The 64,287-nt window shown below is 40.7% G+C and overlaps 5 protein-coding genes across 6 annotated transcripts in view; 4 read left to right on the top strand and 1 right to left on the bottom strand.

The window, feature by feature from the left end:
- Window positions 1–12,538, top strand: part of pole (polymerase (DNA directed), epsilon) — a 14,630-nt gene extending 2,092 nt beyond the window's left edge. Inside the window, exons 8-48 of the mRNA XM_085368226.1 lie at window positions 31–111; window positions 215–322; window positions 409–519; window positions 607–692; window positions 1,006–1,125; window positions 1,409–1,541; window positions 1,641–1,754; window positions 1,869–2,081; window positions 2,180–2,287; window positions 2,389–2,517; window positions 2,600–2,702; window positions 2,791–2,937; window positions 3,045–3,190; window positions 3,301–3,449; window positions 3,590–3,682; window positions 3,815–4,117; window positions 4,197–4,392; window positions 4,552–4,766; window positions 5,182–5,284; window positions 5,384–5,464; window positions 5,573–5,695; window positions 5,771–5,980; window positions 6,116–6,328; window positions 6,422–6,565; window positions 6,661–6,801; window positions 6,887–7,040; window positions 7,241–7,347; window positions 7,481–7,657; window positions 7,760–7,983; window positions 8,196–8,416; window positions 8,494–8,698; window positions 8,795–8,968; window positions 9,232–9,357; window positions 10,458–10,590; window positions 10,797–10,998; window positions 11,079–11,210; window positions 11,332–11,525; window positions 11,617–11,817; window positions 11,906–12,031; window positions 12,243–12,332; window positions 12,416–12,538. Of these exons, the coding sequence (XP_085224352.1) occupies window positions 31–111; window positions 215–322; window positions 409–519; window positions 607–692; window positions 1,006–1,125; window positions 1,409–1,541; window positions 1,641–1,754; window positions 1,869–2,081; window positions 2,180–2,287; window positions 2,389–2,517; window positions 2,600–2,702; window positions 2,791–2,937; window positions 3,045–3,190; window positions 3,301–3,449; window positions 3,590–3,682; window positions 3,815–4,117; window positions 4,197–4,392; window positions 4,552–4,766; window positions 5,182–5,284; window positions 5,384–5,464; window positions 5,573–5,695; window positions 5,771–5,980; window positions 6,116–6,328; window positions 6,422–6,565; window positions 6,661–6,801; window positions 6,887–7,040; window positions 7,241–7,347; window positions 7,481–7,657; window positions 7,760–7,983; window positions 8,196–8,416; window positions 8,494–8,698; window positions 8,795–8,968; window positions 9,232–9,357; window positions 10,458–10,590; window positions 10,797–10,998; window positions 11,079–11,210; window positions 11,332–11,525; window positions 11,617–11,817; window positions 11,906–12,031; window positions 12,243–12,332; window positions 12,416–12,538 (6,159 nt within the window). The remainder of the gene's footprint in view (window positions 1–30; window positions 112–214; window positions 323–408; window positions 520–606; window positions 693–1,005; window positions 1,126–1,408; window positions 1,542–1,640; window positions 1,755–1,868; window positions 2,082–2,179; window positions 2,288–2,388; window positions 2,518–2,599; window positions 2,703–2,790; window positions 2,938–3,044; window positions 3,191–3,300; window positions 3,450–3,589; window positions 3,683–3,814; window positions 4,118–4,196; window positions 4,393–4,551; window positions 4,767–5,181; window positions 5,285–5,383; window positions 5,465–5,572; window positions 5,696–5,770; window positions 5,981–6,115; window positions 6,329–6,421; window positions 6,566–6,660; window positions 6,802–6,886; window positions 7,041–7,240; window positions 7,348–7,480; window positions 7,658–7,759; window positions 7,984–8,195; window positions 8,417–8,493; window positions 8,699–8,794; window positions 8,969–9,231; window positions 9,358–10,457; window positions 10,591–10,796; window positions 10,999–11,078; window positions 11,211–11,331; window positions 11,526–11,616; window positions 11,818–11,905; window positions 12,032–12,242; window positions 12,333–12,415) is intronic.
- A 1,987-nt stretch (window positions 12,539–14,525) lies between these two features.
- On the bottom strand, window positions 14,526–19,400 carry p2rx2 (purinergic receptor P2X, ligand-gated ion channel, 2). Of its 2 annotated transcripts, none has more exons than XM_085368223.1 (12): window positions 19,234–19,400; window positions 18,590–18,725; window positions 18,437–18,508; window positions 18,280–18,355; window positions 18,097–18,193; window positions 16,867–16,947; window positions 16,643–16,796; window positions 15,950–16,080; window positions 15,736–15,826; window positions 15,323–15,388; window positions 15,140–15,227; window positions 14,526–14,626 (listed from the first exon to the last, which is right to left on the bottom strand). In XM_085368223.1, the coding sequence occupies exons 1-12, from the start codon at window positions 19,398–19,400 to the stop codon at window positions 14,526–14,528; spliced, it is 1,260 nt and encodes a 419-aa protein (XP_085224349.1). The 2 variants fall into 2 exon arrangements, with proteins under 2 accessions (XP_085224349.1, XP_085224350.1); XM_085368224.1 differs by having other exon boundaries at window positions 14,526–14,624; window positions 15,150–15,227.
- Window positions 19,401–26,105: 6,705 nt separating this feature from the next.
- pes1 (pescadillo ribosomal biogenesis factor 1) lies at window positions 26,106–44,392 on the top strand. The gene is made up of 15 exons (XM_085368222.1): window positions 26,106–26,231; window positions 26,408–26,487; window positions 28,084–28,237; window positions 28,416–28,525; window positions 28,804–28,975; window positions 29,066–29,155; window positions 29,485–29,601; window positions 29,695–29,772; window positions 34,546–34,635; window positions 40,725–40,855; window positions 40,947–41,072; window positions 41,385–41,569; window positions 42,524–42,687; window positions 42,778–42,945; window positions 43,186–44,392. Exons 1-15 carry the CDS (start codon window positions 26,208–26,210, stop codon window positions 43,258–43,260), a joined length of 1,764 nt encoding a protein of 587 aa, XP_085224348.1. The 5' UTR covers window positions 26,106–26,207; the 3' UTR covers window positions 43,261–44,392.
- Window positions 44,393–44,816: 424 nt separating this feature from the next.
- On the top strand, window positions 44,817–55,514 carry gal3st1a (galactose-3-O-sulfotransferase 1a). The gene is made up of 3 exons (XM_085368221.1): window positions 44,817–45,098; window positions 53,438–53,588; window positions 53,847–55,514. Exons 2-3 carry the CDS (start codon window positions 53,461–53,463, stop codon window positions 54,988–54,990), a joined length of 1,272 nt encoding a protein of 423 aa, XP_085224347.1. The 5' UTR covers window positions 44,817–45,098; window positions 53,438–53,460; the 3' UTR covers window positions 54,991–55,514.
- A 2,103-nt stretch (window positions 55,515–57,617) lies between these two features.
- Window positions 57,618–64,287, top strand: part of lztr1 (leucine zipper like post translational regulator 1) — an 8,716-nt gene continuing 2,046 nt past the window's right edge. The window contains exons 1-15 of the mRNA XM_085368220.1: window positions 57,618–58,184; window positions 58,272–58,334; window positions 58,417–58,473; window positions 58,854–58,933; window positions 59,025–59,133; window positions 59,883–59,966; window positions 60,050–60,107; window positions 60,215–60,354; window positions 60,441–60,642; window positions 61,090–61,200; window positions 61,296–61,388; window positions 61,848–61,943; window positions 62,939–63,122; window positions 63,219–63,388; window positions 63,921–64,204. Of these exons, the coding sequence (XP_085224346.1) occupies window positions 58,033–58,184; window positions 58,272–58,334; window positions 58,417–58,473; window positions 58,854–58,933; window positions 59,025–59,133; window positions 59,883–59,966; window positions 60,050–60,107; window positions 60,215–60,354; window positions 60,441–60,642; window positions 61,090–61,200; window positions 61,296–61,388; window positions 61,848–61,943; window positions 62,939–63,122; window positions 63,219–63,388; window positions 63,921–64,204 (1,883 nt within the window). The 5' untranslated portion in view covers window positions 57,618–58,032. The remainder of the gene's footprint in view (window positions 58,185–58,271; window positions 58,335–58,416; window positions 58,474–58,853; window positions 58,934–59,024; window positions 59,134–59,882; window positions 59,967–60,049; window positions 60,108–60,214; window positions 60,355–60,440; window positions 60,643–61,089; window positions 61,201–61,295; window positions 61,389–61,847; window positions 61,944–62,938; window positions 63,123–63,218; window positions 63,389–63,920; window positions 64,205–64,287) is intronic.

The following is a 64,287-nucleotide window of genomic DNA, read 5'->3' as shown; positions in this document are numbered from 1 at the left end:
CTTCTTATCTTAACTGTCTTTATTTTTCAGGCTCACTGGTACAATGTTCGAAACAGAGGCAGCGCTTACCCGCCAGAGATTGTACGGAGAGACGATCTTGTGGAGCGACCGGTATCAGGATTTTGTTGTTTTAAGCCTTCCATCATTCATTCGGAGTTATACTGAAGTTTTGATTTATGTCGGGGCTTTTCTGTGAAACGTTGTTTCCCTGCAGGACCCTGTCGTTTTGGCGTTTGACATCGAGACCACCAAGCTTCCGCTGAAATTCCCAGACGCAGAGACGGATCAAATTATGATGATCTCCTACATGATAGATGGACAGGTAAGGTTCATTTGCGTTTGATTTTTCAAGTTATTGTTACGTTCCTGTTTGTAGTATCATCTAACAGTCCTTGTGTTTTCACGTAGGGGTTTCTGATCACAAACCGAGAGATCGTCTCTGAGAACATTGAGGATTTTGAGTTTACCCCCAAACCTGAGTATGAAGGGCCATTCACTGTTTTTAATGAGGACAATGAGGTATGTAGCCACTAACAATAAAGCATTGATGAATAATAGGCTGCTGTGTGTTTCTGTCAGTTTAATAACACGCTGTAACGGTTGCAGGCAGCTCTCATTCAGAGGTGGTTTGATCACGTTCAAGAAACAAAGCCAAACATCTTTGTGACCTACAATGGAGACTTCTTTGATTGGTAAGCCTATTTTCTGTTTCTGTAAAAGCCAGTTACTTACTTTAAAGGTGAAGTGGGTAGAATACATTACAGGCAGTGGCTGCAGTGAACACTTTTTATTATTTTTAAGTCCTTGGTTTCACTTCAGCTCGAGCAAAAGTGGCCCAAGCACCAGTTCTTTGTGACAATAGGCAGCTACGACATAATGATGAAGCTGTTAATAGTGAATTATTTAAACTGTTAAAAAGCTGATTATATTAGATATTCTTATTCTGTTTGTTATGCTGATTACTTTTCTTGATCCTCCACCTCTCCTCATACTGTTTCTCTCTAGGCCTTTCATTGAGGTTCGGGCTGCCCTCCATGGACTGAGCATGCACAGGGAGATCGGTTTCCAGAAAGATAACCAGGGAGAGTACAAGGCCAGTCAGGCCATCCACATGGATTGTTTAAGGTGTGCAAAAGTTTTACACTCTTAAAATGATAAGCATACACTTTACCTCCACCAAGGAGGTTATGTTTTTGGTAACATTTGCATGCATCTCTTTCTGTCTGTAGCTTTATAACTTGGATACGATGAATCTTGTGTAATGTCTATTGTCAACACATAGAAAGCATTTTATAAAGATTTAAAATCTCATGTTTAACCACATTTTAACACATATAATCAACGTAAATGTTATATGTAATGTTGGTTTTTCATATATCCAACTTCAAACCTCCTTATCCTGTATCAGGTGGGTAAAGAGAGACAGCTACTTGCCGGTGGGAAGCCACAATCTGAAGGCAGCAGCGAAGGCCAAACTGGGTTATGACCCCGTGGAGCTCGACCCAGAAGAAATGTGCCGCATGGCAACCGAGGAGCCGCAGGTGCAGAACTAAACTCCCGTCTTTATAAAATAAAAACCGGAATCATTTTAACGGGATGTTAACTTTCCACTTACTGTCTTTTCTCTTTCTTCCTGTCAGACTCTAGCAACCTATTCTGTGTCAGATGCCGTGGCCACATATTACCTGTACATGAAATATGTCCACCCCTTCATCTTCGCTCTGTGTACCATCATCCCCATGGAGCCCGATGAGGTTCGTCTCTGGCGTGCTTTGCAAAAGATTAAGTAGAGTTCTCTTCTTTTTTTTTTTAAAGTGCATTTTACTAATTACCAGTCTCTCTTTTCTTGCGTTGTTCACCTGTTTCAGGTGCTGCGTAAAGGTTCGGGAACGCTGTGTGAAGCTTTACTTATGGTGCAGGCCTTCCACGCCAACATCATCTTCCCCAACAAGCAGGAGCAGATCTTCAACAAACTGACAGACGACGGCCACGTCCTAGACTCCGAGACTTACGTGGGCGGTCACGTGGAGGCGCTGGAGTCTGGAGTGTTTCGGAGTGACATCCCGTGTCGTTTCAAAATGGTACAGTCTGCTCAATTCTCAGAGCTCACTCTTCATCAGCACTTGTTTGTTTTTGTTTTGTTTTTTAAACATCGCTCTCATTTTTGATGTTGCAACAGAACCCGGCTGCATTTGACTTCCTGCTGCAAAGAGTTGAGAGAACGATGCGTCATGCCATCGAAGAAGAGGAGAAAATCCCTCTGGAGCAAGTCACTAACTTTAACGAGGTTTGTGGAGGAGGGGAGTTGCCTCTGTCTGTCTTTTTTAATAAGTTACTCAAGTTTTTTTCTGAGCTTGAAATTCAGAATTAACGCCGATATTTTCTCAGGTTTGTGACGAAATTAAGAAAAAGCTGACGTCCCTCAAGGAGGTTCCAAACAGGATTGAATGTCCCCTCATCTACCATCTGGACGTTGGGGCGATGTACCCCAATATTATTCTCACCAACCGCCTTCAGGTTATTACTTTATTAATCAAAAAATGCTCACAATCACATCTAGAAAAGCATTAAATTTAGTCTTTATCTTCTAATTTTGTAGCCATATGCTATAGTTGATGAGGCCAAGTGCGCTGCCTGTGACTTCAACAAGCCTGGTGCCACGTGTCAGAGGAGGATGACCTGGCAATGGAGAGGCGAAATCAGTAAGTTATCTTTGGATATTTGTACTCTGCTTTTAAGCGATTTGGGGGGGGAAACGAAACCTTTGTCTCTCGCTGTCTCTCTCTGCAGTGCCCGCCAGCCGCAGTGAGTTTCACCGCATCCAGCAGCAACTTGAGTCTGAGAAGTTCCCGCCACTGTTCCCCAACGGTCCACCTCGGGCTTTCCACACGCTCAACAGGGAGGAGCAGGCCAAGCATGAGAAGAAACGTCTTGCAGGTTCCTCTTTTCTTTTTGGCTCCTTATAGTAGACTTTGACTATAAGTAATGAAAATAGTGGGTTATCAGGGCTAAAGTTAGTCCTGACTTTATTTTTTTTAAATCAGACTATTGTAAGAAGGCCTATAAAAAGACACACGTCACCAAGCTGGAGGAGCGAGTTACCACCATCTGTCAGAGGGAGAACTCCTTCTATGTGGATACTGTAAGAGCTTTCAGAGATCGCCGTTATGAATTCAAAGGACTTCACAAGGTATTGTAGCTATTTGATCAAATTATACCTGATCTGTCTCATTTATGTATTTATTTTTTTTATAGTTACGTGCGGTAAAGGTTTTCTTTTCGGTGCTACCTTTGCTTTAGGTGTGGAAGAAGAAACTTTCATCAGCTCAGGACAGTGGAGACGCCGCTGAGGTGAAGCGCTGCAAAAACATGGAGATCCTGTACGAATCCCTTCAGCTCGCTCACAAGTGCATCCTCAACTCTTTCTACGGCTACGTCATGAGGAAGGGGTAGGAGCCGGCCGCGGTTTTCATCAATCATCACAGATCCACTTGCGCTGTTACCTGAGCTTTTTGCTGCAGTCAGTACTGAGTGCTGTTGACTTGATGCTCTGTTTTTTTTTTGTTTGTTTATTTTATGTTTCCATCAGGGCCCGATGGTACTCTATGGAGATGGCCGGCATTGTGTGTTTCACTGGAGCCAATATTATTACTCAGGCCAGAGAGCTCATTGAGCAAATAGGGTGAGTTGCATAATTCTTGCCAGCATGTTGGCTTTAATTGAGCTCACGCACTTTACAGTATATATTTTATGCTGCGGGTCAGTTTATTCAACTATAAAAATGCTGCAATAAATCTCCTTCTCTGTGACACAGGAGGCCTCTTGAGTTGGACACTGATGGTATCTGGTGTGTCCTCCCCAATACCTTCCCGGAGAACTTTGTGGTGAAGACCAGTAACGAGAAGAAGACCAAGGTGACTATCTCCTACCCGGGTGCCATGTTGAACATCATGGTAAAAGAGGGATTTACCAACGATCAGTACCACGAGTTGGTCGACCCCGCGTCCGTCACTTACAACATCAGGGCAGAGAACAGCATCTTCTTTGAGGTGGACGGACCGTATCTGGCAATGATCCTGCCAGCCTCCAAAGAGGAGGGCAAGAAGCTGAAAAAGAGGTAAGGAGATAATTTTGTGAAATGATTTGTGGCCTTCTTACAGGGTGTAATTAACAAAGGGAGTCGCCTTTCTTTTTAGGTACGCTGTGTTTAATGAGGATGGTTCTTTAGCCGAGCTGAAGGGTTTTGAAGTGAAGAGAAGAGGAGAGCTCCAGCTCATCAAGATTTTTCAGTCGTCTGTGTTCGAGGCTTTCCTCAAAGGAACTACTCTAGAGGAGGTCTACGCTTCAGTGGCCAAAGTGGCCGACTACTGGCTGGATGTACTTTACAGCAAGGTGCATATCTCTGATCAGGTTCTGATAACTAGGGTCTCCTGTAACAAGGTGTTTTTGTCATATTTCTGAATTGTATTGTTCAGCAATCGTTTATTAGAATAATTTTTATAGAAAATGCATAACAAAAAAACTCACTGGATCATTTCATGTGTGATGCAGGCTGCCAACATGCCAGACGCAGAGCTTTTTGACCTGATTTCAGAGAATCGGTCAATGTCTAGAAAGCTCGAAGATTACGGTGAGCAGAAGTCCACGTCCATCAGCACAGCTAAGAGGCTGGCAGAGTTCCTGGGGGATCAAATGGTGAAAGATGCCGGTCTGAGCTGTCGCTATGTCATCTCCCGAAAACCTGAGGGTTCCCCTGTCACAGAAAGGTTCGACAGTTGCCGCTAAAGTAAACTTATCGTACCGTACTGAATATGTTAGATGGTAAAGCAGGGAAACCTTTAGGCTGTAGCTACACTATAATTGGTAAGTTGCTACTGTGTGAGTGTGCGGTGCCTCGGTTGTCAGGTCTGGTTTAAAAAAACCAAAACAAAAATGAAAAGATGATAACGTCCACAATGCTAATATTGAGACTTCAAACTTCAAAATCTGTCACATCAGACTATTGCAGCAATACCATATTTAAAAACTAGGCTACTGATTCGATAGGTTTCCTGGTGTTACACAGCACCAAAGACTTTTCTTGAGCTCGCTTTCCCATTTTTGAATATCCTTAGGAAACTAGCGATCTCTAATACGATCAGAAGTTAAAGCCATCGGCTCATTTTTGCTTCTGTGCATCAGGGCCATTCCTCTAGCCATCTTTCAGGCCGAGCCGAGCGTCAAGAAACATTTCCTTCGCAAGTGGTTGAAGATGCCCAGCTTGCATGACATGGACATCCGCTCTGTGAGTTTTAAGGGTAAAATTAAACGCGAATAACAAAGACAAAAATGTTCAAGTACTTTCATGTCATATGGTTTTTTGGTTCTTTCTTTTTTTTTCCAGATCCTTGATTGGAGCTATTACATAGAGAGGTTGGGTAGTGCAATCCAGAAAATCATCACCATTCCTGCTGCTCTGCAACAGGTAAAATGTTTAAAAAATAAATAAATAAACAGAAAACTTAAAACTAAATAATTAATTTAATTGATTAAGAAAATAATAATGGCACCTTCCACTTTTTATTTCCATAAGGTGAAGAATCCTGTTCCCAGAGTGAGGCATCCTGACTGGCTACACAAGAAACTCCTGGAGAAAAATGACATATACAAGCAGAAGAAAATTAGTGAGCTGTTTACCAGCGAGGGCAAGAGACAGGTAAGGTTAACCTCACAGTAAAGTGTCAACCACTAAGCCTTATTGTTGCACTCTAAATGTCTTCCTCGCTCTCAGATTGCCCATCAGCCTCTTGAAGCAGGTCCTGCTGCTGACATAGAGGATTTTGGGATGCCACCCAAACCCCTGCAGCCAGCTATCCTTATCAGCACTAAGCGGAAGCGGGCGTCACACGGAGACGACAGCCAGGTGGAGTCTCAGGATTTAGAGCTTACGCAGTCCTGGCGAGAGATCCTGGGACCGCCCCCTCCCACGGGAAAAACACGGGTAGGAAAGCAGAGGTTTCAGTATATTAAGCTTGAGACATTTTCATGCAATTCCAAATGCACTTGTAGTGCATTTGAATCCAAGACGTTCCAGCGGTGAATGTTAAAAGGTTCAAACAACTTTTTCTGTGTGCAGGAGGAACGTCAAGTTTGGCTGCGCTACCATAAGAAAAAGTGGGAGCTACAGCTGAAGCAGAGAAAGGAGAGGAAAAAGAGGAGGAGGCTGCTGGATGGGGAGGCTCAACCAGTGGGCGGAGGAGTGATCAGAGGTGGTCCCATCACAGGCCTGGGGAGCTTCCTCCGCAGAACAGCTCGCAGCATCCTCGATATGCCGTGGCAAATTGTCCAGGTAGTGCAGAGCGATCCTGTTATCATCCACAAATAATTTAATAATGTAAAGATATTGATCTTCTCTATTTTTACTTCTTCTTTTTTTTCTCAGATTGCAGAAACTAGTCACCCTGGTCTGTATAAGCTTTGGGCTGTGATTGGAAATGACCTCCACTGCATGAAACTCAACATCCCACGTGTCTTCTACGTCAATCAAAAAGTCCCAAAACAGGAGGAGGGAGCGACGTACAAAAAGGCACGCTACAAAAAAATGCATAAAATAATGCAATGACATCACTGTGACTATAGAAGAAGTTACCCAAAATAACTATCAGAGCTGTGTGATTACAGGTGAATCGCATGCTGCCTCGCTCCAACATGGTTTACTACCTCTATGAGTACTCTGTGCCAGAGGACATGTACCAAGAGCACATCAATGAGATCAACGCAGACCTCTCTGCACCTGACATCGAAGGAGTCTATGAAACACAGGTCAGTGTAATTTTTTACACTGCATAGTGTCCGTGTTATAACTGTATAGTACTGGAAACAGAACGCAGCGAGTCGTTTGTTTCAGGTTCCTTTGCTGTTTCGAGCTTTGGTGCAGCTAGGATGCGTGTGCATGGTCAACAAACATGTTGTGAGAGATATGGCCGGAAGGGAGGCTGACACGTTTGATCTGGAACATCTGGAGATGAGGTCGCTGGCCCAGTTTAGCTACCTGGAACCTGGTAAGAGTCATTCAGACACTTTAGATTTAAAAGTTTTGACAGCAGACTTTTGATGGTCATAAATGTCACAATTTAATATTTACTTTTTTTGAATATTTAGGTTGACCTAAATTATGACTTTTCCCTTTAGTGAAAAAGAAAACCGTTTCACTGCAATTACTTGTGAATTTTGATCTGCAACTACTATGTTTGCTTCTCAGGGAGTGTTCGCCACATGTATTTGTATCATCACAGCCAAGGCCACAAGGCTCTGTTTGGCCTCTTCATCCCCTCTCAGCGCAAAGCTAGCATCTTCGTCCTGGACACGGTAAGAATAATGGGCTTTCTTTGAGTGTCCTCTTTGTTTTAGTACCAGAGAAGAAGTCTGTTTTCCTCTCAGTACCATCATGACATTTAATTGCATTGAGAATAAAGCTCAGTTGTTGGCTTGCATTTTTTAGGTTCGAAGCAACCAGATGCCCAACTTGAGTAACCTCTACACAGCTGAACGCACGGCACTCCTGGAGAAAACGACGGAGGAGCTTCTGCCTCCGGAGAAACACAACTTTGAGGTGCGGGCTGAAAATGACATGAAGGCGATCTCACGTGCACTCCAACGAATACTCCTAAACTACAAGGTAAAATAATCTGGTTATATTTAACATTTTTATTACTTTTTAATCTTTAAGTTTCATGCGACTAAATTTGCAAATGCCTGCTTTGTTTGTTGCTGTTGACAGGAGGAGCGCCGTGGGCCCACCCTCATCGCAGTGCAGTCAAACTGGGAGTTGCGTCGATTGACGGCCGGGATGCCGGTGCTCGAGGAGTTCCCGGTCGTTCCGGTTCATGTGGTTGATGAGATCAGCTATAATGTGTTGGACTGGCAACGGCTCGGTGCCCGGCGCATGATCCGCCACTACCTCAACCTGGACAGCTGTCTGTCACAGGCTTTTGACATGGCCAGGTATGATCTGCATGTTTCTGCTGAGTTTCCCTTCACACATAAGGTTGTTCCAGACGGAGAGGAAGATTTTTTTTTTTTTTTTTGTAAGAGGACACTATAAACGTCTTACATGCTAACTTTGTGGTTGTAGCCTCTAATAAAAGATTTATCCAGGCAGCAGAAATTGTTGTAAAACATTTTCAAGCACTTTTGAATTGTTCTTTTACTTTCAGATATTACCACTTACCTGTGGGGAACTTGCCACAGGATGTGTCCATCTTTGGCTCAGACTTGTTTTTGGCAAGACATCTACGGAAGCACAACCACCTGCTATGGCTTTCACCCACATCCAGGCCTGACCTGGGAGGAAAAGAGGCTGATGACAGCCGTCTGGTGATGGAAAATGATGACAGAGGCTCTGTGGAGATCAATGCTCAGGGATGTTATTCAACAGGTACAAAAAAAAAGGAAGAAAAAGGAAATCACTAGAGGGATTTTTGAAGTCTGTCTTAATCATCATCTTTCGTGCAGCATGTGTGGAGTTGGACCTGCAGAGCCTGGCGGTGAACACCATCCTCCAGTCTCAGCATGTCAACGACATGGAGGGCGGAGCCAGCCTGGGCGTCAGTTTTGATGTGATTCAGCAGGCATCTTTGGAGGACATGATGTCAGGAAACCAGGGAGCAAGCGCTCTGGCTAGCTACGATGAGACAGCTCTCTGCTCCAACACCTTCAGGTGTGTAAACTTCTGTGTTTGAGCGCAGGATTTGTGTTTTGTGTTTTGCTCAAACCACAATTTTCATTGATTAATTTTTCTGGGTTCTCTGAGCAGGATCTTAAAGAGCATGGTGGTGGGATGGGTCAGGGAGATCACACAGTACCACAATGTGTATGCAGACAACCAGGTGATGCATTTCTACCGCTGGCTGCGCTCCCCCAGCTCGCTGCTGTATGACCCCGCCCTGCACCGCACCCTGCATAACATGATGAAGAAAGTGTTTCTGCAGTGAGTGCCAAATCCTTTATACTTCAAAAATGAAATCTGAAAGCTTTCTTTTGAAATAATGGTAAACTCTACATCAGTAGGACTTCACCACTAAGAGAAAGCCCTGGTATTTTTAGGTTGTTGCTGTTGGTGTTGTTTGTGTTTTTGTTTTTTACGTTTTAAACGTAAAACTTTATTAGAAAATTTGACGATGTGAACTCTGATTCATAATAATGCTTTCAGTTTCCATTTATCCAGACCTCATTCTCGCATTCTGGCCTTAGGTTGGTTGCAGAGTTCAAACGTCTCGGCTCGACTGTGGTGTACGGAAACTTTAATAGGATCATTCTGTGTACTAAAAAACGCAGGATTGATGATGCCATTGGCTATGTTGAGTATATCACCAACAGGTCAGTGTTTTTTAAATTCTCCAGTCTGATCTGGGATGACCAGAGTTTTAGTTTTCGCATGTTTTTATTTTCAAAATCAGAATGAATCCCAGTGAGAAATTATTTTGTTTCAATACACAAATTTTGTTTATAAAACAATATATACAATTGAGGCCCTAAAAGTGCCATGTTAAATTTAAATTAAATATTCTAAAGTTAAAACAGTACTTTAACTGTATAGACAAGATGTAAGTGAAAATAGTCCAAGTGTCAATACACTTAATTTTGAACATTTGATGGCAACAGGTAAGAATTATGTCTTTATTTGCAACCTCACAGAATAAACTCCAGCTGTAACATTAGTGCATCACATCACTGGAAATTGAATGTATTTTCTTGATGATGCAGAAAATGTAATTATGTTACATTTGATCTTAATCTGCTGCTAAGTTTGTTTGATTTTTAGCTGATAGAAAACTGATAATAAAATTGATCGGTTCCATTTTTGTAGGCTGTTAACATCATTTATCAATAAAATTCATTCCCTCTGATTGGATCACAAACTAAAGTGATTTTGCACGTCTCCTTTAGTAAACTACTGGAGAAAATCAGATCCAATCAGATGTAAAAATGCATGCATGTGTTCACAGCTGTTGGCTATTTTGACATATTAACAATAGTATATTAGTAAAATGATGCATGATGCAAAGCAAGAGCCAGAACACTAAAATCAGAAAAACAAAAATAATCTATTAGAAGAGCGAGACGGCAGGGATTGTTGTGGTTTCCATCAGCTGAAGTGATTTCTGTAAATTAAACCCAAAATGGGAGAACTGCCCATTAAAATAATGGATGTGACATTTAAATATTGACTTTATGACAAAATATGAATATAAAATCAATATTGCTACTCAGAGATACATACCTCCTGGGATTTTGGTTCTTGAAATATTGTTGTGGTTTTTTTCCCTGGTTTTCTGAAAGTATGTGACTAAAATAAGCACCAATACCTTTTAAATGTTTGACTTTTATTGTTTACAACTTTTGAAAGTCTAATTTCCTGTTTCCAGTCTTTTACGTGTAACCACAACATCTCACATTTCTAACCGTTTCTCTTCTAGCATCCATTCCAAAGAAATTTTCCACTCTTTATCCATCTCCTTCTCGCGGTGCTGGGAGTTCCTGCTGTGGATGGACCCTGCCAACTATGGTGGCGTGAAGGGCAAACTGCCCTCCAGCGTCATGTATGGAGAGGTACTGCCAGATGCTGGAGGTTTCTTCCTGTTAAAAGCGAGCTTTTTCTTCCCACTGTCGCCAAGTGCTTGCTCATACAGGGATGTCTGATTGCTGGGGGTTTGGGGTCTTTATCTTACAAACTACAGCACCTTGAGGCGACTCTTTTTGCGATTAGGCCCTGAACTGAATCCATCTCCAATGTTGTTGTTTTGTTTTTTTTGTAGGAAGGAGCCCAACAGAAGAAAACCAGACAAGAGGAGGGGGATGAGGATGGCAGTGAGGATGAAGATGAAGAAAATGCTGAGGAGGAGGACGGAGATGGAGAGACGGATGAAGTAGAGGATTTGATTGAGAGTAACTGGAATATCATGCAGTATCTTCCTCAAACCGCCTCCTGTCAGAAGTACTTCCTCATGATCGTCTCAGGTAAAAGAAGGAAAATCTCCCAACATTCTTTTTCTTTGCTTTCTAAGTTACTAACTCTCAAAACACCTTTACCTTGCCAGCGTACATTGCAGCGGTCTATCACAGTATGAAAGAGGAGCTGAGACGTAACGGCCCAGGAGCAACACCAGTAAAGAGACGTGGCAACAGCCAGGCTTCCCAGCAGGCAATTGGGGATCTGAGTGCACTTCCTGGTAAGAAGCTGATCAGGAAGCTGTTGTATGTGCTAAAGACTTCTGTTGTATTTCTCTGGGACTGCAGATTACGCTCAGCCGAGTGTTTAATGTTTACGGCTTTAAAAATTCTCTTCCACAGGAATGATCTCCTTCTCCCAGGAGTACGTGTCCAGCGAGCTGACACAGAACATTTTCACCATCACTCAGAAAATCCAGAAGAAGGTCACTGGTACCAGGAGTGTTACCCACACCTCAGAGATGTTCCCCATCCTGCCTGGGTCACACCTTCCACTCAACAACCCAGCACTGGAGTTTATCAAATATGTCTGCCAGGTAAAAAAAAGAAAAAAAAAGAAAAGAAATCTGCTCCTTTTTTTTTTTCCTCAGCGGTTATTTATATTTCCCCCATCCCTCCCTTGTTTAGGTTCTTTCACTAGACGCCAACATTGTAAATCAGGTGAACAAGCTGAAGAGAGACCTCCTACGTCTTGTGGATGTTGGAGAGTTTTCAGAGGAAGCCCAGTTCCGTGACCCGTGTAACTCCTACATCCTGCCAGAGGTTATCTGTCACCACTGCAATTTCTGTCGGGACCTTGACCTCTGCAAGGACCCGTCAGTGGCACAGGTAAGAGTACAATAACTCCTGATAATCACATTTCGAAACTGTGAAAGTCAGAAATCTAAATGAGATAAACTTGTTATCTTTTCCTCAGGATGGTTCAATTTTGCCTCAGTGGTTCTGCTCCAACTGTCAGGCGCAGTATGACACCGAGTCTATTGAGATGGCTCTGGTAGAAGCTCTGCAGAAGAAACTGATGAGCTATACGCTGCAGGATCTGGTGGGTAAAATAGTGCTCAGTATATCAAAACACCTGGCAAAATTTAAGCAATGAAATGATTAAAAAAAAATGCACTCACTACTTCTGGTTGTTTGTTTGTTTGTTTGTTTTTCTTAAAAAAGCAAAGTTTTCCTGGCAGTAAAATCTAACTTGCATGCTTTTTGACAGCCCATTTTCCAGAAGGTGCCTCACAGGTTTTGTTCAATTTCAGGTGTGTAGCAAATGTAAGGGAGTGAAGGAAACCAACATGACCCTCTACTGCAAATGTGCTGGAGACTTTGACCTCACCTTCCCAGCCAAGGTTCGTACTTTGAAGCACACGGCACCATTCTGTTCAGCGTTGAACGCATATTATTGACACTGCTGTTTTTGGTCTGTTTACAGAGCTTCTCTGAGCAGATCACGGTGTTTAGGAACATAGCATCCCACTACAACATGAGCTTCCTGGAGGAGACCATAGGCTGGCTGCTCGTTATGAGCCCTCAGATCAACCAGGGTGTTCACTGAATATGAGCTTCACTGACACTTCCTTCACTCCATCCAAATCAGGAAACAGAGTGCTGAAATTAATTTTTGAGTTTTAGCAAACTTCAGCAGCATCGGTCTCTGCTTTTTGCTGTGTGATTGTGTAACCAAGATGATTCCCCTGTAAATATGTTTAGATTGTATTAGTTATGCATGTGTATGAAGATCTTCACTGATAATAAATGTGTTTTTCATGTGTCTTGGTCTGCTTGTGATTGCTGCAGTTCTGTATTTTTCCTAAATTACATCTACTCTGTCGTTACGCTGTCTCAGTTTTCTCCTCCCTCCCTCGGCTGCTAATGTGTCTGCTGTAAATTGCGCACAGCTTCAATTACATGACCTGCATCCACTCTAATTTCTTCTGCTGTGAAACGTGACTAATGTTGCCTCATTGCATGTTGCGTAATCTTTCATTGTTTCTTTGGTTTGGCGACAGTGAAGAAGACTTTGACAAATCTAACTTCCTTTTTTTTGTTGAGCAAATTTTAACCTTGCAGACTGAAAAAGATGAATTTCTGGCTGGTTGGAAATTGTTTTTTTTTTGTTTTTTTTGTCGTTATCCCATATGGGAAATATGTATCTGGTAGTGAACGTTATGTATGTCTGCTTTAGAATTGCCTTAATCCACACATCCCCTTCACTTTAAGTTCATTGTTTCACAGATGACTCACGTTACCTCCTGGTGGGCGTCTCCCAGACAAGTAATCACATTTCAGACTTAACTGCTGTACAATCAGATTCACTTCTTTGAGGTTCTCATAGACATGCTCTGCATGTATGTTGATAAAATGAAATGATGAGAGCAATTTTGTGCTCTTAAATGACTTATTTGCATCAGGATCTCAGCAAATGTTACATTTAGTTAGTATGGTTTGTCAGACAAATTACAAAAAGCTATTTAAGCTGTATGCTGTGAATCTTCACAATTTTTTTTTTATATGGTGCAAGTCTACAGTTTCCAAAATGAAGTGACTTTCTGCCAACCTTCATAGCAGATATTGATCATTCAACTTGAGTCTTAAATTTTTGTGGGGTTTTTTGTTGTTTTAAACCACTGACATCTGTATTGCTCCTTGGCAACCAGATGGATTCACACTTCCCCACAATCTTGTTACAGGAACCATTTTATGGGAAATGTCTGCATTATTCGATTACTGTTCATTGCCCTCCTTGTGTTTCTCCTGGTAGTTTCCTCCTGTGTGCTGAGCACATCAGACTGAAAGAAGGAAATGAATCAGAGCCTTCAGATGCTTCAGTTTTATCTTTGTCACAATTTCATGATTTTGTTTTTCCTTTTTAAAAAGTCCCACCAGTCTTTATGTTTGAACCAAGTTAAAGGTTATTTATTGTTGGATTGAATGTCTACAATACATCGACATATGCTGTATGGTTTTTATTTTTTGGTAGCACTTTAGAATAATGCCATACTATCAAACATTATTAAGGTATTAGCAAGTGACCAAATTCATCATTTACATAGCATTACTCCTCCTTAGTATGGCCTTTATAAATACTGATATATTATTATGACTATGATTATTACTAGCAGTGATGTGGTAGCAGTGATAGCTGTGGATGATGGATAAACATCTGTATTTATAAACGGCATACTAAGGAGAAGTAATGACATACAAATGATGAATTAAGCACTTACTAATGTTTCCTAGTGTGGCGTTGTTATAAAGTGCTGCCAGTCTTTTTCTCATGACAGTGTACTGAAATGGTTTCCTGTTTTCAAAATAAACACATTCTCTATATGCTGTTAATATATTCTGAGGTCGTGTCAAGTTAAAGAGAACTAACTGTCTTATGCAAAGATTTCCACAGGGATCTCTTTCTTTTGCCCGTTTTTATCCCCACTAACATCAGCACAGTGTCAAAGTGAGCTGTCACTGACACCTGAGATGCAGTTGCTGTTTGCCACAGTTGGTGGTGGGGAGTCCATGCACTTGGCCAGCGAGGACTTTGGTCACAGCGGTACGCCGTCTGACAGGTCAGAATGGTTTGAGCCGAAGCTGTTGATGTAGCTGAGCTCTGTGGGTATGGGATTTGTGGGCTCCTTGATCACCTGTGAAAGGCAGAAGATGTTATTAGACAAACATCTCACAAAATAGTCCCTAAAAATAAGAAAACAGTCACCAAAACACAGCTATACAGTTGTATGATTTGTGCCTGGAGCAAAGTAATGAAGCCAGTGAGTTTCACAACGTGTGTTAGAGTCTCATGGTTATTGTCCATAAAATGACAAATGTAGCCCTGACTTTGACCACAGTTAAAGTGAAGACCCATTAGCTGACCATTAAGTCTATGCTTGATTAAATCTTGAACAATATTGTAGGAGCAGCGATTCTTGTGAATTGTGAAAAGATATACAACAGACGCCTCCCCATGACCTCAGCTCATCAGTCCTTCAGGCTGATGAGCTAATAATTGACAGCATTCTCCACAAGACCTGGAGACAAACTAGATTTCTTCTCTGGATGGACGATTTCATTCTATTTATAAAAGTCTTCTACTGGATATAGAAGCAGATTCACAAAAACAAATGAAACTGAGTTGCGTTTAATGAATAACGCTCTCTTTTTTTACTCACTTCATCAAACTTTCTCTCACTGTAGACTTCATTCTTGTCGATAAATGTCAGCATGATCCAGTCGCAGATTATTGTGCACTACAGAGAGGGGAGATGAAGCAGAATAACAGTTACACTAATTGAACGGTGCCGCTTTAATGTCTCAGGATAAAAACAAATTAGTCAATACTCACAATCCCAACAGAAGTCATAGCAGTCACTGTGCTGATGATGGTTGGAATAGGACTAAATTTACCAGCCTGCACAAAAATGACACACAGTTGTTATGGAGTCGTACATCTAGATAGATAGATTTTTTCTTTGTTCCCACACTCAGTAGACTGAAGCACTTGTTTATAGGGGGTCCTCTGATTGTTGCGGTGTTCCCTGTATTATTGTAGAGTCTTTAGCTTACAGCACGTTGAGGTGACTGTTGTTGTGATTTGGCACAAATTGAATTGAAATATTGGGGGAAAAAAATCGTAGAAAATTGAAAATGTTTGTAATACTAAAGAGTTAATTCCTAATAAACAAAAAAAAACATAACATAAAAAAATATATTTTGATAGATACAACAATAAGCAGGTCTAAAGTAGAATCTACTCACATGTCCATGAACTATGATGTCTAGACGGATACCAAAGGCCTTGATTAGTGTCCGAGTTTCTTCCCCATCCTTACTGTAATATTTGGCAAACCTGTAGAATTACACATAAATTATTACAACAAGAAAAAAAAAACAGGTGAGCACAGCAGAAGAGCGTTTTAAAGACTGTTTTAAAAATAAAGTATAAAAGTCAGCGTTGGACGCCGGTGCTAACCTGTAATAATAACCAGCGTCGGGCAGATCCTTTCGGAGGTCAAGGCGACGGAACGAGTATGTGGGTTTACAGTGTGAGGGATCCAGATCCAAGTTACACTTCCAGTTGATGAAAACACCGATCACTCCTCCCTGAACTCAGACAGCATGACAGTAGTCATTTTTAACCCTCGTGGGTGCCATTCTTAAGACATCATGTAAACAGCAATAGCCCAGGAGAAGAATATAAAGTATTCAAACTTTATCAGTAACACAAATGAAATACGTGCCTGAGTACTTTCTGGGCAAATCCTAAAATTAATCTTGGGAAAATTCAAACACCAAGACACCAATCAGATTAGAATTAACTAATGAGAAATTTGTATAGAGACGGCACAAACCATAATGATATTACCACATAAGAATCTGCAAAACTATAAAATAAGTTTCATATTTACTGAAGTGTTACAATAGCTGATTTGGGACAAATTGCAAGAATGGCCTTTCTGTCTAAGTTTTATATGTCTATTTTATGTCTATATGAATTTTATTTATAGAGACATAAATTTATTCTAATTTCTATTGTAATTCTAAGATTTGTTCTAATTTTAGATTGCTGGCTGGGGGTTGATGTTGATCCACACATTTTTAAATGAGAAACACTCTCCACAAATGAAATATTGTGAACACCATGCAGTGCAGGCATCATACTCACGGTGTTACAGAGCTCACTAAAATTCTCCCTCGCTTGTGCTGCGATGTATCCCAAGCGGAAGATGGGACAGTAGGGGTCACGCTCCTCATCATAGTGACACTTATTCAGGTATCTCTTAATGTCTCGCTTGTTTCGGGCATCCTTAATGTTTCCCCTGCCAAAGACAAGAACATCAGTATCTGCAGCTTAAATGTCCAGAAGTATTAACTTCTATGTGACCCTACCTCAGCACTTTAAATTTGGGGAAGTGGATAGAGTTCCTGATGAACACTGTGAAATTGATGGCCTCCTCTAATGGTGGTTCTCTGTTGAAGACAGCAAATATTTAACATTTCCTTAAAGTGACCTTGAAGTGGTTCTTGCATCTGGTTCAGGTTACACAATTTGTTTGACTGGTTTGGTCATCATTTGGTCAAAGTAGTGACCAAGCAACTGATAATATCTTGTCTCCAAGGAAGCACAGTCGATCTGTTTTCTCACATAGAGAAGGTTCTTGGTTCTTTCATAAAGCCCAAAATATGTGAACTTTATTGTGTTTTACTCATGTGGATGTGTCTTGATGACTAGGTTTTTTTTCCAAGCTGTATTTAATGATGACTTAATATTTAATGCTTTACTAATTTTTCTGCTTTGCCACCTGTCTTTTTGTCAAAATCATGCATCAAGCCAAATCTCTTGTAAATTTTACTTTTCACTCTTGCTGCTATCATAATCACAAATCACCTCTGACACCCTCCACCCTGCCTGCACTCTCCTCTTCGCCTCTCTTGTGCACTGTGGATTTAAATGTTTTTAAACAGGTTTTTAAACTCATCTTACTTCACTACCTCTCCTCCTTGCAGCTTCACTGTAACATCTGTTTCCCTCATTTACACACGCATTCTGTTTGCTTCCACTGACTTTAATATCTTTTTTCTCCAGAGCATACCTCCACCTCTTCAGGCTCTTTTCCACCTGCTGCCTACTCTGAGCACAGATCACAATGCCTTCTGTGAACATTACAGTCCACAGAGACTCGTGCCTGACCCTATCTGTCGGCCTGTCCACCACTGCAAACAAGAAAGGGCTCAGAGCCAATCCCTGATGTAATCCCACCTCCACTTTAAAAACATCTGTCACTCCTACCACACAACTCATCCTACATATTCTTCACCGGCCTCTCAATTCCTGAAGACTACTAAAAGAAATTACAAGAAAGCTTGGCTGAGTGTGTTCAGTAAATATTGACTTTCAAGCTTGTTAGGACTGTACCATTTTGTTTTTGCCTTCATTTCCATGTATGTTTGCACATGTTTTAATAAATCGCTGCACCAATTCGTATTTTATTTCATGTTAGTTTCCCATGTTTTTGGATATTTAGGCTCAGTTTGAGTCTGTTTAGAACTTATATGGATTTTTAGAGCAATGCATATATACCTGACATGATGCTGATGATTCTGTAGCACCCATCTTACCGTACTACAGCGTATTCCTCAATCGGACACCAGCTTTGTATCTCACAGGTTTTAAAGGTGTGGTTGTAGTACTGAACACATCTGCCCGTCCTTCTGCCTGTAGGAAAGTGTTTGAAACAAAGGGTGGCAAATGCAAACCAAAAAAGGCATGAAGAAAAATTAGATGAGAAGTGAAAACATTACCGTGGCCACTGAAGTTGACTTCCCCTTCAACGCAGTCAGAATCGGTGGTGCAGTTGGCATTGGCAACATTAAAATGCTAAAGTGAATAGAGAAACATGTCAGTGATGGGAGGGAAAAGGTGTCTTTGTTACTCAGTAGATTTTAGTTGACCTCTCACCTCAGCACAGGTGCCTTGTCTCTGATTGAACGTGAATTCTCGTCTCAGTATTGTGCTAATCACATCGCCACCCTAAACAAAAAGGGGAAAAAAAGACTTAAAGTGGTTAACTCAAGCATGAGCTATGCAGCACAAGTTTAATGAAGAAATCACCTCTGAGGGTTGGGCATACTCCACAGTGTCCAGGATCTCATCTCCATGAATTGCTGAGCCTTTCATGAGAGTATAAACAGAGCTCTCTGGACGGGTTTCGCTCTCTTGGTATGCTTTCTGACTTATAAAGACATACCTTCAGGATGATAGAAGAGACAGCGGTAATATCACATTTTCTACCATGATGTCAGTTTTTATTGGAGGTGTCATGTTACACTGGATCTGCTCAGCCCTCTTTGCTGAAGCCAAGAAAAGGTGATGATGTACTTTAATTCAGGGCATTTCGTTTATTTCAAATCTGAAACACTTTACATCTGTTCTCCTTGGATAGCATTTAAATCTCTGATAATATAGAGAGGGGATGAGCCACACTCAGTTGGATTGTTGAATTTTATGCTGTTAATTGCAAATGAGATGCATTTCCTCCCCACAAAACTGCACTACATGAGTTCAAATTTAAAGCCGTAGTGTATTTATTTTATCTGCATGAATATTATTCATTAAAAATTTTACTGTAATTAAATTTAAAAGAACCAACAGATCTAACAGAAAAAATGTAGAAAAGACAAAATAAACCTTTGAATTTCATATATTGTCCACACAGCTGGTCATTAGACATGCAAAAGTACAAACATGAAGCTTACCATATGAAATAAGTGATCACAAGAAACTGAACACCCCTGTAAATTACGCCAAGAGTTCTGTTCTTAACCACCATCACCTTGGGGGTCTCATAGTCCCAAAAGCCATGAATATACTCCTTCAGGAAGTTATGTAGCCCCATGATGATTTTATGGCACGTTTCCGTCATATCCTCAGATGTTCTTGTGAAGTCTTACGATTGAATCTGTATATTTAGCTTTAAATATCTGTCATTGTGTCTTTTTCTCCGCTCCAGCCTGCATTTCTCTCAAGCATCCCTGGCACCAGCGAGTGAACGAGAGAGTAGGGGGTGGGGTCCTGATGTGGTTGAAGGCAGGCTTCGTTTTTTTTTTATGCCACTCTATTCTGATAAATCAGCTTTATGCCTGGATCAGCTTCTCCCTGTACAAGACTCTTTTAACTTTCATTTTCTTGTTATTAGTTTTTTTATCTTTCTTTTTTTTAAAATAATGGCTTACTTTGCACATAAACAGTTTTTAAATTGTCGATTTTAAATTGAAATGACTGGCTTTGACCCCTGTGTGTTGGTCTGGATGTTTATGGTCAACTGTCAAACCTGCAGAAAGGTATGATGAAAAAAGGGATGCCAAAGAAGTACAATAACCTGTCCATACCTAAGGTCTTAGAAACTGCCAAGCAAAGACTCGCAGCCTTGGGTAGCTGCTTGGAAAGGTATACCAGAAAGACTGAAGCCAGGAGAATAAACCATCCAAGGCACTCTTAGTGGCAGGGAAACAATATGAGAACAACAGCCCCACCAATGCTGGAGACCTAGCAATACTGGAAGACCATGTGGGGGATGGATGCAACCTATAGCAATAATGCTCAGTGGCTAGTAGTAGACATCCGAGAAAGGGTCTTAAGCATGAAGATTTGGACAGCACCAGGCCTTGACATGATACACAGATACTGACTAAAGAAGCTAGAAAGCCTCAAGAAAGCCTCTGACTCAATGACTCACACGTGGATCCTGGAATGCCTAGAACTGTACGAGTACTTTTACTAATCAATCAGAGCATTCGGAGTGCTTTATACAGCATCCTTCATTGACCCATGCACACCCATTAATACAAGCCCTTTTTCTATACTTAAGTGTTTTCTATCTAACATTCACACTTGGATGGATGCATTGGAGGTGTTAATATCTTGCACAAGAATATTTGGTATGCAGTCTGGAGCAGCCAGGGATCAAACAACCAAGAATCCAATTAGTAGGTACTCTAGCTTCTGAACTACAGCCAACCCTGTACATCCGGAAGGTGCCAACAAATGACCATGTGCTTAGCAAACACTTCAGGCATCAGAAACATGAGAAAGAAGAAGAGCAAGAAGGGGAACCATCATGGAAGGACAGGCCCCCGTACAGTATGTACCACCGGCAGATAGAAGAAGTGTCTATTATCAAGAAATCCAACCAATGGCTGGATAAAGCTGTACTGAAAGACAGCACAGAAGCACAAATCATGGCAGCGCAGGAACAAGCTGCAAGTACAAGATCCATAGAAGCCATGGTGTACCACACCAGCCAAGACCCCAAGTGCAAGCTGTGCAAAGATGTCCCTGACACAATCCAACACATAACACCAGGGTGCAAGATGGTAGCAGGTAGCGCATGCATGGAATGCCATAACCAGGAAGCTGGTATATACAGATATATCTGTGTCATTTATGGTCTGAAAGTAGTGGTGAACAAAAAGAGGAAGACGGCCATAGTGATAGATGTAGCTAGGATAGCATCATCAGAAAGAAGAAGCTCAAGAAATACCATGGGCTGAGAGAAGAGCTCGAGAAGATGTGGAGGGTCAAGGCAACAGTGGTCCCAGTGGTAATCAGAACACTCAGGACAGTGACTCCCAAACTGGGCGAGTGGCTTGAGCAGATCCCAGGAATGACATGATCACTGTCCAGAAGAGTGAAGTTCTGGGAACACCAAAGATACTGGACAGGACCCTTAAGCTCCCAGGCCTCTGGTAGGGGAGCCAAGCTTGAAGGATAAAGCCTGCCTACAGGGCGAGTGGGGAATTAAAAAATAAATAAATAAATTAAAAAAAAAAAAATATATATATATATATATATATATATATATATATATATATATATATATATATATATCCATCCATCCATCTTCATCCGAGGCCGGGTCGCGGGGGCAGCAGCCTAAGCAGAGAGGCCCAGACCTCCCTCTCCCTAGCCACCTTCTCCAGCTTATCCGGGGGAACACCAAGGCATTCCCAGGCCAGCCGAGAGATATAATCTCTCCAGCATGTCCTGGGTCTGCCCCGGGGCCTCCTCCCGGTGGGACATGCCCGGAACACCTCACCCAGGAGGCGCCCAGGAAGCATCCTTGTCAGATGCCCGAACCACCTCAGCTGGCTCCTTTTGATGTGGAGCAGCAGCTCTACTCTGAGCTTCTCCCGGATGGCCGAACTTCTCACCCTATCTCTAAGGGAGAGGCCAGCCACCCTTCGGAGGAAACTCATTTCTGCCGCTTGTATCTGCGATCTCGTTCTTTCGGTAGTGACCGAAAGAACTGATCCCACAGTCCCACAGGCTAACCAAGCCCGATAGGACTCCTTCTTCAGCCTGGTGGCTCCCTTCACCTCTGGTGTCCAGGCACCAACCACCTTGCGGCCGCAGCTCAATGCAGCAGCTTCGGCAATGGAGACGCTGAACATGGTCCATTCGGACTCAATGTCCCCAGTCTCCCTCGGAATGCTGTTGAAGCTCTGCCGGAGGTGTGCGTTGAAGATCTCGCGGACTGGGGCATCTGCTAGACGTTCCCAGCACACCCTCACTACGCGTTTAGGTGCACCGGGTCTGTCCAGCGTCCTCCCCCGCCACCTGATCCAACTCACCACCAGGTGGTGATCAGTTGACAGCTCAGCCCCTCTCTTTACCCGAGTGTCCAGAACATATGGTCGCAGGTCTGGTGATACGATTACAAAAACGATCATCGACCTGCGGCCTAGAGTGTCCTGGTGCCACGTGCACTTATGGACACTCTTATGTTCGAACAGGGTGTTTGTTATGGCCAAACTGTGATTTGCACAGAAGTCCAATAACAAAACACCGCTCAGGTTCAGATCAGGGAGGCCGTTCCTCCCAATCACGCCCCTCCAGGTCTCGCTGTTGTTACCCACATGAGCATTGAAGTCTCCCAGCAGGACAGTCTCCAGGTGGAGCACCTTCCAGCACCCCCCCCCCCCCCCCCCCCACCCCCCGTTCGGAGTACCCAGACTCTAAGAAGGCTGGGTACTCCGAACTGCCACTCGGCGCATAAGCACAGATGACAGTCAGGACCCGTTCCCCGACCCTAAGGCGCAGGGAACAAACCCTCTCATCCACCGGGAAAAACCCCAACGTACCGGCCGAAGGTATGTTAGAGTACCCACTCCAGCCTGCCGCCTCTCACCAGGGGCAACTCCAGACTGAGACAGAGTCCAGCCCCTCTCCAGGAGACTGGCTCCAGAGCCCAAGCCATGCATAGAGGTGAGCCTGACTATATCTAGCCGGTACCTCTCAACCTCACGCACTAACTCAGGCTCCTTCCCCACCAGAGAGGTGACATTCCATGTCCCTATTGCCAGTCTTGGCAGCCGGGGGATCAGTCTGCCAGGGCCTCCGCTCCTGGCCGCCACCCGGCACACAATGCACCCGACCCCTATGGCGCCTCCTGCGGGTGGTGGGCCTGCGGGAGGATGGGCCCATGTCTCCTCTTCGGGCTGTGCCCGGCTGGGCCCCATGGACTAAGGCCCGGCCTCGGGCACCCTCCCCGGGCCTGGCTCCAGGGCGGGGCCCCGGTAACCCTATGCCGGGCAGGGTAAACTGTTCCCTCGATGTTCTCTTCATAAGGGTCTTCTGAATCGCTCTTTGTCTGGTCCCTCACCCAGGACCAATTTGCCGTATATATATATATACAGTGGGGCAAAAAAGTATTTAGTCAGCCACCGATTGTGCAAGTTCCCCCACTTAAAATGATGACAGAGGTCAGTAATTTGCACCAGAGGTACACTTCAACTGTGAGAGACAGAATGTGAAAACAAAATCCATGAATTCACATGGTAGGATTTGTAAAGAATTTATTTGTAAATTAGGGTGGAAAATAAGTATTTGGTCACCTCAAACAAGGAAAATCTCTGGCTCTCACAGACCTGTAACGTCTTCTGTAAGAAGCTTTTCTGTCCCCCACTCGTTACCTGTATGAATGGCACCTGTTTGAACTCATCATCTGTATAAAAGACACCTGTCCACAGCCTCAAACAGTCAGACTCCAAACTCCGCCATGGCCAAGACCAAAGAGCTTTCGAAGGACACCAGGAAAAGTATTGTAGACCTGCACCAGACTGGGAAGAGTGAATCTACAATAGGCAAGCAGCTTGGTGTGAAAAAATCAACTGTGGGAGCAATCATCAGAAAATGGAAGACATACAAGACCACTGATAATCTCCCTCGATCTGGGGCTCCACGCAAGATCTCATCCCGTGGGGTCAAAATGATCATGAGAACGGTGAGCAAAGATCCCAGAACCACACAGGGGGACCTGGTGAATGACCTGCAGAGAGCTGGGACCAAAGTAACAAAGGTCACCATCAGTAACACACTACAACGGCAGGGAATCAAATCCCGCAGTGCCAGACGTGTTCCGCTGCTGAAGCCAGTGCATGTCCAGGCCCGTCTGAAGTTTGCCAGAGAGCACATGGATGATACAGCAGAGGATTGGGAGAATGTCATGTGGTCAGATGAAACCAAAGTAGAACTTTTTGGTATAAACTCAACTCGTCGTGTTTGGAGGAAGAAGAATACTGAGTTGCATCCCAAGAACACCATACCTACTGTGAAGCATGGGGGTGGAAACATCATGCTATGGGGCTGTTTTTCTGCCAAGGGGACAGGACGACTGATCCGTGTTAAGGACAGAATGAATGGGGCCATGTATCGTGAGATTTTGAGCCAAAACCTCCTTCCATCAGTGAGAACTTTGAAGATGAAACGAGGCTGGGTCTTCCAACATGACAATGATCCAAAACACACCACCCGGGCAACAAAGGAGTGGCTCCGTAAGAAGCATTTGAAAGTCCTGGAGTGGCCTAGCCAGTCTCCAGACCTCAACCCCATAGAAAATCTGTGGCGGGAGTTGAAAGTCCGTGTTGCTCGGCGACAGCCCCAAAACATCACTGCTCTCGAGAAGATCTGCATGGAGGAATGGGCCAAAGTACCAGCTACTGTGTGTGCAAACCTGGTAAAGACCTGTAGTAAACGTTTGACCTCTGTTATTGCCAACAAAGGTTATGTTACAAAGTATTGAGTTGTATTTTTGTTATTGACCAAATACTTATTTTCCACCCTGATTTACGAATAAATTCTTTACAAATCCTACCATGTGGATTCATGGATTTTTTTTTTTCACATTCTGTCTCTCACAGTTGAAGTGTACCTCTGGTGCAAATTACTGACCTCTGTCATCATTTTAGGTGGGGGAACTTGCACAATCGGTGGCTGACTAAATACTTTTTTGCCCCACTGTATATAGCTATATATTTTTTCAATAAAGCTATAAAGGTAGCTCGTTTGAGTTTTGGACGAAATGCATTCTGGGATATTGCGTTTCGTCATTTCGAGCTGATTGGAGACCAAAACAGCCAATCTGATTTTTTTTTGCATCCAAGTCTGTGATTGGTTGGTTTTGTGGCACAAATATAACGGTGTACAGAAAGAGTTGAACGCGAATGGGCAGAAATGTTGAGAGCGCAAGCAGCACATTGCGAGCAAGCGCAAATGCAAAAACTGAGCGAGAGGGGCTGCTATTGTGTGTGTATGGATAATAGCAAACACTGAAATACGTTTTTTGCACGCAGCAATGCATTTTGTTCACTCAAATTTAGCTTTTCTTCCCTCAAAATAAATTTCTTCTCAAAATGCAACCTTTGCACCTGCAATTTTTTTTTTACGTGTGCTCAGAATAGTGGCACAAAAATAACGCCATAATTTTGAGCTTTTAAAGATGAAACAAGAACTGGGTGCACAAGTTTGAATTTATTTTGGATTTTCTCTAATCCACACAGGTTCAAAATGATACATACAGGCTTAAACATATACGTACACTCGGTTAAATCTTTTAATAAATGACGCTGACAGTTCTATGATGACCTATGAACTTATTTTTAGTGATAATTATTGGCTACAAGTGGTAGTTTCTCTTTCCAGCATAAAAAGGATTTTTTTTTAAAAAGCACTTATTCTATTGACCAATTCTCAGAGTAATGGAAAAGTCCAATACTGACCCTTATAAGTCAGGTCTGTGCTGGGAAACAAACCAAGATAACTGAACTCTATCAAGTGTGAGGCTGAGGTGTAACTTGCTAAGTGACATTGAACTAATTATAAGTGGGGCTGTATGTATTTATTTAAACCAGTATGTACAATTTTGTTTAATCTACTGTTTGGATTAGAGAAAATACAAAAGAAAATCAAACTTCTGTACCCAGCTCTTGGTTTTTAAAGTCATTAACGATGTGTGCTGTACAACCATTCCACTCAGGAAAAAGAACAGTTCAAAGAAATCATTAAAAGCACACCATTGATGAGTGTATGTAAACCTTTACTCCTGGCACGACATTTTATTTTTTAGATGACTGCGGATTTAATAAAGAAGGTGCTTTTCATCATGTTGGCTATATGCTGTTTGTTGTGGACAACAAAATCCCAAAGATGAGTATAAGTTTTATATGTACGAATGTTTCACGTGCAAACACTGCTTCGGCTTTCCTTTGTAAACAGGCAAATAAACGGCCCACCCCTGGGTCCTACTGCTTGGGCCTCTCTTTCGCGCATGTCAAGCCACACGTGCATCTCCTGCGTGTTGTGTCGGTCGTTGTTGTGTACCCTTGCGAATTGTGTAATTTGTACACAACTACATTTGGATAAAACTCCGTGGAGGGTTAGAAACTGTCTCTAAATGGGAGGTCTTCAAAAGAAAAAGGTTGGTGTGGGTGTTCGCGTAATGTCGGGCGTCTTATTACCAAAAATCTGACTATCCCGTTAGCTAACAGCTAGCTGAAGTTTGTTTTTCTCAAACAGTAGATTCTTCTGGACGCGGATGAGCTTATGTGCCTTGTTAACACAAGTTGAATATGAGCATCTTCCTATGTTTTTCAGTTTGAGAGGGGCTCTGCCACCAACTACATCACAAGAAACAGAGCTCGAAAGAAGTTGCAGCTCAGCCTCCCAGATTTCAGGTAACGTTGCAGTTAGCAATTGTACACGTGTGTGTGTGTGTGTGTGTGTGTGTGTGTGTGTGTGTGTGTGTGTTTTAAATCACGATTTAGTCATACCCCGCCGGCACTGTATTAGTTTCTCGTTATTGTATAGTAACGCTAACGCTTTCTGGGTGAGAAAAGGTGCGAGGGCCCATTTATGACGCAAAGTCTTTAAAACTCAGTGAGTGAGTTTATTTTATTTTTTTTTTTTTTTGGGGGGGGGGGGGGGGTGCTGTGAAACTCATGCGTTTGTATTGAACAAGGTAGACAATTGTGCAGGGTCAAACAAAAGTGCATTTCTTCTCGGCTCCTGGCTTTTGAGGTCACAACAGTAGTCCAGTCACTAGCATCCTCCTTTCACATCAACGCTCTGCATGTCCTTCACTACATCCATGAATCTTCTCTGTGGTCTTCCTCTTTTCCACCTGCCAGGCAGCTCCTTCATCAACATCCTTTGTCCAGTAATTATCCACTGTTCCTCCTCTACACGTCCAAACCATCCCGGCCTTGTTTCTATTTCTAACTTTGTCTCTTCTCAATCTTAGCTGTCCTTTTGATGTACTCAATTCTTACATTCCTACTGTAAATTTGAGAGTCTCAGCATCTACAGCTCTACCAGCTTGGCCTCCCATCCAAATTATACTTCACAGCACGTCTCACTACCATCTTGCAATACTTAGCTGTCATTCTTGCTGCTATCCTTCTGCCACAAATCACCCCTGACTCTCATTTCCATCTTTTCCACCCTCCCTGAACTCTCTTCTTCACTTCTCTTGTGCACTGTTGCTTTGGATGGTTGACCCCAGCATTAAAACTCATCCTCTTTCACTGCGTCTGCTCCTAGTTAGTGAAATGCAAAGAGTATTAATGCAGCCTCGAAAGTGAAGCAAAATTTAATTAGCACATCAGTAAAAACATTACCATCAACAAGAAAGAATGTATTGACGCCAAAGTTAGTGAGACAAAGTTATGTTAGTAGTTAGTAATGAATCTGCACCTAGTTATATTCTCTATGATCAACACTATATCCATAAATCACATCTGACATATAATGTGCATAAATTAATTTAACAAGTAATTCTGAGGTGTCTTACATCTTCAGTGAATGTGATCAGAATATTTAGCAGTGGTTGGTAATTTCAAAATAAATCCATGGTTCTGAAAGTGTTACTCTCCATGCCAATATTACTTTTTTTGGGTGTTTTGTTTTTTGTAAAACCAGCAATTCAAATGTAACAATATTTAAATTTTCAAAAATGGACCAATCAACTATTATTTTTTTTCCCCCTAATAAGATTTTTTATATATATATATATATATATATATATATATATATATATATATATATATATATATATATATATATATATATATATATATATATATATATATATATATATATATATATATATATAAATAAATAAATAAATAAAAAATACATTTTTTTTTTTTTTTTTTTTTAAATACCATCATAGCAACTTACTTTTCTCCAAGTTTGTTCCAAATCTCGATTTCCAGCCTTTCTCAGAAAGGTGCCTTGTTGCAGACAAATAATTTCTCTTCTCTGATTTTCAGGCGACTTTGCATTCTCAAAGGCATATACCCTCATGAGCCAAAACACAAGAAGAAGGTGAACAAGGGATCTACAGCCCCAAGGACCTTCTACCTGCTCAAAGACATCCGCTTTCTGCTCCATGAGCCAATTGTTGGAAAGTTCAGAGAGTACAAGGTATATTACATAAGAAACCAGTACCTTAGTGTTCTTTACCTCTATAAAAAGGATATTTAAATCACTTTGCTTGAATCAGTTTTTCCTCATCATGTCTTTGGTTTATCGTTTGATTTCAATTTGGTTGACAATCTTTTTGGTACCTGTGTTATTTTCAACATTTATTTTTGTCTTGTAGATATTTGTGCGTAAGCTTAAGAAGGCTTATGGAAAAACAGAGTGGTCTGCAGTGGAAAGACTGAGAGAGAACAAGCCGACCTATAAATTGGATCACATCATCAAAGAAAGGTGGGGTGGTTATTCTTCACACTGAACATAAGAGGGCATAGTTGATCTCTTTTTCTTTTTTTTCTCTGCCACTATATGAATTAAATTGAAATTGTAGGGTAACAGTAGAACAGAGTCTTTAGGAGTCTGTCAGTATCTATTTTTTTTTTTTTTTTTTTTTTTTTTTTTACAGCTTTTAACATGCAAGTTATCTTTGTTTTTTATTTTTATTTCAAAGGTAAGATGTTTTTGTCAAAACAAAACCACATAAATATTGCTTGTGCTTCTTTGTTTGGCAGGTATCCAACCTTCATTGATGCCCTCCGTGATATCGACGATGCCCTCTGCATGTGCTTCCTCTTCTCCACTTTTGCTCGAACAGGAAAATGTCATGTGCAGACAATCCAGCTGTGCAGACGCCTCACTGTGGAGTGGATGAACTATGTGATCGCATCACGTTCTCTCCGAAAGGTGCAAGTTCACCAGCCTGTTATTGATCTGACTCTGTGAGAGTTGGTTGACCTGTGTTCTGTAATGTGCTAAACGTTTCTGTTTTGATAGGTTTTCCTCTCCATCAAGGGAATATATTATCAGGCTGAGGTGATGGGACAGCTCATTACATGGGTGGTGCCATATCAGTTCTCCCATGATGTAAGTGCAGTTTGGCAAATTGCAGTCAACAGGGACAGTGCTAATAATAAATAGTCACTTTATTACTGTTGGGTTATAATGTAGGTTGCCAGGCCAACATTGTAAATAAAAAATTGTCCTTAATGTCTTGCCTGCTCATTAAGAATCAGAAAATGTGTGGCACTTATGAACAAGAAAACTGACTTTGCTGATGGCTTTAACTTGTGAGCAGCCTGTCTGTTTTAAAATTAGAATATACTAAAAATTATGTTGGAAGTGACTCTGATTGAACTCACACTTATAAATATATCACTGAAATATGGTCAAACTAATATTTGTTTCTCTTTCAGCACCCCGTTGATGTTGATTACAGAGTAATGGCAACATTCACAGAGTTGTACACCACTCTGCTGGGCTTTGTCAGTTTCAGGCTCTACAGTTCCCTCAACTTGGTCTACCCACCAAAGGTATCGTGGACTGTAATATAAAAAAGGATTTATGATAAATTGATCATATGTAACCAGACCTGCCCTCAGTTAATATTGCCTCTCATTTTGCAGCTGGACAGTAATGGAGAGTCAGAGCCTAAGGAAGAGAGTGAGGATGACTATGCCATGAATTCAGAAAGTTACTTAGAGGTGAGTCACTTTGTTTTAAACAGTGTAAAAGACCTCTGATGTCTTTTGTTTGTGGTGCTCATTACATTGAAAGGAGGCTTGTTGGTTATCCAGAGTGACAGAATAAATTCACTTAAACCATCCGGCATAAAGCAGCGTTGGAGTTTTGTTAAAACTATATCACCACTTCAGTGGCAGAGAGAACTCGGTCACACAACTTCTCCAGGAAGGATAGCAAAAGCGTTGTTGATGCTTTTTGGGAAAAAACATGTCCCAGGTGACCTCTAAAACAAGCTTTTAAAGCACAGGGTACGTTGTTTTCCTGGCTTCAGCAATCTGTAAAGACTATGCATTCTGTTATTCAAGCAGGAGTCGTCTTTATTTTCCCTCAGCTTTACTGAGACATAAAACTGGGATATGTGCTAATGTGCATTTATAAAGTTTAGACTTGTGCTCTGCTGAATATGATCCATATTCCTTACTAGGTTATATCCAGTGGGGTTGTCATTGGGAGCTCAGGGGGAGCTCTTTATTGAATAGTTAGCTGTACTACACAGTGCTTCAGAGGTTCAATAACCCCCTACATGCACTCACCCGCTCAGTCAGCCAATGCATTTACACTGTAGCATTAACAGGAACAGTTAAGAGTCACGCAACAATAACAGATGTAAATAACACAAGTTTCCTCGCTTAAACGGCAACACATGTTCCCAAGGCATGATTGGAGATAACTAGTCACTCCCAACACGCCATGATACCATGTTCTGATTGAGGGATTGAATTAAAACGTACAACTCTGCTATCACTTCTGACATAAACGAAGACAAAACTAAACAGCAGTGGCTTTGTAGGGTTGCTGAAGTTGGGCTAGCTGTAGGACTGGGCGCTATATTGAGGTTTTTTTTTGTTTGTTTTTAAATATCGATATATTTTTATACGAGATAAGATGTGACAATATCCTTTATATCGATATAGTCTATGTTACGTTATAATTATACTTGTGGAGCCGCAGGTTTGCCTCTCTTGCGTCCACTTTTGTCTCTACGCAACGTTACTCGGCCTCGCTTCTCTCCTTCACTGAACACAACTCCCCCTCCCCCATCGCTTCACCTGCAGGCAACAACAAGATGGACACGGCAAATCTCCGTTAACGAGTTACCGTGCATCGCCCTGCACATGGGGCTGGACGGCGTCAACGTGTTAGCGAGCTAACCGTGCTAACGAGCTAATCATGCTAACGCCTAAAATCCTTTCATTTTCTCAAAAGTTGACAGCACGCCTTGTGTATGAATTCTGTGCTTGATGACCACAAACCAATTTTATGTGGTACACAGCGCTCAGCAATCTGTCAAAAAATGTTTTAATATGACTTTGCTAAGCTACGGAGCTGCACCGCTTGATGGATTGTCGGAGCATTACGGCTACCGTAGTCTGGAGCCTCGCGGAGTAATACGTACTGTGCTTCAACGTAGTATAGACCCTGTGCACGAGAAAATGCTAACTTCCTGGTTTGAGACCGGATGTAGGGTTGTAAATTTCCGGTAGCTTTACTTTGCGGTCAATCGCTACTGCGAAGATATACTCCAAAATCATGTCCAAAACTCGAAAACTGAAAGATCGCGTTAAGTTACAAAGAGCAGAAGGTGGGAACACTCACCACTGTTGTGTCATTAAAAAAAAATCTAATGATCAATTTTGACGTTTAAAGAGTTTAGATGATCAGTTGTTTACATCACTCAACACAAGCAGAACTGCATTACTGCAGCAGAAGACACATCGTCCACATTCAGAAACACATCTCTGTACAGTGACTGGTCTTATGATTTAAACAGGCAAATGTTCAGCATTCAAACTACAGGTGAAGAATAGTCAAACCAGATGTTTCCCCCGTTATGTCGATATCAGCTAGTCAAGTGTAGTCGCTATAACGCGGTTCACCTTTCACCTCGCTGTTTCACAGATTTTTTTTTTTTTTTTTAGTGCAAGTTTGCATGCTTATTTTTTTTTACGTCACATTGTGTCCTGCGTCCTGATCGCTGCAGACGATCTCCTCCGTGACGTCTCTCCTGTACAGTACAGAATCGCTGCATCGATCCCTAGCAGTGTGACTCTGAAGTGCAGTGCTGTATGTCCACGATGTCCATGAAAGGTTTTGCACTGTCAAAAAATAAAATTGGCTACTTTTTTTCACCTATCGCTGGTTATTTTTAGAACATAACACCCGCGATAAACGAGGGACAGCTGAGAAATATAACATTTGAATCGCTTTGCTCTGAGGCGCGGGGGTAAAAAATATCGACAAGTCGATGAACATCATTTACAGATATATTGGGTAAATGCTCAAGACATCTATAGAAATGTAAATCGCCGCTTGATTCATTCATTTGCTTAACTTGTTTTGGACCGTAAACAAGGCGCGAATAGGACACCGGAAATCAAGCTCCCAACAGGAGTTTCCGCACCAGAAGTAGCATATGTTAACGTGCACATAGTCTATTACCGTATTGTGTGTATAAGGACCATAAATGGCACGAAGCGGATTTCAAACTCCAGGCTGTCAGTCACGCAGTAGAACTTCGGAACAGAGCAGCTGCGAAATGTGTCTCTTTGTTATTATGCTCAGCATCTTTTAGTTTACATTTTGACTGCACAATTGTGAGCTTTTTGTTGTGCACAACAACAACATTGTTTTCTTTTATTTATCAAGCATTATTATTTAATAATGTATTTATTTATTTTTGAGTAATTTTTTTTAATGTACATATATGCTGTATGTTACCAAAAGTGCCTGTGTGACATCTGGGACACAGCTTTGACTAAGAACTCTCTTTTCTTACTTTATGACTTTAAAAAAAATTATTGAGATATATATCGTATATCGCCATCCAGCTAAAAAATATCGAGATGAATTTGGGGCCATATTGCCCAGTCCTACCTAGCTGGTATATAATGATATACTATGTGGTGGCCAGCTACACAGCTATGGTTAGCATAATATAAACACAGTGAAGCTGGAGGATGAATGCTAACATTTTCCCACTCGCTACAAGCTAACGTGAGGGTTCCTGATGGTTAGGGACAAATGTAACCGCACGGCAGGATGTTGTAAACCAGGGGTCCCCAATCCCAGTCCGTGAGGGCCGGTGTCCCTGCAGGTTTTAGATCTCACCCTGGGTCAACACACCTGAATCACATGATTAGTTCTTTACCAGGCTTCTGGAGAACTTCAAGACATGTTGAGAAGGTAATTTATCCATTTAAATCAGCTGTGTTGGATCAAGGACGCATGTCCTTCAGGGACACCGGTCCTCGTTGACTGGGATTGGGGACCCCTGCTGTAAACGGACCAAACTTCAGTCAGGAGAACAACTGCGATAATCCATCCACAATGCGAGGTTAGTCATTAATATATTGCTGCATGGGCTGGGGTGTAGTTACATCATAAGGTTATAAAAACTGGGCTTTAAAATGACTAGTGGTAATAAAAACCGAGACAGGCGGACAGTGATCACTGACTTTTTTTAGGGGCTTGTTCAAATGAAATAGAATAAAATACAAAGCAGTAAAACATGTTAAAAACCCAACAGCCTTAATAAACGCAGAGTACCCAGAAGCAGGGTTCATGCAGCATCACTTAAAGATTGGATATCCTACCTGCTGTGAATGTTTTAATGCAGTATAGTTGTTGTTGTTGTTGTTGTTGTTATTATTATCACTTGTCACATTCTGTTTCTGACAGTTAAAATAAATAACATTCATATAAGAAATAAAATTGTTTCGTGTAAACTGTATATGGTGTTCAGTAGGCCTATACTATTGTACTTTAATGTCGGTCATAGGGGTGGTACTTCAAGAGCCATATATTTTATGAGGTGGTACTCGATGTGAAAAGTTTGAGAAACACTGCGTTACGCCTGGGTTGGACCTCCTTTTTGCTTCAGAGTTGCCTGAATTTTTTATGCCATAGATTCAACAAGTTGGGGGAAACATTCCTCAGAGATTTTAGTGCATTTGTCTGCTGCTCAGCCCTGGTGCAAATCTCCCTATCCACCACATCCCAGCGGAGCTCTATTGGATTGAGATCTGCTGACTTCTATAAGCTATTTAAGTGCATTGAACTCATGGTCATGCTCAGGTTGAAAACAGTTTTAGATGATCTGAGCTTTGTTTCATGGTGTGTTATCCTGGTGGAAGCAAACATCAGAAGATTGTTACACTGGTCATAAAGGGATGAGCATGGTCAGCAGCAATACTCGGGTAGGTTGTGGGGTTTAAATGATGACCAGTTAAGGGGCCCACATTATTATTTCGCCACTGAGCTATTGATACAAAGAAGCATGGAGCCATGCTTTCATGTTGTTTACACGAAATTGATGTGATGCTCTTCTGCCATGGTTGTAATAAGTGGTTATTCAAGTTTCTGTTGCCTTGACATCACCAGCCTGGCCAGAAAGAAAGGTTGCTGCCATGTGATTGGCAGATTAGGTATTTGCATAAATAAACTGTTATGGTGTCTGTAATAAAGCAACTTGTAAGTGTATTAATTTAACTTACACATACAGTACACTTAACATGAGGTCTTGCCCTATATCATTTCAGACGCTTTAATTAGAGCTCAACATGTAGTCTACCTAAAAGCATTCAGTATGCTAATAGAGAAATTGTGTAAACTCATGTTTTTAAAAGCCTCATGCTTAAATTAAACTGTTGACTAAACTAACTAAATCTATTAAGTACGCACACATTGAGGTGTAAATGCTAACACTTGTGCTTACCTTGTTTTTGATTTTGTAGAAACTGTCAGCTCTGAGTGCCAGTCTGGCACGCGTGGTTTCTTCTGCAGATGAGGAGGAGGCTCAACTGGACCAGTTTCCCAGTGAAGGGGTAAGAAAGCTAACTTGCAAAACACGACACATCACATGTATCTTACGATTTACTCAGGCAAGGCATAACTATTTGTTATTGAGAAATATAATCAAAACACAGATCACCACTTCATGCATAATGCCTCTTATAAATCTATGGACGTGTGTGCGATACTGTGGTGTCATGGTAAATTGCTCGGGTAAAGTTTGTAGCATGCGTGCTCGTTGGTTTTGTCTGCTTCCACTTGTCTTTGCACTAGGATGATGTCGGCATAAATGTGCAGTCATATTCGTTGTGTCCCCACTAGTGCTGTCAGCGTTAATCTCGTTGAAATGACATTAACGCCATAACGCGGCAAATCTCCGTTAACGACTTACCGTGGGGCTGGACGGCGTTAACACGTTAACAAGCTAACTGCGCTAACGCAGTAGTTCCCACCAATGTAATTGAGCATGTACATGCCTATGTTTACAGGTACTTATAGATATGTTACTTACACAGGGATAGTAGTAGTAGAATAGTTAAATTTATTACTTGCATATTTCCACAACCCTCTATCCATAACACATACTGTGTATAAGTGTACATAGAACCTCAGCTACTGTTGTATATACAGTGGGGCAAAAAAGTATTTAGTCAGCCACCGATTGTGCAAGTTCCCCCACTTAAAATGATGACAGAGGTCAGTAATTTGTACCAGAGGCACACTTCAACTGTGAGAGACAGAATGTTTAAAAAAAAAATCCATGAATTCACATGGTAGGATTTGTAAAGAATTTATAAGTAAATCAGGGTGGAAAATAAGTATTTGGTCACCTCAAACAAGGAAAATCTCTGGCTCTCACAGACCTGTAACGTCTTCTGTAAGAAGCTTTTCTGTCCCCCACTCGTATGAATGGCACCTGTTTGAACTAATCATCTGTATAAAAGACACCTGTCCACAGCCTCAAACAGTCAGACTCCAAACTCTGCCATGGCCAAGACCAAAGAGCTTTCGAAGGACACCAGGAAAAGTATTGTAGACCTGCACCAGACTGGGAAGAGTGAATCTACAATAGGCAAGCAGCTTGGTGTGAAAAAATCAACGGTGGGAGCAATCATCAGAAAATGGAAGACATACAAGACCACTGATAATCTCCCTCGATCTGGGGCTCCACGCAAGATCTCATCCCGTGGGGTCAAAATGATCATGAGAACGGTGAGCAAAGATCCCAGAACCACACGGGGGGACCTGGTGAATGACCTGCAGAGAGCTGGGACCAAAGTAACAAAGGTCACCATCAGTAACACACTACAACGGCAGGGAATCAAATCCCGCAGTGCCAGACGTGTTCCGCTGCTGAAGCCAGTGCATGTCCAGGCCCGTCTGTTTGCCAGAGAGCACATGGATGATACAGCAGAGGATTGGGAGAATGTCATGTGGTCAGATGAAACCAAAGTAGAACTTTTTGGTATAAACTCAACTCGTCGTGTTTGGAGGAAGAAGAATACTGAGTTGCATCCCAAGAACACCATACCTACTGTGAAGCATGGGGGTGGAAACATCATGCTATGGGGCTGTTTTTCTGCCAAGGGGACAGGACGACTGATCCGTGTTAAGGACAGAATGAATGGGGCCATGTATCGTGAGATTTTGAGCCAAAACCTCCTTCCATCAGTGAGAACTTTGAAGATGAAACGAGGCTGGGTCTTCCAACATGACAATGATCCAAAACACACCGCCCGGGCAACAAAGGAGTGGCTCCGTAAGAAGCATTTGAAAGTCCTGGAGTGGCCTAGCCAGTCTCCAGACCTCAACCCCATAGAAAATCTGTGGCGGGAGTTGAAAGTCCGTGTTGCTCGGCGACAGCCCCAAAACATCACTGCTCTCGAGAAGATCTGCATGGAGGAATGGGCCAAAATACCAGCTACTGTGTGTGCAAACCTGGTAAAGACCTATAGTAAACGTTTGACCTCTGTTATTGCCAACAAAGGTTATGTTACAAAGTATTGAGTTGTATTTTTGTTATTGACCAAATACTTATTTTCCACCCTGATTTACGAATAAATTCTTTACAAATCCTACCATGTGGATTCATGGATTTTCTTTTCACATTCTGTCTCTCACAGTTGAAGTGTACCTGTGGTGCAAATTACTGACCTCTGTCATCATTTTAGGTGGGGGAACTTGCACAATCGGTGGCTGACTAAATACTTTTTTGCCCCACTGTAGTGTATCATCTTATTAATTTAGTATTTCTTGGCTTTATATTCTTGTATTCTTCTATTATCTGTAAATGAGCTGTAATAACACACAAATCCCCCCCCCCCCCCGTCCGATCATTAAAGTCTTATCTTATCTTAGAAAATACTTTCATTCTTTCTTTTTGCTCTAATTGGTCTCTAAGGTTAAACATTAATGGTTACATCATTTGATCTTTTGAAGCTGTGATACAAGGGATTTACAGCTTTGTTTGGTTGCTACTGACGATATGTTTCTCATCCTGGGAAGCTTGTTGTCACTGACTGATTTGAAGTTAGTAGGTAGTTCAAACTCTGCTTTAATTTATTTATTTAAATATTCTGTTTTGTGTGTGCGTGTTTTTGGGTTTTTTGCCAAAAAAGACAGTTCTGCTTTTTTGCTTCTTTTTTTGTTTGTTGGGTTTCTTAATTTTTATTAAAAAGTTTAAGTCTTAGTAATACGTTCTCAGTTTAATAAAACAGTATTTTCATCCACTGAAACAATCAGTTGTGTAACAATTTTTCAATTACAGAGGGGGAAAAACTTTTTTGCTCAAGCATGGGCACTTAATCGGGAGAATTTTATGAATAAAAAATTAGAATAACAGATTGTATTTTTATAAAGTTTTCAAGTCAACTCACCTGAATGATCTTTCAACATTACAGCTTTCAGACTAAAGTGCTTTATTAACCCTTTAAGACCTACCATAGAGCCAAGTTTGCCAGAGCTTATCTTGATATTTTTACATGCTGTAGAGCCATTTTTGGGATTGTTTCAAGTTGCTATATGTCAATACAACCGTTATAGCCCAAATTTATATAATATATATGCATTAAGTGCATAGTAACTACATAAATTGCAAAAACGTGCAATAAACTACAAAATGAAAATCATTTTGGGTTGTTTTTTAACATATATTTCTAGTTAGAGAAATTTAAGAAGTTTATCCCTCAAAACTAAATACACAAAAGTTGCACAAAATAGTTTTGAACCACAGGAAATTTATTTTGAGTGTCTTCATAGTTGTGTTTTTTGTTTTTTAGATACACCAATTTTTATATACTGCTGGAAAAACGAAAATAAATATAATGCAAATTTACCCCCCAAAAAACAGCATGTGCATCAAAATAAACTATTTCCAGCAGTGTAATTTTTGTTTGAAGCATCCCAGAAACGATACGGAAAAGTCAAACATGACTTTTAAAAATAAGGCCCTGAAGGTAAAAAAAAAAAAAAAACCCTACATTTTCCGCGAAAATGACGTCACTTCCGGGCAGGTAATGGCGGACATGCTGACGTCTATTCCAACGTAGGAAGTGTTATGAACAGCTGATCGGATCAGCAAAACGTGTTTCTGGAATATTATGTTGTTGTCGCTGCAAATGCTTTTTATTCAATTTATTTTCAAAGCTATATGTGGAAGGAAACCGTGTCATAGGACAAGCTGAATGCATAAGATGCAAGTACAACTCATATGCAAAAAAATGATTGTGCTAGCTTATGTGATTCCAGTTCTACAGGAATTTAAAAATGGCTGCGCAAAACGGAGCGTGCCCGCTCCGACCGGTCTTAAGGGGTTAAGGCATTAACAGATCAACTGTGGAAACTGTGGCTGATCTTATAGATATCTGGCTTCTTTTCAAACTTTTTACATGCCTGATGAGCACATATTTTTATTTAACTTTTTTGTTTGTCTATTTCTCGTGCAGTTAGGTTGAAAAATGTTAGTGCTTCTGAGACATTAGCTTTACTACAAAGCAGGGAACTTCAGGACTTAATTATTACTTAGACATGAGGTGTAACTTCCTGGTGTATTAATTTTACCTGAGCTTTGGAATCTTATCCGGGCGTTCCTGTGTGTTCTGAGAACGTAACAGATAAAATCTGCACATTATTAAAGCGGCCTACTAACCTGTCACTTTTCCTGGAAAGTTACACCCCCTGTTCCTTTGGAGCTTGGTGTTTTGTTTTTTTGTTTTTTTTTTTAGAGACAATCTAAACCCTCTGGTTTTTCCCCAATGAGTCTCAATCACAGACATATAATCTCAGAGGAAGGAACTGTAATCCCTTGAGTGGTTTTCTGCTGGCTGCATGAAATTTCAAAGATGTTTGTTGGTTCATTTATGATACTGTAGCTGTAGTCTATAGTTAGAAAGTTGGTGCACGAGCAGTGATGGTATTACTCTCTAGTCGGAGTCAGTGAGGCTGTGGTAATCCTTGAGGACACCCCTTTCAAGCCAATAACACGAATTTAACTTGGAACAGATGGTATTGCTGTTATGTGGTTAGTGTTCAGGCTGACCAGAATAAAGGAACCTGTACTTCCTATTGATGAAGTACAGGTTGCACTGTTGTTCACAAAGACCAGCTCCGTCTACAAGATGCTCTAGTTCCTTTGCTTCCAGAGTGAAGCATCACACTGGGGCTTGCCCGCTGGCTAGGTTAATATTTGAAGGTGTTTCAGGGTCCCATAGACTTTATTCCTGGGTTGTCAGGAGTAAGGTCACAATGCATCTACCCTTCAAGATATAGGTGTAGTATGCTCAAGGTCTATTGTGGGTGAAAAAGCCAATTCAATTCTCCTAACCTGGAATTAGTGAGCAAACTGGCTGCGAACTTCCATGGTTGCATTTCAGAGCTGGGGGGTCCACGGGGATGCAACAAACTGCATTCCTTTAAAATCAGCTTCTGCCATCCATGAGTCTACGTAGACCCAAGGGCAAGCTGTCGTAGCTTACTGCTTATCAGTGGCATCTGTTTGGTGATTTTAGGATAACACAGTGCATCTCACCACTAGGACTTTGTCTGTTAGTTGTGGACCATTGAACTCCATTTGTTACTGGCACATGGCAAGCCAGGTCATCCACTCCATATCCATGCAATTAGTGCTGCCACCCATATGAATAGGCAGTGGTGCTGTGTGCCACATCTTGAGGCAAGCAAAGCCATGTCTAGGCTCTGAAGGAGCTGGTTATGGAGATGTTAATGTTTTTGCTGTCTTAAGATAGCCAGTCAGCAGAGGCATAGCAGTAGCTTGGTAATACTGCAAGCAACAAACACTACAAGCTAAGCTGGTGGAAAAGATGCAAGAAAATCAGAATACTTTAATCCCTAAGGAAATTATGTGATGAAGCCTGCACTAATATTCGGTTACATTTTGTATTCTTTGAGTATTATACATATGATAGAGTAGCCAAGCCAACTTTATTTATAAGGTACTTTAAAGCTGGTTATCCAACATCTGAGTAGTCGTTTCTATTAGACTTCAAAGCATGCATAGTCAGTGTGATATAAATTGTCACAACACAACAGTTTCTGCTTTTACCCTTGATTATTTAATTAAATGTCACATGTTTTTATTGGTTTTAAATTGCTTTTCATATGTTAAATTTCAGTCTCCAGACAGGTCTGGGATTGGTCATCAGATGCCACCAACCACTGTTTTATGTATAAGTGCATCAGCTCCAGCTGAGATAACAAAGAGTCTACTAATCACCATTGCTGACCAATTTAACACCGGTTCAGACAGTTTGTTGAACCTGACTGTGATTCTTTAGTTAAATCTGAGCAACTTAAATTCAGAGATAAGTAAATGTATTAATTGTCGAGTTGTGAGTTGTACTTTTTACATAGCTTTTTTACATTTGCCTTTTGGAATTCTTTTAAGGTTGTAATCCCAATAAATCTAGCTGCACAATTCCTCTGTCATGGATCAGACACCATAATACATCAACAAGTTGGAAGTTGTTTAAAAATAAATAAATAAAAATCATCTTTTAGTTGCTGGCTTGTTTTTAAAGCAATGACTTTAAACTTTTCTGATTTAATTGTAAATAGAAATTCCCTGAAGAATAATTAATGTTTTCCCTTTATTTCTTCGCTACAGGAGGACATGGAGAAGATGGAGGCTAGGGAAAAGGAACTGAAACAGCAAGAAGCTCAGAAGAAGCTTTTTGAGGGACTCAAGTTTTACCTCAACAGAGAAGTTCCCAGAGAGTCTCTGGCATTCGTCATCAGGTGAGCGAGAGATGCTACAGTGAAGCAAAGAAACGTCCACGGAAGCCTGAAGCTGACTTTTTCACTTTTGTGTATTTCTGTTGCCTTTCAGGTGTTTTGGAGGTCAGGTATCCTGGGACAAGTCTGTGTGCATTGGTAGCACATACGATGTGACAGATGAGACCATCACCCATCAAATTATTGACAGGCCCAGTGTTGGCAAACAGTATATCAACAGGTAGAGAAATGCTGTGCTTTTCATCATGTATGAGAAGGTTTTTTGTTTTTTTTTCCTTATAGAGGTATTTGATTTTGTCATAGAATTCGTAATCCTAGAGACAGGAAGTGTGTCATTCATGTACATTACCCACTTTTACAATGACTCCTTTCACTGGAATATTTCCCATCCCCCCCACCCCTTGGTCCTGCAGCAGAAAAAATCCTCACCAAAGAGCAAGATTGTATTCTCATTATTACATAGTAGACGCATGAAAATATGCACTTATTTGCCATCATAACAGATGATTTTCGAAACCTTTGCTTGTTTTAGATACTACATCCAACCCCAGTGGCTATACGACTGTGTCAATGCCAAAATTCTCTTGCCTGTGGAGGATTATTTCCTTGGGGTGACTCTACCCCCTCACCTGTCTCCGTTTGTGGAGGAGAAGGAAGGTGACTATGTGCCTCCAGAGAAACTGAAGATGATGGCCTTACAGCGAGGAGAAAAACCAGGTGTGGTTCAGTTATATCTCAGTGTGTATGCAGGTCACGCCCACAATTCGCTGACTTTTCCCCTCTGATCAGAGTCCTAGTTTTAAAAACAACAAACAAAAAATACTTTCAGATCTGAATGAACAACAGATGCATAGGAGGGAAAATTATAAGATAACCATAACCTCTAACCATGGTCTCGTGTCATTATTTTGTTACATCATAAAATTATGAGTATTGTACATAATCAAGTAGTTAAGCCAACTTTATTTATAAAGAACAACCACTTAGCAAAGGGTTGGACATAGGAAGAAAAACACACTTGAATAAAACCTTTTTTTAAAGAAGCCTGTTTAATGTGAAATGGCAGCAAATTCCACTATTTGGGAGCCACTACACCAAGTCCTGTCCCCTGTGAGCCTGCACTGTGTCCTCGGCATATACAAGGAGTTGGTCAGCTGATCTGAGCGACTAGGAAAGGGGAGTGCAAGTGCAGCAACTCAGAGAGGTGGTTTGGAGTGAGGCCATGTAACAACCTGAAAACAGATAAAAGAATTTTTAAAATGTCATGTGGAGAGTTAAATAGACATTCACGGCCTCTCTTAATCTGAATGAATGTAATTGATATTTGTGATTGATTTAAAAAGTTTAATAATTTGCTTCCTTTTTTGGGTTGTTTTGGAGACTTTAACACAGAACTGTTCTGATGGTCTGCTTATGTGAATAATTACTGCCAGCATTTCTTAATTGGATGATTAAATTTTTCTTGGTGGCTGGATCGAAATGTTGTGATTTACTAAAAGAACTGTAAGCGAGACAGCTTGTGGAGGTTATAGTTTATCTGATCAGAGTCCTAAAAAGCCACTTTGGCATCACACAGTAATGAAAATAAAAGATGAATATTTAATATAGGCACACAGGATTGAAATGTCAGCAGCACTAATTTTAAATAATTCCTTTTTCTTCCTTTTATAGGCAATGAACAAGAGGAGGATGAGGAAGAAGAGGAGGAGGAGGGAGAACAGGAAGAGGAAGAAGAACAAGAAGAGGATGACAATGGTGATGAAGAGGATGATGAAGAGGAAGTAGCAGAAGAGAAAAACCTTAAGAAAATGGAAGAACAAAGATCCCAGGGCAAGGTGATATGTCAGATCCTGATTTCTTTGTCATTGTGATTTTATTTTTTAGATCTTTTGGAATCTTTATTGACTCGTCTCGTTCCCTTTTAGTCTCTACATGTCAAAGTGACACCTGGAAAGCTGAAGGTAGAAAATAAGGCACGCTTGGAGCAGGAGGAGAAAGCAGAGGAGAAGCGTCTGGCCATTATGATGATGAAGAAAAAGGAAAAGTACCTCTATGACAAAATCATGTTTGGAAAGAAAAGAAAAGTCCGTGAGGTGCGTACATTGCCGCTTCGCTAAGAATATTTGTTCAACCTAAAAGCTTTAACTTTGAATATTTTAGTGTTGATACTGAGCATTTTATCTCAGGCCACAGTGTTTACCAGTATTATGTAGCCGCTGCGGAGAGAACTGCGCAGCCCAGCGTTGACCCCCGCTGAGTTCACTGAGCTTAAAAATGGTTGCGTAACTGGTGTTGAGTATCTTCCATTAACTGGGCTCCTTCTCTTTTTACAGGCTAACAAGCTTGCTGCCAAGAGGAAGGCTCACGATGATTCAGAAAAAGCAAAAAAGAAAAAGGCCCGAAAATAACTGGTGCCTTCTTCAGACTGACTTTCTTTTTAACTTTGAGACTCAGTGCATTGCAGGTTTACATACCATAAAACCTGAAAGTGCAGTAGAGCTCTGCGTGCTACATGCACTCTAATGACCTCTGCAGAACTTCAAACAGCGCAGGTTGTCACAAATGCTAGTTGTGTGATTATTATTGTAAAAGTAACTGTTTGATCTGTGCTCCACTTTTCTGTATTGTACAATACAACTTCCTGTTTATTTTAAAATCTGTAACCGAAACATTTTACAGTTAAACGGACTGAATTAAACCTGTTACTTGTGATATTGCATCTCTAAGAAGAAATGATTCTCTTAGTCTTGGCGCCATATTGAAAAATGATTATTTATCCTTGAGGCTGTAGCTTTAGGGCAGCTGTTTCTTTTTAAAGCTGTGCATGGATCAGACAAGATGGCAAAAGGTCAGAATATAATCTGTAACGCACGGCTTAAGATTTCACATCTGCAGAGGCTCAGGTCATGCTGCTGCTGTCGGTTGAACCTCTTTGCTGATTGGTTAACACTTAAGTAGTGGGTGGTAATGACGAAGAACCACAAGACCAAAGCACCATCTCAGAGGGCAAAGGCTACACCCATCATACCCCTCCGCTCCTTGGTTTCCTCACACAGTTTGACACTCGCTGCAGCCTCTCATCCCTTGCCTAGGACCCAAATCTACATTCCTCACAAGCCCACCCAGTTCAAGTCTCAGCCTAGCACTCTGTTTGCCTACAGGCAGAACCACTCCCCGCTGAACAAAAACGGTGTTGTGCCTGAGCTTGATGAATGTGGGTTGACAAGCACAGCTCAAGTCTGCCTTCCAAGAACCGAGAAATCAGTTTAGAGGAAGATGGAGTTCATGTGTAGTGTGGTTTTGTTTTTTGTTTAGTTTTTTTTGGGCGGTATCTTGACAGCGTATTGCAGTATCTGTACACAAAGCCAGATAGACTTGTCGCTCCAGTAATGTTCACTTTCTGCTGAAATGGTTGCCTAGGATGGCAGTTTCACATCAGAAGGTACCGTGTGGTATAACTTGTATGTAGAGTTAAAATATCGATAGCCTTTAGTTAATGAATTGCAGATAAAGATAAGGGAGATTTAAAAGATCAATCCTTTGTAAATACAAGCTGGAAAAACTTATGTGCAGGTTTGTTGTGAAATAAATATCAAATATCTGATCTGTGGTGTAAAATTTAACAACACATACTCGGCAGCCTTGATCAACTAGTACACTCGGTCTTTGTGCTCTGGATTTCTACATTTGTTTCTCTTATGCTGTTTTCTACCCCTCATATCAGCTTGCAGCTCAGACTCCAGTGTCTACACTCAATGGTCTTTTGTATGTAGACACTGAATAGGCACTGTACAGTCTCACTCCTCCCTCACCAGTTCAACCTCCCTCCCTCTCACCCCTCCTCTTTTACGCTTCCTAGCAAGTGCTTGTCCCTTGACACAATTACTGACGTCACAGGTGGCTTGATGAGCTTCCCTGCAGTGCTTTGTTCAGCGTGATCAGTTTTGGAATCAAGTTGAGGGAGGAGGCAGCTGGCTGCCTGAAAGCATCAGGTGTGCGTACAGAGGCGGAGAGAAAGAAGAGAAGAGGAACCGCAATCAGATGAATGAGCTGCGCTGCACAGGACATGTGATAGGACAGCAGGACCGTGCTGGGTCAATAGTGGCATGTTTTTGTCTGAATCAAGATACAAGGACAGCCGTTAGAGGGAGATGAACTTGTATTCACTTTTTGGGAACTGGGCGGACTAAACGATTGTCAATAAATTACCATTACCACTAGTTTGTCTTTGGACTTGCGCATAAGGGTAAGAATTTCTTCTCCGCTCTTTTCACAATAATCTTTTAGTAAATCTCAATTCTAAGCATGTTGTACTTTTCCAACACCTTTTCTCCAGTGTTTTTGCACGAAATGCAGCGATTCAACTAAATCTAGTAATTGTTACCCTTAATGTTTACTCTTAAAACAATGTTATGCTCTTTCTTTTCAATTCCTTCTCATATAAATGGGGGAGAGAGAAAAAACAAACTTTGTAGTCCAGCTATGCAAAGCTTAAGAGCCATGATAGATGAGGAAACATTCAGGAAAGTAAGTGAAATAATGCTAATGTTGATCCTACCCAGGGATGCATTTTTGATAAATCAAGCTTTAGTGAAAATCTAAACATTACCCTCACAACGGAGTTTTTATTTATCCAGGCTAGTGTTTTGATATTATTGTGGGAAATGTTTTCACTGCACCTTTGCAGGCGAACAATCTATTCCCAACTTCAAACACAGTTACTTTTCTCTGCATGGACTTTTTGCTAGATCTGCTCTAAACCTCATTCGAAAGTTGGCCTCAGTCCAAAAGAAGCAATGACGTACTTCAGTCAGGATTCTCTAAAGCAGCAAAAACACTGTCAGATTCAGTTCAGCACAGACAAACGCACACTGCCATGTGTGACTTACTATAATGACTAGGGATGGGTATCGTTTAGGTTTTATCCGATACCGGTGCCAAATCGGTACTTTTGAAACTGTGCCGGTGCTCAAACCGGTGCTTAAAGAATGGAGAACACAAAATTGGTCCAAAAACCTCTCATGTTCAGCTGTTTTTCGTAAAAAGATAACAATGTTAGCCTTTTCTGCAGCTATGGGGCATATATGGTATCACTCTTGGCTGGAAGCAGTGCTTAAACAATGGAAAAAACACAAACTTTGTCCTAAAACTCTCATGTTTAACTGTTTTCCACTTTTTCTTTGGTCATTTTAGCCTTTTTGGCCAGGGTGAAGGGAGTATCTGCCATCAAACAAGAGGACAGCCGCATGTAGCTATGATGATGTTTGCTAGTTCACCTTACATGCATTAATATAATAACGTGGTTAGCCTACTCAACGTAAATTACACACGAACAACATTAAGCTACTCACGCAGAGAAGAACGGCTGCTGCTGCCATCATCCGTCATCATTTCTGCTACACTGGCAGGGCTAGGGGCCAGGACTCTCCTCTTCGTGTTTTTGGGGGATGTTGCATAACAGGCAACCCACCCGCAGTAGATGTGCTCGGTGTGAGGTCTCGCAGCAAGCTATCAAATACGGCGCATTTCTCGGCTTTTAAAAAAACGCTATGCGTCGCCAGGTGTTTCATCGGATTTGAGGTGTTATCTCCTTTGACAGTATCACAGTATCAGCTTAAAGCACTTGTTGCAGGCTGCTGAGTTTGCATATTTTGCTGTGAAGTACAGCCAGACTTTTGACCGCTTTGCCTTGGACATTTTTAATCTGTAGCTCTGCTCTAAAAGAACGTACGTACCTGGACCCACCTACTATCCTCGGAAACGTAAAATGATTGGCTAGAGGTGTATCACAGCTCAGGGAAAAAAAAGCACCGAAATGTGCGCTGCTTTTCGGTCTGGTTACTACCGTTTATGTCAGAACCGACACCGGTACCCATCCCTAATAATGACTAAAAGAAAAAATATTTAAGGAGTTATGCTTTGATCAGAAAAGGAGGGGACGCAGATGATCATTTTCTAATGGAAACCTAATTTAAAGCTGTTATTAGAATGGTCACTGTAATAGGTTTATCTTTCTACATTATACATAAAAATATAATTTTTAGCAACTTTTGTGTATGCTGTTACTTCACGAAGACAAAATTATTGTGTGGGATGGTGTTTAATTGACGCCATGATGGTAGAGGAACCAGTAATCCAAGAATGTAAACAGCAACTGAAACAGAGTTGCACAGTGATGACATGTCTATGAAGCAGCAGCAGCACATAACAGGCAATTTAGTTCTGTCACAACACAGAGCTGTCCTATGCTGGCAAAATGCCTCCCTGTGTCACTGACTGGAACATTTACAGGCCAGGCCATAACACTCCTACAACTCCGAAACATTCGAGAATCTCTCCAGTTGGAGAGCTCCAAACATTCTGGAATGCTTCTGTCCGTAAGGAGGTCAGCTCTGTATAATTCATATATACAACTGTTACCAAAAGTACATGTACTTCTTGTAAGTCCTTGTACTTCTATATTTCTAATTCTTCTCCTGCTCTCTTTCACTATAAGTCTGAAAAGTCCTCCCCACACACATACACACTCACACTCTTTATTAATTTTGTGCTCACTCACATATCTTGAGACCAGTGTTGGGTAAGTTACTTTAAAAAAGTAATTAATTACTAATTACTAATTACTTAATCAATATTGTATTTAAAATACTTATCTAATTACTGTATCTGAAAAGTAACTTAATTACTCAATAAGTAATTTAACTAAATACTTCTTAAAATCCCTATAAACCTTGAGTGGACAAACAATAGAAATGAAACTCTTTAAATAATAAATAATTTTTTTTAAAGATGGAGACTCTACAGTACGCAGCGGTAGCATCTCTTCCACAATGTAGCCTGTAATTATTTTTTAAGCTCACCTTCAGACGCTTTCTGTGCTGCTGAAGTAAAATCAAGTTTTGCCTGCTTAGCAGGAGTTGCCGCGGCGTTATCCATGGATGATGAACAAGGATCACTCAGAAGTGTTCGTCTATACTCTCGTGTCAGGCGCTTCAGTAGACTACTCGTGCTATTAACAGCAGCCGATAGTTTTTACATATTACTGTAATATTCTTGTCTGCTTGTTTCAGAAAAGTGAAGAGACGGGAATATGTCCATTTCATAAAAGAGCCACAGGCTCCAGCAGAGTCCGACATCTTCCGCTTTAGAATACGACTATGCAGCAAAGTGGCGCGAAATGACGTGAACCTGCACTACAGTGATGTTAAAGCGGCAGAGTTTACTTTTACCTTAAGAAGATAAATTATTGAAATTAAATAATGATATTCAGCGAGTTTAATTATTTTACAATGTAACGCAAGTACATTGTAAGTAACTAATTAAAATACCTAAATATGAACAGTAATCAGTTACTTTTCCACTGAAAAAGTAGAGTAATTTAATTACAGTAATGCGCTACACCCAACACTGCTTGAGACACTTTGCAGAGGCCCCACCCCAGATTAGGAACCATTTGACTAAACTACAAAACTGTACAAAACCTTTTGAGGATTGGGGGTGGAAAGGGGTAGTTTAATTTGGTAATTTTCTCTCTAAGCGATCTTATTCCACTAGTGGTTGACAAGTTGATACCAAAGAATACTATGTTTTGCTAAGCTGTCGTTAATTTTTAATTAAAAGAATGTATATGCATTGGGTTCACACTGGTTCAGATAATGTTACAAATTCCAGGTGGTGAGTTTCAACTCGTTACTTATGTAGCTGAGTGAGCAGATGGCTCGCCTTATCGCAGTCTGCAGGAGGGAATGCAATATCACTTTCCGTGTTGATGCATTATTTATTTCACAGGAAGCTGAGAAACAAATATGTTGTTTTGTCATTCCTCATACAGTTCAAATTCTTTCTGTTTAAAATATTCATTAGATACAATTACATTATATACAGTATGTAGTATGTTACCGCTTATTCACACTCAACTTGGAAAAGGTGGAGATACTTTGCTGCTTATGTATTTGAACAAGCTGGACCAAATTGTGAAACTACATTCACTGACTTCATTGGAGCATTTTGAAAGCTTGTACTTATTGATCTGTACCTACCTGCTCTTCGACAGGTCTCTGTTGAAAAAGAGATCTTAATCTCAGTGAAACTCTGTCTAAATAAACTAGACAGCCAAGGTTAACTATGTAAGTGTAACCTTTCCCTGTGGGTTCATATTCTTTAGCACCTTAAATTATAGGCCACACTATAGCACTGCTGTCCATGTAAAATTACTGGTTTGTAAACCTGCTATTAGTGAGCTTCTTTAATTTTTTTTTAAACCAAAATAGCTGTTGTTCCTGCCCTCTGTCAGAGTGTTCCCACTGAGCAATACATGTACCAAAACCACCGTTAAAGCTACGCATTCAGTGCTTCCTTTCCTAAATGACAAATGCAACTTTCACCTGCCTTTGTGGTGCATTTTTCTTTTCACTTTGCTTTTGTGTGCACTTCTGCACACACAACCGAACAAAGATTATAGTCCCTGTAATCAAATTACAATTAAATAACCAAGAAACTATCTAAATCAATCATTTCAAGTGTTCTTGTTATGCTGTGTCAGCGACACACCCGCTGAGGAACAAATTCTGCTTGGTGATTCTGTTTTGAGACGTGAAGCTAGAGAAACCAGCAACCATAGATAATTGTCTTACAGGGTCCAGAGCAGGCAACACTGAGGGAACCCTAAAACTCCTGGCTAAAGATAAACATAAATTTGTAAAATTATAATTCACATCAACAGTAAAGACACTTGGTTAAGTCAATCGAAGGTCACTAAAATTAATATTAAATCAGTGTGTAACTTTGCCAAAAGAATATCGAACTCTGCAGCTTTCTCTGGTCCCCATTCGCACCAGTAGTGACGTGTTTAGCTGCATGTTTTTCTTAATTTGCCTTCTGTCTGAGTGGTGTCAAAAATAATTATGTATGTTTTACAGATAACTGGGAAACTTTCTAGGGCAAACCTGGTCTTAAGACAGATGACACACATCCCACTTTGGATAAACCAGCTCTCATTTTTATGAATCTGGCCAAATTGATTAAACTCCCCAAAACATGACTATCCAGAGTTGAGACCAGGAAGCAAAGTTGCAGGCTTACATTTCTCTCTGCAGCTTCTTTCTTACAAACATAAAAAAAAAAATCACAGGAGTACCAATATATCACATACAACTGTACCAAAGAGTAAAACAGTGAGATATGAGATTAATGCATGTTCTAACTCCCTGTTAGAACATGCATTAATCATTTGTCAACAAACTGATTCACCATGCCCTACAGAAACCTGGTTACAGCAGGATGATTATGTTAGTTTAAATGAATCAGCACCCCTGAGTTATACTAACTGTATAATAACTTTTTATTTGTTGTTATCTATCATCCACCTGAACCTTACTCGGAGTTTCCATCTGATTACTCAGGCTTTTTATCTGATTTAGTGCTCAAATAAAATATTTATTGTGAGTGATTTTAACATACATGTAGATACTGAAGACGAAAGCCTCTGGATGGCATTTTTAAACTTAACCTCTGACTACCTTCTCTCAAAATGTAAAAGAACCCATCCACCACTTTAACCACACTCTAGGTCTTCTTCTAACTTATTCTACAGAAACTGAACATTTAACAATATTTCCCCAAAACCCTCTATTGTCGGATATTTTCCAACATTTAAATTTACAATAAAGGATCACACAGAATTGGGGAATACATTTCATTACAGTACATGTCTTTTTGAAGGTGCTGTAACCAGAGATGGGCAGTAACGCGTTACTTACAAGTACTTACAAGTAACGCGTTGCTCGTTTTCAAGTAACGAGTAAAGTCAGGGATTACTATTGCAAAAACGGTAATTAGATTACCATTACTTTCCCGTAGGAACGCTGCGTTACTAAAACCGTGATTTTTTGCGAGAATGTCTCATGACAGTGACGTAAGCAAGTGCGAGTTTGTGACAACAGCTGTGTGCAGATCAACAATGGATAACATATCAAGTGCGGGAGAGAGTATGAGCATGCAGCGTTTAAAGTGTGGAAGTACTGACCTTACTTTGAGTTTGATTCCATAAAAAGTGACAAAAACATTAATGTCCGTTGTGCGTGGGAAGAAAACTTCTTTTTACAGCGAAAAAAACCCCTAAACATCCAAGCAAGCACCGAGTGCGCTGCGAGGTAATGGGAAATTCACAGAGAAATTCGCGGATTCTTCCACTGACCGCTGTGGCACACCTGCACCAGGGTAAACCTCCGCCTACCCAACTCCTGCTTTACAGGTGAAAATAGAGCAACAGGACCGCTAGTCTTTGACTTTATTTATTTTCTTCTGTGTTTTACTTGCATCTATTTGAAAGACTGAGTGTAAACACACAAAAAAAAAAAAATGTATGTGCTGGAATGTGCACAAAATAGGTTTGAATATTAAACAAATTTCTTCCAGTCAGAGAATGTTGCATATAATCAAATTTTTGCTTGATGCATAAAGTTAAAAGATTAAAACTAATAAAAGTTTTAAAAAGGGACCTTTCCATTTGATTACATTTTGTATGATGGATTATGTAGAAAAAGTAGAATTGGGCTGAAAGATCTATCGCTTTATCACCTATTCAGGTTGTAAATCGTGTTTTAAAAAAGTAACTAAGTAATTAATTACTTTTGAAAATAAGCAATCAGTAAAGTAACGGGATTACTTTTGGGGGGAAGTAATCAGTAATTTGTTACTGATTACTTTTTTCAAGTAACTTGACCAACACTGGTTGTAACTAACTTTATAGATATAATTCCCCCAGTTTTATCTTCTTCAGTGCCTTGTGCCAGCAGAGTGCAGAGCAGGTACCTGAACTTTAATCTCACAGAATTGATTATCTTGTTAATGATTTTACATCTTCAATGCATTTGAATCTGGATACTGTAGAACCTCTGAAAAGAGAATCTCAAATTAGAAAATATTTGACTCCCTCGTGTAACTCTCAAATGCACACCTTAAAACAGATAAGTTGTAAGCTGGAGAGTAAATGTTGTCTCGCTAATTTAGAAGATCATGATTTAGCCTGGAAAGTAGTTTGTTTCTCAAAAGCGCTCCACAAAGCTAGAACATCTTACTCGTCTTCACTGATAGAAGAAAATAAGAACTCTAGGTTTCTCTTCATCATTGTGGCCAGGCTGACAACAAGTCAGAGCTCTGTTGAGTCAAGCATTCTTTTAATCTTAACTACTTCATGAATTTCTTTGCAAATAAAATCCATCCATTCTTTCACTTGGAAAATTCAGGGTCACAGGGGTGCTGGAGCCTGTCCCAGCTACCGTAGGATGAGAGGTGTTTGTTGCAGGGTTAACACAAAGAGACAGACAACCATTTGCATTCACATTCAAATCTATGGGAAAGTACCCTGAGGTAACTCATACAGACACGGGGAGAACATGCAAACTCCACACAGAAAGGCAGAAGATGGTGGAACCCAGGACCTTCTCACCATGAGGCAACAGGGCTAACCACCCTGCTATTGTGCTGCCTAAAAATTTATCCATTAGAGAAAAAAATACTCATGACCATTTTAAAAACATTACATTGTGTACAGCTTCTTTCAATACCATTGATATTTATCTAGAGTCTTTTTCTCCAGTTGATCTTTCTGGGTTAACTCCAGCTCATCACAGTACTGAAACAGCATTAGTGAAAGTTCCAAATGATCTTCTTATGGCCTCTGATAGTGGACTTGCCATGCTGGATCTCAGAGCAACATTAGATACTGTTGATCATAATATTTTATTACAGCAATCAGAGCATGTTGTCATTACTGTTGACCAAAAATATTTTTTACAGTGATTAGAGCATGCCATAGGCATTAAAGGCCCTGCGCTGCAGTGGTTTGAATCATATCTAGCTAACAGACTCCACTTTTTTAATGTAAATTTAGAGTCCTCTTACACACTAAGGCTAATTATGGAGTTCCACAGGGTTTTGTATTAGTTCCAGTTATGTTTATGCATGCTTCCCTTAGGCAGTATCAATAGAAGACATAGCATACATTTTCACTGCTATGCAGATGATACCCAACTTTATCTATCCATGATGCTGTATTGTACAATGCGCAAAAAATCTTATATAGATGGTTAGACGTTTTCTAACTAGATGCTTACTCTGGATGGCATTACCTTGGTCTCCAGTAACGCTGTGAGGAATCTTGGAGTTGTTTTTGAACAGAATATGTAGCTCAATGTGCATATTAAACAAATATGTAGACGCTTTCTCCCATTTGCACAATATCTCTCAAATTAAAAATATCCTGTCCTGTGGTGATGAGAAACAAGTTGATTATTACTATAGACTACTGTCATTATTTTAATTGCAATTTTAATTGTAATTAATTATTATTAGGGTGTCTTAAAAACTCCCTGAAAAGCCTTCAGTTGATCCAAAATGCTGCAGCAGGAGTATTGACCGGGTTTAGAAAGAGAGAGCATATTTCTCCTTTACTGGATTCTCTTGATTGGCTCCTTGTCAAATCCAGAATCGAATGATCCTACAAGATTTTGAATAATCAGGCCCCATTTCATCTTACAGACCTCATATTATGAGGATGAAGAAGAGATTTGTTCTGCGTTTCAGGTGAGCTGTTCTTCTGCTGGACCATGACTGGCAAGCAAAGAATCCAATGGAGGTCCATGTGCAAAAGCCTGGTCCTGGGTACATTCCTGACAAGCTGCATGATCTTTGTTTACTGCCTCTCCACTTCACAGGTCCACTTCAGTCTGCCTGAGTAAGATGGTGTGGATGTGTTCTGTAGAAACCCTCATGTAAAATTTGCATTTGTCTGCAAGGAATATATTTCACATTCAATTATTTAAGTATTTAAAAAATGCAAAACTGAAGTTTTTTTTAAAAACAAATATTTTCTTTCTAGTTTCTCAAGTGCGATGGGTTGATGCTTTTGTTTATTTTGTGTCACATCATTTAGAGATAATTTCCACAAAACCCCATATGTCTTTATAGTTTGTTCTCCTTTTCATCTATGTAGGGTTCCGGTGCCTTATTCCTGCGCCCACCGTCCAACACAGTCCCACCCCAAACCAACCATCAACAATTCAGACACTGCCTACACCTGTACTCCTAAAGTTGATATCATGTTCATGAAGACCCACAAAACAGCCAGCAGCACCTTCCTTAACATCCTTTTCCGATTTGGAGAGAAACACCAGCTCAAATTTGCTTTTCCCGAAAGCAGAAATGACTTCTTCTACCCATCTCTTTTCCAGCGCTCCCAGGTTAAAGACTACAGACCGGGAATGTGTTTCAATATTATTTGTAATCACATGCGCTTCAATGCACCTGAAGTGTCCAAGTTGCTGCCTGTGGACACATCCTACATCACCATTCTGCGAGACCCTGCAGAGCTTTTTGAATCCTCCTTCCACTACTTTGGCCGCCTGGTGCCTTTTACTTGGAAGATACCAGGTGACGACAAGCTGACTGAGTTCCTACGTGATCCCCACAAGTACTTTGATCCAGAGAGTTTCAACTCTTACTACCTCAAGAATCTGCTGTTTTTTGACTTTGGACTGGACAACTCTCTGGATATGAATGATCCGCGAGTGGAAGAAGGAATCAAATTCATCAGTGACCGTTTTCAGCTGGTCATGTTAGTGGAACACTTTGAGGAATCACTCATCCTGCTAAAGGATGCCCTCTGCTGGGAGATGGATGATTTGCTCTTCTTTAAGCTCAATATCCGTAAGGGATCCACTGTGTCTAAATTTACTCCTGAGCTGAGAGCTAGAGCCCTTGAGTGGAATGCTATTGATTGGAAGCTATACCAGCATTTTAATCAAACTTTCTGGAAGAAAGTAGATGCGTACGGGCGGAAGCGTATGGCTGCGGATGTGGCAGAGCTCAAGAAGAGGAACAAAGAGATGACATCTATCTGCATTGAGGGTGGCCATGCTGTAGAAGCTGGCAGCATCCAAGAGACAGACATGCAGCCCTGGCAGCCAATCGGAGAGAAGTCTATCATGGGCTATAATTTAAAAAAGAATATAGACAAAGCACATCGGAAGCTGTGTCGCAAGATGTTAATGCCTGAGATTCAGTACTTAACAGAGCTTGGGGTGAACCTTTGGATTACCAAGTTGTGGGGCCATGTCCGAGATATAATTAACTGGTAACTGAGTGTGTGAGCACCAGAGGCCAATTTAAATCTGAAACACTGTATTAAGAATTACTGCATGGCTGATAGAATGGGAGGTTAATGACGTATCATATTTCCTGTCTCTTTGCCTGTTTGAATTGTACATCATTGTGCACTGTGATGTACATCATGAGAGCTTATGAAAAAAAAAAGTTATGCTCTACAAATACTGAATCAGTTTACTGCATGCAGCCGAGGCTTAGTATTCTCCACTATGAGTCCATTTAATTGTTCTTACTCCCAGATGTCAGCTTGTTCTAATGGAGCACTTGACGTAACTATGAAGTTCACAATGACGTTCTAAAGCATGTTGATGGATTGATAAGAAATATTTATTTACATCCCTGAGAAACTTCTGAGCATTTTGAAAACATGGCAGGAATATCAGTTGGTTTGAAGTAAATGAAGTCTTTGATGTTCACCTGAAAAAGTCAAAACATTTCACTGACTGATTCCCCACTAAGGACTGAAATATATGTGAAAATATGCAACAAATCTGTGGAGGACAAAATCAGTCATGATGTTAAAAAGTATGTGAGTATCTCTCTCTCTCTCTTATTTATATATATGTATGTATGTATGTATATACATATGTACGTATGTATGTCTGTATGTACATACGTACGTACGTATGTATATATACACGTATGTATGTATATATACATATGTATGTATGTATACATGTATATGTATATATGTGTGTGTGTGTGTGTGTGTGTGTGTGTGTGTGTATATATATATTTTTTAAACGAATGGCATTAGCTATCAGTCTACTTGAGAGTCCTATCACTACAAATTCTAAATCAAATCATCATTAATGTTATCAACTATAAACGTGTTTCTCCATGTCTGTCATGTAATATGTTTAATAAATAACAACAGAAGAATCTATAAATGAAAGAGCCATTAAAAATGATGTAATTAGCAGTAAAAATACCTTAATTTTATAGGATAAATGTTGCATTTTCTTCATGTGAGAACTTTACTGTTCCGTTTTTGTTTGCTGCTTAAATCTCAATGATAATCAACAATAATGTGTTGCTCTTGCCAGTTGTTTTGGGAGGTAAAGTGACAATGTGATGTGACTTGTGTAGAGAGCAGGAAAATAACCTAAAACATGTGTCTGTCAAGTAAGGTCCTACCTAAATGTACAATGACCAAGAGTGTCAAACACCACTCGGATGTCTACACGGCCTTATTATCAGAACCACTCATAAGAAATGCAATTTCATTTCATTAATTTATGTTTGTAAATTCACCTATAATATTTAGTCAGTATTTCTTTCCATTCAGTATTGCTTATTCTTAGTGTTTTGTATTATTAATGATTTGATTTTAACTAATGTGCAATTTCCTGATTTTGTCCTCCATACAATAATCCATTGTTACTAGCAATATATGATAAGCTAAGTCTCAGAATAAAATGAAATGTAATATTGTTTATTTAAAACAACCATTTAATTTTGTTGAATGCCCTGGGATTATTCTGAATGAATGTACACGACGGCTCAACATCTCTGAAAATAAATGAGAAATATATGTTCCTAAAAATGGTGGGTTAAGATAAATGGCCATATTGTATCAGCCTATGGATGGGTGAATAACATTTCACAAGTTTCCTGTTAAAATGAGCATTTGGTGCCGATAATGCCTCAAAATTGTAGTGGTTCCAAACGGACCTAATAAAGCATTTATTTTGAAGATCAGTGTTAGAAGATTGTAATTAAATCCAATGCTATTTGCTGTTGTAAAATAAAAAATAAAACATGAAAAGTTCAATGAGGATGGTTATGTTTTTAACAAAAACTGCATGATCACAATACTTTTTCATTGCTTGGAGATGTCCTTAACATTTGTGCTAAGACAGTTATAGACTTAGAAACACTGTTAAGTCTACGGTTTTACATATCAGGATGTACTGTAATGGAAAAAAATATGTAACCCTTGACAGGAATTAAAATTTGACAAATAAAACCTGAAATGAACGACATTTGACATATTACACTGTGCCATTATTGATTATTAAAAGATTACACCTTTCATTTCTGACTTCATTGGAATTGAGATTTCTCTGCTCGGTGTGTCCAACCCAACAGACAAGGAAAAATCAAACACAGAGGGGATTTTGTCTGACTCCTGCTTGTCAGTTTGGTGAGCCACTGGGGCACCTGACTCAAACAGGCCATCCTCCACAAAACCCTCATTTATAAAGTTATCTAACCTCTGTTTCAGTGCAGATAGCTAACAACAGAGAACCACTTACTGCTTCAGAGATAAAGAGTGAAAGTGGACACTATATCCTTGTTTTTAACATAAAACTCATTGCAGCAATGAGTGACTGCAGCTTTTTTAGTTTCCTTATTTTCTTTCTTTGCTTAACGTGCTTTAAAATCTTTAATTTCAAAGACTCTTTAACACATTCCAGCTTTGAAGACGGTGCTAAATCTATGACAGGTTTTTAGAGTAGGACTCCAAAGTGTAAATTAACGTTAATACCTATAGTGTTTCATACTACTCAAGATTACAGGACTGAAAGCACTTTGACTCCGCCTTTTTAATATTACAGGAAGTGAAGTACCCGCAACATACAGGGTTGTGGGGGGGCGTGGATTTACCACTGCTTTTGATTTCTTGGTGTTGTTTTTTTGTCTGTGTAATATCATGACATCGTAGGTATCGAACCGGTTGGCCAGATGTTTTAACGCAACGTTAGCGTTGTTCGTTAACTTGTCGTTTTCTTCTTCATGTTGCTAGTTCTGGGGCGTAGCACTAGCTAGAGGCTAGCTAGCTAGCCAGGTTTAGCTGAGCTTTTTTGTAGCTAACAGTTCTCTGAAGGACAACAGCCTTAATCTTTAACAAAGAAGACTTGGGTAAGAGTAGTACCAATGTCACTCCAGATTTACATGTAGTGACAGAAGTATTAGCACTTATCCTGGGGCATTAACAGCGTCGTTAACCGTTCACGTCCCTGCAGATGAGTGGCCCTGAAATCTGATTGAGCCGGGGAGTTAGCAAAAACATGTCCTGTAAGTCAACTAAAGTGGCTCCGAGTGTTGATTTCGACCACAGCTGCTCTGACAGCGTGGAATATTTGACACTTAATTTCGGCCCATTTGAGACTGTTCATCGCTGGAGAAGACTCCCTCCGTGCGATGAGTTTGTTGGTGCAAGGTAAGGTGTGGACAGCTGAGCAGCAGCAGCATCTTCACTCAAACTGAATACCTGTGGTTTTACTGAACTTCATGCGGCTTCACGCAGGCGCAGCAAGCACACTGTGGTGGCTTACAGAGATGCAATATATGTGTTCGGGGGAGATAATGGGTAAGGGCTACAAGACTTCTGCAGACATTTTTCAGATATATGTGTTATTATATGTATGTGAGAATTCTGTGTCACCCAACAGCAAAAACATGCTGAATGATCTGCTTCGCTTTGATGTGAAGGACTGTTCCTGGTGTCGGTAAGGCTATAGCCTCACAGCCGCAGTTGGTTTGATTTTACTTCGTTGCAATACATATCACAATCCACGGAATAACCCAGATTAACACACATTTATGACTGATGACTGAATGTAGTGTAAAGCGCTTTGGGGTCCATAGGGACTAAGTAAAGCGCTATACAAATATAGGCCATTTACATTTTAAGACCATCATAGTGTGCATGCAGTGAGTATCAGAACAAGGAGCACTAAAAAGTAATCATAAAGATCAGTTTATTTCCACAGTGGACACTTTTTGAAAGTATTACAATACAAGACACCAAATCAGCCAGAGTATATATAAAACATACACAATCTTAACCATATAATAAAATAAAAGTTGACACATGTCTATAATTCAGAGCTTTCACCACTGGAACGCCACCTGCCCCCAGATACCACCACTCAGCTGTGGTCTATGGCAGCAGCATGTTTGTATTTGGTAAATCCTTCATTATCTATAAAAATCCTTCATTTTATCCATTTTAAACTCTGGTGGCATTTCTGTAATGTTCAAATTTGATATTTTCTAGGGGGCTACACTGGAGACATTTACTCAAATTCAAACCTGAAAAATAAAAATGACCTTTTTGAGTACAAGTTTGCTACAGGACAGTGGACTGAATGGAAAGTGGAGGGAAGGTAATGTATTAACTCGTTTCTTTTTAATAATGACCAAACATTGTTATTGTGTGCCATGATATTATTGTATCTTGCCTCCGTGGTTCCCACCCTTAATACTTTAGGGTTAGGGGTGTCGAACTCCTGGCCTCGAGGGCCGGTGTCCTGCAGGTTTTAGATCTCACCCTGGGTCAACACATCTGAATCAAATGATTAGTTCATTACCAGGCCTCTGGAGAACTTCAAGACATGTTGAGGAGGTCATTTAGCCATTTAAATCAGCTGTGTTGGCTCAAGGACACATCTAAAACTTCCAGGACACCGACCCTCGAGGCCTGGGGTTCAACACCCGTGCTTTAGGTTGTCTGGAGGATAAAATATGTTGGAAAAACTGTGGGCTGGTTTCGCATGTGCCTTTATGTTTACTGGCTAAACTAAAACTTTGGAGGACCTCACACTGTGCACAGTTGCCTTCTACTATGTCCTAGCATGACAGCCCCCCCAACTCCAAAATCCTCTATTCTTCGCAAAATTGCTGATAAAAGTTAAGCCCACCTCCTTCAAAAATTAATTTAAGGTTCAAATTAATCCCATAGTATCTCTAATCCTCAGTCTTGCAGTCTGCTTAGTTTAATCCAGGACAAGCAAAATCTACAACTGTTTTAAGTCTTTGCAAGGCCCTTTGAGGTACAGAGGTAAATTTAGTCTGGGACTATACTTAAGTGTTGTCATTTGAAACTAGTCCTAAAAATCCTGCATCTCTGTTCCAGCTTGCCAGTGGCCAGATCTGCACATGGGGCCACAGTCTACAGTGATAAACTCTGGATATTTGCCGGTTATGATGGAAATGCCAGGTATGTATGAATTTTTTATTTCATTTTCTGCAGATGTATTTGTTTTTGTGCATAACCTTGGTGACTATTTCGCCCACGTATAGGTTGAACGACATGTGGACCATCAGTCTGCAGGACCGAGAGCACGCGTGCTGGGAAGAGGCATGTTTCATTCATTTTCACAACAAAAGAGAACAACATTTAAAGTTAAAGACTCAGAAACTCTTGGTCATTGTTCATGTCTGTCTTTCTGTCTTTGTGTCCATCAGATCGATCAGAGTGGTGAAATTCCCCCGTCTTGCTGCAACTTCCCTGTCGCCGTATGCAGGGACAAGATGTTTGTGTTTTCTGGACAGAGTGGAGCCAAAATTACTAACAACCTCTTTCAGTTTGAGTTCCAAGGCCACATGTAAGCAGCACCCTTTTTTATATCATTCAGCTACTTATACTATATTTACCAGCATTACCCGACACTCATAACTCCCATGTTCTCAGGTGGACACGTATACCAACCGAACATTTGCTGCGTGGCTCTCCTCCACCTCCGCAGAGGCGCTATGGACACACTATGGTTGCCTTTGACCGGCACCTGTATGTATTTGGAGGTGCTGCTGACAACACCCTGCCCAATGAGCTGCACTGCTATGATGTTGACTCTCAGACCTGGGAGGTGATCCAACCCAGCCATGACAGTGAGGTATGAAAAAATTTGGAAAATGTTCATTGTGTTTGTGATATCATTCATTTGTTGACACAAAGAACTATGTTAGTAGATATGGAGGTGGATGAATGATATCACAAATATTATTTATTAGGACAGTAAATTATTAAACGAGAACACTTTGTTCCTGTACGCTCCATTCCTATCTATTGTACTATTTCTTAATGTAATGCAAACACAATATGTTTGGAAAAGCTGTTGAGTGATGAGCCATTTTGAGTTTACTTACTTTACATTCTTCGTTGCTGTAGACAGTCTGCATTTTGTTGCAGAAATTTGTGCAAGACAATTTATATTATTGTAAATCATAGTGGTATGGTGTTCCTTTTGTGTCACCCCAGATAGGAATATAAAACACATGTAGGTGAATTTTACAGATATGCAATTAAACTCTTATCTTTTTTTGTTTTTGTTTTTTCTCAGATGCCCAGTGGGAGGCTCTTCCATGCTGCTGCTGTGATTCTGGATGCCATGTACATCTTTGGCGGGACTGTGGACAACAATGTCCGCAGTGGGGAGATGTACAGATTCCAGGTTGGTGTCAAATCACCTCATTGCTGAGATATACTACCATAGTTAAAAAGTCTGTCCTGCCTTAAGATTGATTGCTAAAACTTTCACTTTTGTAGTTTTCATGCTACCCAAAGTGTACCCTCCATGAGGATTATGGCAAACTGTGGGAGAACCGTCAGTTCTGTGATGTGGAGTTTATTCTGGGCGAGGTGAGTTTTCATTGCTGTAAAACTGGAAGCCAAGCCTCTAAACTGCTGATTAAAGCGTCAAGGTGAGGTGCCGGTTTAACTACATGGGTTGAGTAGGTTACCAGTATGCTCTGAGGTTGTTGCATGGGCCTAGGTTCAAATCTGTCCCAGACACCTTTGCTGCATGGCTTCCCCCTGCCCTCTTCCCCAGCTTTCTCAACTGTCTTCTTGTAATAAAAATGGTGAATGGCCTGTATTTGTATAGCGCTTTACTAGTCCCTAATGACCCCAAAGCGCTTTACATATCCAGTCATCCACCCATTCACACACTGGTGATGGCAAGCTACATAAAGGCTCACAAACCCAAAGGCAATTCTTGAAATTCATGGTGACTCGCACATGATCTGCCAAACTTGTTTTTTTTTTGTTGTTGTTGTTTTTTTCCACTTGTCTGACTTGACATTGTTGTCTTGTTTGCAGAGTGAAGAGAGAGTCTTGGGGCATATCGCCATAGTGACTGCAAGATGTCAGTGGTTGCGGAAGAAAATCCTGCAGGCTCGAGATAGGCAGCGACAGGTTAGGACAATGCACCAAGTGCATCTCCTCTGACACATACAAGACTGTCAGTGATCTCAGAAGATATTTATAAATATGAAAAATCAGGCTGATTATGTAACTCTGTAACCTATTCCACATCTTGGAAATCAGAAACACGGTGAAATGGTGACACAACTTCAAGCACCTGTGTCACAATTCAAATATTAAATGGCAGAAAGGTTTAGAATTGAATCCACATCCTCCAACCTGCACTCTTCAAGCTGTGCGGCATCATGAAATGAAACACCTTTTTAAAAAAATTTTTTAAAACAATGAACACCGCAGGAGAGGAAACAATTAGTCGTGATCACATCATGATTGGTTGGTTTCCATCTCCACTGAAATAGGTTAGAGTGGCGATATTGTCATAAAGAAAGAGTAATGATTTGGTAATTATCTGTAATAAAAGGCTAGTGTTTGGTATTTGTCCAACAATAGTGTTGAAGGGGAAAATCAAGGAGTTATTGCTCGTATTTTTTCAGACACTCATATTTATAGAAAATTAACTCAGTCCAGACTTAATGCGCAAAGTGAAGCTGCAAATGTAATCATTTTAGTTCATTTTCAGCTCATCCGCCATGGCGAGGCGTCTGTCGTCGGTCCACAGTTCACAAGAATATCTAGTCCTACAGTATTCGTCAGAACTGAATCAAATTTAAAGGTTGACCTAGTTGGGTCTTCACCCAAATTGTGCGCAAAGTCAAGGTCCCCATTTTAGTAACCCGTGAAATGTAATGGACTGGATGATGAGCTACATTCTCTAAATTTCAGTTTTATGAAAAGTCAGTGAGGCTTTCACTACAGAAAAGGTGCGGCAGCATAAATATTGCACATTTAATGCTTTAATGAACATATTTATCTAAGCTTGTAGGTCTGAGGCATCAAGATATATAATATAAGCATTTGTAAGAGTAATGGGTCACTGGTGTATTCACTGAGCCAGAATGATAATTGCATACTTTACTGCCTTACAGAAGACAAAACAGGAGAGCAGTGAGGATGAAGGAGCAGCTGGAGGCTCAAAAGATATGCCAGCAGGCAACAGGCCATCGGGCACACAGCCGCTGCTGGAGGTATCCATCAGAGAAGCGGAGGCTCAGCCTTTTGAAGTCTTAATGCAGTTTCTCTACACAGACAAGATCCAGTACCCTCGCAGAGGTACCACTCTGCTCATGCTTCTCACATTTGGTTGTTACCAGTCTTGCTGCAAAAGAGAGGGAAAATGTTTATTCGTGTGTGTATCTGTCTACACAGGTCATGTGCAGGATGTTCTCCTGATTATGGATGTGTACAAACTGGCCCTTAGCTTTAAGCTTTCCCGGCTGGAGCAGCTCTGTGTGCAGTACATTGAAGCATCAGTCGACCTGCAGAATGTTCTCAGTGTCTGTGAAAATGCCAACAAACTGCAGCTCGACCAGCTCAAGGTACGTCCAGATTAAATGTTAACAGCTGAAAAGCGTCTTATACTGACCTCTAGTGGTTAAAGTTTCTTAATTTCACTGCTTTTCAAACTGTTGGGCTGGAACATGGACGACCATGGTAAAAAGATGGAGTGAGGCCAAGTTAAATGAATATGACTCTAGTCTGGAAAATAAACAAACAAGAGTTTACGGATGCTGTCCTGCTAACATTTTGTTCATTAAAACTCAAAAAAAGTTGTTTCTGATTGTTTAAAACTTATATATCTTCCAAATTGAGTTGATTGGTTCAGCTCCCCGTCACTACCAGATCTACTGCCCATTTGCGCATGTGCGAAGGTAACTCTACTTGGACAAACTGCCCGAAATGCGTTGACAGAAACACTTCAGGGATTTTGAGTCATTCTGCGCTCCAGATGCGTTAAATTTTTTTTTTTCCGCGTTAGTCGTGATGCCGGCTTGATTTGCGTTAACGCTTTAATTTTGACAGTACTAGCTATTATGACACTAATACCAACATCTTTTTTTCTTTCTTCAGGAACATTGCCTTAATTTTGTGGTTAAGGAGTCACACTTTAACCAGGTTATCATGACGAAAGAGTTCGAGCATCTCTCCACTCCCCTGATAGTGGAGATTGTGCGACGAAAGCAGCAGCCTCCTCCTAGGGTGTACTCTGACCAGCCTGTGGACATCGGGACCTCCCTGGTGCAGGACATGAAGGCCTACCTGGAGGGAAGCGGCTTTGAGTTTTGTGACATTATTCTGCTGTTAGATGGTCACCCACGGCCTGCACACAAAGCCATACTAGCAGCTCGGTCCAGGTAGATCAGCGTAGATTTTATGGATGGGTTATTTTGTTTTTGTTTTGTATTTTTGGTACCTTACTTAAGCTGAATTTGATTTA

This window comes from Diplotaxodon limnothrissa, linkage group LG12 (genome assembly GCF_057381915.1).
Source record: "Diplotaxodon limnothrissa isolate DT_005_m linkage group LG12, D_limnothrissa_male_GT1.1, whole genome shotgun sequence".
Lineage (NCBI taxonomy): Eukaryota > Metazoa > Chordata > Actinopteri > Cichliformes > Cichlidae > Diplotaxodon > Diplotaxodon limnothrissa.
Note: the sequence above shows the minus strand (reverse complement) of the source record. Positions and strands in the feature narration are given on the sequence as shown.

What these genes read in the sequence shown, in the direction of transcription:
- pes1 (XM_085368222.1), top strand. Translation starts at nt 26,208, where the DNA reads ATGGGAGGTCTTCAAAAGAAAAAG. An exon ending in ACTTGGTCTACCCACCAAAG is followed by an intron (nt 29,602 to 29,694) that starts GTATCGTGGACT and finishes CTCATTTTGCAG; the next exon opens with CTGGACAGTAATGGAGAGTC. An exon ending in ACAGCGAGGAGAAAAACCAG is followed by an intron (nt 41,570 to 42,523) that starts GTGTGGTTCAGT and finishes TTCCTTTTATAG; the next exon opens with GCAATGAACAAGAGGAGGAT.
- gal3st1a (XM_085368221.1), top strand. Translation starts at nt 53,461, where the DNA reads ATGACTGGCAAGCAAAGAATCCAATGGAGGTCCATGTGCAAAAGCCTG. An exon ending in GTCCACTTCAGTCTGCCTGA is followed by an intron (nt 53,589 to 53,846) that starts GTAAGATGGTGT and finishes TCATCTATGTAG; the next exon opens with GGTTCCGGTGCCTTATTCCT.
- p2rx2 (XM_085368223.1), bottom strand. Translation starts at nt 19,400, where the DNA reads ATGACGGAAACGTGCCATAAAATCATCATGGGGCTACATAACTTCCTG. An exon ending in GTGATCACTTATTTCATATG is followed by an intron (nt 18,726 to 19,233) that starts GTAAGCTTCATG and finishes ATCATCCTGAAG; the next exon opens with GTATGTCTTTATAAGTCAGA. An exon ending in GACAAGGCACCTGTGCTGAG is followed by an intron (nt 18,356 to 18,436) that starts GTGAGAGGTCAA and finishes TATTCACTTTAG; the next exon opens with CATTTTAATGTTGCCAATGC.